Below are 72,089 nucleotides of genomic sequence, written 5' to 3' on the forward strand. Positions count from 1 at the left end.
CTCTTTCCCTTGCCTCTACTCTTACTCTCCAGGCTCTCTGCATCTCACACTTATTGTGTCCAGTATTTTTTATTATTATTAAAAAAAAATGTATTTCACCTTTATTTAACCAGGTAGACCACCTGAGAACAAGTTATCATTTACAACTGCGACCTGGCCAAGATAAAGCATAGCAAATACAAATACAACAACACAGAGTTACACATAAACAAACATACTGTCAATAACACAAAAGAAAAGAAAAATTGACAATCTATGTACAGTGTGTGCAAATGTAGAAGAGTAGGGAGGTAGGCAATAAATAGGCCATAGAGGTGAAAATAATTACAACTTAGCATTAATACTGGAGTGATATATGTGCAGATGATGATGTGCAAGTAGAGATACTGGGTGTAACGGCTGTCTTCTGTAAAAATGGACCAAGGCGCAGCAGGTATGTGAATACTCATCTTTAATTAAAATAAAGGAGTAGAGCATCCACTTAATAATTCAAACAATATATAAGACAGGAACAGTTTTGCAGGCACACAACACGCAGTGCAAAAACAACCACCCACAACCCCAAAGAAAAACACACACACCTATATAGGACTTCCAATCAAAGGCAACTATACACACCTGCCTTCAATTGGAAGTCCCAATCATCCACCCAACATTTAACCAATACAAACATGCCACGTCCTGACCCCAAAACTAAAACACTAGCTCCATCTGCTGGTCAGGACGTGACAGTACCCCCCCCTCAAGGTGCAGACCCCGGAATGCACCTACCAACAACAACAAAAACCAACACAAAACCCATAAACAATAACCCTAAAACAATAAGGGAGGGAAGGGAGGGTGGCTGCCGTCACCGACGGCACTGTGCTACACCCTCCCTCCCCAACCCACCTATCCTGGAGGTGGCTCAGGTGCAGGGCGTGGACCTTGCTCCACCGTCGGCGTAGCCCACTTCGGTGGCGCTGCTAACTGCGCCGGGCAGATGGGCCACTTGGGCTGACCCTGGCAGACGGACCACTCGTGCTGGGCCGGAGGACAGGAGGACCCCTCGGGCTGGGCCGGGGGACAGGAGGGCCCCTCGGGCTGGGCCGGGGGACAGGAGGGCCACTCGGGCTGGGCCGGGGGACAGGAGGGCCACTCGGGCTGGGCCGGGGGACAGGAGGGCCACTCGGGCTGGACCGGAGGGCAGGAGGGCCACTCGGGCTGGACCGGAGGGCAGGAGGGCCACTCGGGCTGGACCGGAGGGCAGGAGGGCCCCTCGGGCTGGGCCGGAGAGCAGGAGGGCCCCTCGGGCTGGGCCGGAGAGCAGGAGGGCCCCTCGGGCTGGGCCGGAGGGCAGGAGGGCCCCTCGGGCTGGGCCGGAGAGCAGGAGGGCCCCTCGGGCTGGGCCGGAGGGCAGGAGGGCCCCTCGGGCTGGGCCGGAGGGCAGGAGGGCCCCTCGGGCTGGGCCGGAGGGCAGGAGGGCCCCTCGGGCTGGGCCGGAGGGCAGGAGGGCCCCTCGGGCTGGGCCGGAGGACAGGAGGACCCCTCGGGCTGGGCCGGAGGACAGGAGGGCCACTCGGGCCGATCCTGACAGGCAGGGCACCCTGGCAGATCCGGGCAGTCTGGCACCTCTGGCAGTTCAGGGCAGTCTGGCCACCCTGGCAGTTCAGGGCAGTCTGGCCACCCTGGCAGTTCAGGGCAGTCTGGCCACCCTGGCAGTTCAGGGCAGTCTGGCCACCCTGGCAGTTCAGGGCAGTCTGGCCACCCTGGCAGTTCAGGGCAGTCTGGCCACCCTGGCAGTTCAGGGCAGTCTGGCAGTTCAGGGCAGTCTGGCCACCCTGGCAGTTCAGGGCAGTCTGGCAGTTCAGGGCAGTCTGGCCACTCTGGCAGTTCAGGGCAGTCTGGCCACTCTGGCAGTTCAGGGCAGTCTGGCCACTCCGGCAGTTCAGGGCAGTCTGGCCACTCCAGCAGTTCAGGGCAGTCTGGCCACTCCGGCAGTTCAGGGCAGTCTGGCCACTCCGGCAGTTCAGGGCAGTCTGACCTCTCTGGCGACTGTTGACTGGCGGGCAGCTCTGACGACTGTTGACTGGCGGGCAGCTCTGACGACTGTTGACTGGCAGGCAGCTCTGACGACTGTTGACTGGCGGGCAGCTCTGGTGACTGTTGACTGGCGAGGCTGGGTTGACACACTAGACTCCTGATGCGTGGGGCTGGTATAGGACGTGCCAGCCTGGAGACACGCACCTCCATGCTAGTGCGTCTGGCGGGAAACACCGGACCGAAAGGGCGCACTGGCGGTCTTGAGTGCAGGGTTGGCATCACCCCTTCCGGCTCGATGCTCCCCTTGCCCTGGCACCTGCGGGGCGCTGGTACTGGGCGAACTGGGCTGTGCGTCCGTATAGGCGAGATGGTGCGCACCTCAGCGTAACATGGCGCCCTCCACCTTGTACGCACCTCCCTGTAGTCACGGGTAGCTGGCTTACGGCTCTTCCCTGGCCTGGCCAAACTACCCGTGTGCCCCCCCCAAAAAAAATCTTGGGGCTGCCTCTCGGGTTTCCTAGCCAACCGTGTTCCAGCGTAACGTTCCCGATGGTTCCTCTGTCCAGCTGCCTCCACTCTCCTGAGTGCCTCCACCTGTTCCCATGGGAGGCGATCCCTTCCGGCCAGGATCTCTTCCCAGGTGTAGGCTCCCTTGCCGTCCAGGACGTCCTCCCATGTCCATTGTTCCCTTTTTCTCTCCTGTGGCTTCCTCCTCTTCTGCTGCTTGGTCCTTTGGTGGGTGGTTCTGTAACGGCTGTCTTCTGTAAAAATGGACCAAGGCGCAGCAGGTATGTGAATACTCATCTTTAATTAAAATAAAGGAGTAGAGCATCCACTTAATAATTCAAACAATATATAAGACAGGAACAGTTTTGCAGGCACACAACACGCAGTGCAAAAACAACCACCCACAACCCCAAAGAAAAACACACACACCTATATAGGACTTCCAATCAAAGGCAACTATACACACCTGCCTTCAATTGGAAGTCCCAATCATCCACCCAACATTTAACCAATACAAACATGCCACGTCCTGACCCCAAAACTAAAACACTAGCTCCATCTGCTGGTCAGGACGTGACAGTGGGGTGCAAGAGGGTAAGTAAAAATATGGGGATGAGGTAGTCGGGTGTGCTATTTACAGATTGGCTGTGTACAGGTACAGTGATCGGTAAGCTGCTCTGACGGCTTATGCTTAAAGTTATAGAGGGAGATAAAAGACTACAGCTTCAGAGATTTTTGCAATTCATTCCAGTCATTGGCAGCAGAGAACTGGAAGGAAAGGCGGCCAAAGGAAGTGTTGGCTTTGGGGATGACCAGTGCAATATACCTGCTGGAGTGCATGCTACGGGTGGGTGTTGCTATGGTGACCACTGAGCTGAGATAAGGCGGGGCTTTCCCTAGAAAATACTTATAGATGACCTGGAGTCAGTGGGTTTGGCGACGGATATGTTGTGAGGGCCAGCCAGCGACGGATATGTTGTGAGAGCATACAGGTCGCAGTGGTGGGTAGTATATGGGACTTTGGTGATAAAACGGATGGCACTGTGATAGACTACATCCAGTTTGCTGAGTAGAATGTTGGGGGCTATTTTGTAAATGACATCACCGAAGTCAAGAATCGGTACGATAGTCAGTTTTACGAGGGTATGTTTGGCGGCATGAGTGGAGGCTTTGTTGCGAAATAGGAAGCCGATTTTAGATTTAATTTTGCATTGGAGATGCTTAATGTGAGTCTGGAAGGAGACTTTACAGTCTAACCAGACACCTAGGTATTTGTAGTGTCCACATATTCTATGTCAGAACCGTCCAGAGTAGTGATGCTAGTCGGGCAGGAGGGTGCGGGCAGCAATCGGTTGAAGAGCATGCACTTAGTTTTACTAGCATTTAAAAGCAGTTGGAGGCCACGGAAGGAGTGTTGTATGATGTTGAAGCTCGTTTGGAGGTTTGTTAGCACAGTATCCAAAGAAGGGCCAGATGTATACAGAATGGTGTCGTCTGCGTAGAGGTGGATCAGAGAATCACCAGCAGCAAGAGCGACATCATTGATATATACAGAGAAAAGAGTCGGCCCGAGAATTGAGCCCTGTGGCACCCCCATAGACTGCCAGAGGTCCGGACAACAGGCCTTCCGATTTGACACACTGAACTCTATCTGAGAAGTAGTTTGTGAACCAGGCGAGGCAGTCATTTGAGAAGCCAAGGCTATTGAGTCTGCCGATAAGAATACGGTGATTGCACAGTGGTTGGTGATCTGTTTATTAACTTGGCTTTCAAAGATTTTAGAAAGGCAGGGCAGGATGAATTTAAGTCTATAACAGTTTGGGTCTAAGGTGTCTCCCCCTTTGAAGAGGGGGATGACCGCGGCAGCTTTCCAATCTTTGGGGATCTCAGACGATACAAAAGAGAGGTTGAATTGGCTAGTAATAGGGGTTGCAACAATTTCGGCGGATAATTTTAGAAAGAGAGGGTCCAGATTGTCTAGCCCAGCTGATTTGTAGGGATCCAGATTTTGCAGCTCTTTCAGAACATAAGCTGTTTGGATTTGGGTGAGGGAGAAGTCATGGGAATCTAATGTGAAGGCTGGCCACTGAAGGCTGGTCGCTGCTTAAATCTCTTCATATTGGAGCCCAAGGGTATCTGCAATTAAGTGTGAAGACTGCATCAAGGTCATTTACTCCACCCTGACACAAAGTGATGGATGTCTCGATTTGGTTGTCCTACTTGAGGGAGGCACATCCCTTAGCACTTGGTGAGAAAGGGTTAGATTTTCATTTCAGAAGAGAGAGAGAGTTGGTTAGTTGAGAAGAGGAGCAATATAATAGCCATGAGAGCCCAGGGAGGGAATCGTCCGTGGGTTACTGTGTCAGGGCTTGAACAAACATTTAACAGGATGATAAAGTATGTATTGATTGCTGGTTGGATGGTGCTCCGTCTGTCAATGCACTAATCTGCCAAATTGACAGCAGCTCTGCAGCGTTGTGTGTGACCAAACAGCTGGATTTAGTCTAAACACCATAAACACTATCCATACTTGGCTGCAACCTCTTCATAGGGCCACTGATTTATAATCCAGTGGATTGTGTGCATTTGTGGTAATTACTATATAAGAACATTGTAGAAAACCTTTCCAATCTCTCTCCCACTGCCAGTGGCGGTTCTAGACCATTTCAACTGGGGGGGCCAAGCTGGGGCCAGTTGTACTGTTAGAGAGGCCAGTTACATTAGACGTTATTGTTGTCATATCGTTTTCTTCACTGCATTGCAGGCATTAGCAGGCAAAAGACCATGTTCATAATCATCATCGTTGCCACTGTCTAATAACGGATGTACTCCACGTTTAGGAGGGCCACAAGGGGGTCCAAAATTGTTGTCAATTTTGCCCCCCCCCCCAGAACCGCTAGTGCCCACTGCTTAGCCAGGGATGAGCTGACGCACATACAACGGAGATGCATAGACAATATTTTCATGTTTTGACATTTGACTGTGGTTGACTATTCTGTCTAAAATATGTGTCCCTCTAGGCTCATGTCTCACATATTTGTGAGAATGCAATTGAATGATATAGTGAAAACTGGTTGGAATCTTTGTATTTTACACAGATGGTATTTTACACAGATGATTGCAGTTTGTGGGAGATATTACTTCAACTAAATAATGATGTAGTCTCAAATGATGTCACAAAGGATTTAATGGAATCAGATCGGGGATGTAACCTGGTCATAACTGTTATTACCGCTATGTTACCAATATGTGCCGTGACTATTTCAATTAAATGTGTCACCTAAAATGTATGTTACTTAGCTCAGTTTAAGATAATGAAGTAGATGTAATATTGAATCGCTCTGATATAAGGGAATTAGGGAAACACAAACTACACACAAATGAAATCCCTATCTTATTCTTTATCATCAGGGAGGTAATTGACAAGTGATTTATCATTGTCTTACTCTTTATTCACAGTTGTGTTCCTGGGTTAACAAACCGGGAGATTGCGCCGTGCCTCTGCGCTGCACATTTTAGCTTGCAGGCCTGTCGTTCTTCTGCCTTTCGTGGAGTCTGCCCTGAATTCACTGAAACTCTCTACTGTTCAGTGAACTGAAGAAGCCTTTTTCTCACATACACTCTTTCTCTCTCATACACACACACACACACACACACTTAGTGTACACACACACTCGCAGATGCACAAAGACTGAACTGCTGCCAGCATGTCGTGGGATAATCTACCTTCCTGAAGGTTTGGCAAAGCCTCCCCTTGCTCCTCCTTATCGGCGTAGTGTAAGCAGCATGTGGTTTCCTGCCAACATCTTGGGCTGTGAGCTGCCTCTCCAAACAGGAACACGTATGGAGACATTCCTCTGCTGGAGGAGGAAACTGTCTTCAGCCACCACCCCCTAACCCCCTCCCCGGACACTTAAACACAACCCACACAACCCTCAACTCCTGAGGGTCCTGACCAGACTACAATTCCCCCACACCCACACAGTGAGGCCACTGCCATTTAATGCTCAGTGCAGGAAGTGTGTGTGTGATGTAGGTTATCTATTCTACAGTATACCTCTGCTCCATTTCCATCCCCATTTTGTGTGACAGCTACAGAGGTATTTTCTTCACTGCCCGCAAAGATGCCCACAGACAGTAATCAACACTGGAGGTAAACACACCATTGGGTGTAATCACAGGGTGGAAGGTGAAGTAGAGAAAATACCTACCAGTTGCCGAACAGTCAAAACAAAGAGGGTCAAATTGCATGCATGGTAAACCTCAATTGTATGACCAAATGCATCCTGACTTGTCCTTCATAATTAGATGATAATGATGATGTTTTGATGAGGATTAATAATTGTGTAATTAATTAGGCAAGTAAGATGAGGGACACATACCATGATGGACTAACTGGGAGCAAGAGGATCTTGGGTGTATTGCAAGCAGTGGCAAAGAGGAAGTGTTGAGTTTCTTTCCTGTGAGACTTTTATTGATCCTGGAATGTCATCAGGGAACTTTGTGAGAGACCTCGATTAATCATGAGCTTCTTTCCTCTCCTGTGTGATTTCAGTATCAGGAGAATGTGTCCTCGTCTGCTATCCTACCTGTCTCTTAACAGCCTATTTTCCCCTGTCTGCTCCACTGCCTCTCTTCTCCCTGGCTCAACCTTAACCTGCCCTTCTCTCTCCATCTCTTCCACTCCACTGTTTTTCAGTCCAATTAATATTTTCCAAAAACAAGTGTACAGCAAAGGAATTGTGTGAAGTGCAACACGTTTCCGCTACACGATGCTGTCTTTTTCCATAAATAGACAAAAATAAACTGCTTTTTCCTTTAGATTACCGTCTCTCTGGAACAAACAACCTGTCCACATGTTGAAACCTGATTTCACATTGTATAAAAAAACAAAAAAACAAAAAAACAATTGGCCAATAATTATCTTAATTACCATATAAGAAACAAAAGACACAGTTTTACTGAAGTGTTATATTCTCAGTTAATATAGTTTAATATAAGTGAGTGCTCAAGGCAGAACACCTGCTTTATACAGTTGAAGTCGGAAGTTTACATACACTTAGGTTGGAGTCATTAAAACTTGTTTTTCAACCACTCCACAAATTTCTTGTTAACAAACTATAGTTTTGGCAAGTCGGTTAGGACATCTACTTTGTGCATGACACAAGTAATTTTTCCAACAATTGTTTACAGACAGATGATTTCACTTATAATTCACTGTATCATAATTCCAGTGGGTCAGAAGTTAACATACACTAAGTTGACTGTGCCTTTAAACAGCTTGGAACATTCCAGAAAATGATGTCATGGTTTTAGAAGCTTCTGATAGGCTAATTGACATCATTTGAGTCAATTGGAGGTGTACCTGTGGATATATTTCAAGGCCTACCTTCAAAGCCTACCTTGATGTCAAGCTTCTTTGCTTGACATCATGGGAAAATCAAAAGAAATTAGCCAAAAAAATGTGTAGACCTCCACAAGTCTGGTTCATCCTTGGGAACAATTTCCAAACGCCTGAAGGTACCACGTTCATCTGTACAAACAATAGTACGCAAGTGGGACCATGGGAGCACAAAGCCGTCATACCGCTCAGGAAGGAGATGCATTCTTTGGTGCAAAAAGTGCAAATCAAACAGCAAAGGACCTTGTGACGATGCTGGAGGAAATAGGTACGAAAGTATCTATATCCACAGTAAATCGAGTCCTATATCGACATAACCTGATAGGCCGCTCAGCAAGGAAGAAGCCACTGCTCCAAAACCGCCACAAAAAAAGCCAGACTACGGTTTGCAACTGCACATGGGGACAAAGATCGTACTTTTTGGAGAAATGTCCTCTGGTCTGATGAAACAAAAATGGAACTGTTTGGCCATAGTGACCATCGCTATGTTTGGAGAAAAAAGGGGGATGCTTGCAAGCTGAAGAACACCATCCCAACCGTGAAGCACGGGGGTGGCAGCATCATGTTATGGGGGTGCTTTGCTGCAGGAGGGACTGGTGCACTTCACAAAATAGATGGCATTATGTGGATATATTGAAGCAACATCTCAAGACATCAGCCAGGAAGTTAAAGCTTGGTCGCGAATGGGTCTTCCAAATGAACAATGACCCCAAGCATACTTCCAAAGTTGTGGAAAAATGGCTTCAGGACAACAAAGTCAAGGTATTGGAGTGGCCATCACAAAGCCCTGACCTCAATCCCATAGAACATTTGTGTGCAGAACTGAAAAAGCGTGTGCGTTCAAGGAGGCCTACAAACCTGACTCAGTTACACCAGCTCTGTCAGGAGGAATGGGCCAAAATTCACCCAACTTATTGTGGGAAGCTTGTGGAAGGCTACACGAAACGTTTGACCCAAGTTAAACACTTTAAAGGCAATGCTACCAAATACTAATTGAGTGTATGTAAACTTCTGACCCACTGGGAATGTGATGAAAGAAATACAAACTGAAATAAATCATTCTCTCTACTACTATTCTGACATTTCACATTCTTAAAATAAAGTGGTGATACTAACTGACCTGAGACAGGGAATTTTTACTAGGATTAAATGTCAGGAATAGTGAAAAACTGAGTTTAAATGTATTTGGCTAAGGTGTATGTAAACTTCTGACTTCAACTGTATGTTATTGATCCATCTGTAATCCCTACGTATAATCTCGCATCATACTACACTCAGTTAAACACATTTCATACCAGAACTTCAGCACCATGTCTATTTTTCCAAAGAGATTCAGTCAGAGGAAATGTATGTCAGAGCTACCATGCACTTTTGGTTGTTGACAGTTTGGCAACATGCCAATCACAGATTATTTTTCTGAGCAATAACAAGATTCAGTAAAGGAAGGAACTCTGATGTGGGTAGAGCTGTTTCAGTCACACTCTTGAATTGCCTAATGCATGGTATCATTTCTCGTCTCTGTCCCCTCCCCCAATTCTCTTTTCACTTGTTGCTTTTCTTATAATGTCTCTCTTATTACTGTAACATCAAAAATGCCCAATTTTCCCTTGAATGAATTACAGAATGCGCCAGGCAATGCGTAATGCTGTTATGATTGAATTCAGGTTATTAATATCATGATGAGCAGATGAACCTCTAGAGCAGCATGCTATGAGCTAAGCAGATATCTAGAACCTAAAATGGTCCTTCACCTGCCCCCATATAGGACAAGCTTTGAAGAACCCTTTTTGGTTCCAGGTAGAACCCTTTTCCACAGAGGGTTCTACCTGGAACCAAAAAGGGTTCTCATATGGGGGACAGCTGAAGAACCCTTTTTGAACCCTTTTTTCTAAGAGTGTATAATCACTGGGTAGAGGGCAGAGCCGATGTGATAAGAATGACAGTGACACAGCAGAAGTAAGTGATCGTATCTTCTCCTCTCCACTTGGTGGATAGAAGAAGGGAGAGATTCACAATAATATATGCTATTTAGCAGACACTTTTATCCAAAGCGATTTAGTCATTCGTGCATACATATAGGACCAGGAGCCATGGCAAGTGGCTAATGAGGCTATACGATTCACGCTTCATCTCCTCCACACAGAGAGAGTCGTGTCCTGTGCAGGAGGGAGGGAGGCCTTCAAGGGGTGCATGATGAAGTAGCTCACTAAAGCTAGGAGTATCTGCAAATTATTTAGGGGTCCTCCAGGATGTCTGGAATTTTGGAAAAGGTTGAGTAAGGTGAACATTTGTATCTAAATACAAATTATCATTCAAGGTGAATGTTTAGTATCTGAGGTAATCCTTTCTTTCTTTCTTTCTTCTATGTCTTATTTGAAACATAAGGCAATCCCAATTTCCTTGAGTCCTTTCAAATGTTAGGCACACTACAACCCCAGAAGATGAAACATCTGAAACATGTCTGTCTCACGGACAGGTATGATAGGGACAAAAGCTCTACGGACTAAATTGACCGGATTGCTCTAGACTGCTCTGATAGCACTCAACATCCATTTTTGCATTTGGTTTATTAGTAGGCCTAGACATTTTGACTCTTACACCTGTCACGATTGAAAAGGGATGATGGGGAATAACTTTCTATGCACCTGTGTCCCAAGATGAACTCCACCAGCTACATACATCTTCAATGAGAGTAGGCATAAAATGCAATGACACCAGCTCATGCTGTGGTACTGCACAGTATGACACTCACGAAACCTGTGAATACATTGGTATTCCTACATTTCGACTATAAACCGCATCATCTCATTTCGATACAGAATATTTCGGGGAAATATATAGCGAGCTACCTGATTTCTCTTATTTCCAACCAGACTTTTAAACCGAGGCATGCGGTGATTGGGCGTCTTGGAGTCACGCGGTGTGCAGTCGCCCTGCCGCTGAATGCGAGCTTAACTGCCAGCTTTAGCAGCGGTTCTATCTGGATCCTCCGCGCACAACCTACAACAATTACTGATTATTACTGAAGACCTTTTCTTCTTTTGGAAGACAGTTCTTCACCATGGGCGACAAGAAAAGCCCTACCAGGTATTTAACCGTATACCCCAGTCCGTTTTGTGTCGATTTCGACTTGTTTTGCGATAATTCCATGGCGTTTGCGGTTGATATTCGGATGATTTCTCAAGGAGTGTTTCTCCCTTTTTTCAGTTTGTATGCCAGAGCTAGAATAGTGCACAGGCACTATGGCGGCTTCTCGCTCCCTACTCTCTACCAGTCACTCTCAGACAAAGGGAATTTTTCAGTGGATATGCCTGCCATTCTAGAAAATTATATTCAATGTCAACAGAAGTCGTTCGAAGATCAATGTCGAATGGACATTATTTGACATTCGTTTTGCTAGCTAACATGCTTAGCCCCGAACAGACATTAGGCTAAGCCGCGATACAATCGAATGTTGTAACGTTAGCTAGCTAGCTAACCGAAATTCTAGCTAGGTCGCTTGATTCTAGGGTTAGTACTATCCAGAATGCTTGGGTCATCCCTATCCTAATCTAAACTCCTACCCCAACCATAACAACCCTTACCATAACAATTTTAAACGTCAACTTCAATGGGATAGGGACGTCCCAAGGATCCCAGATAGCAAGGACCTTGATTTTAGCTAGTGACTGATCTAATCGAGAAACTCACGCTGCGTAGGTTATTCGGGATTCGAATGGATAACCTGACAGCGATTTTTTTTTCTATAATAGTTTAAGTTAGCTGATTTTTTTATTTAGGGGCTACTGTATGTCGTCAGCACTAACAACAGTCATAACCAAATTAATTATATGTAATAAACTAACTTGACTTTACATTTTTATATTTCTAAGGCCAAAAAGACAAGCTAAACCAAGTGCTGACGATGGATATTGGGACTGTAGCGTCTGCACCTTCAAGAACAGTGCAGAGGCTTTTAAATGCAGCATTTGCGATGTGAGGAAGGGCACATCCACAAGGTATGTCTGAACGGGTGTTTTACTTCTGCAGTAAAGCATCGCAATTTATTGAAATCAACATTAACTGTCTACCAATTTCCGTAGTAATGCTTTGACTTATTGATTGACGTAGGCATGTTGCATTGTGTGGCCATGCATTTCATTATTGTATGGATAGTGAGTGAATTGAGTCGTCTAGGTTTGCTGTTGGTAGCCAGAGAGGGGGATGGGGTGGGAATGAGGGACCTTACTTCATAATAGCTGTATGGAACTGCTAGAATAAAGCAGCTCCCAAGTGAATCTCTGAATTTGACATTAGTATCACCAGATTGAAACAAGACATCTGTAGCTTGAAACATCTGTTAGAATATATCACTTAGGCTACCTGTAGGATTAAACATCAGTAGTTGGCATAGCCGTGGGAAGTAGCTAGGCGTGCTGAGGTGCTGCAGCACCCCCTGAAATAATGTTTTTTTTTTTTTATATACAAATAAGTTAGTGCATTAGGCCCTTATTACTCTTGTATGAGTGGAGCATAAATACTCCTCAGCAGAGTGGGAGAAATCACCCCCCCCCCCCCCCCCCCATTAGAAACCTTTTCTGGACTGTCACTGCAATGGGCAACTAAGATGACATCACACATTTTTTACGTGATTCCCTTTAAATGTCATGTTTACCACTCCAGCTTGAGTTCTGGGTACTGCGGATAAGTTGTCAGTGTGAGTTTACAGACACTTATCATCAGCTGCCTGATGAAATCTAGACATAGATGAAATCTAGAGATAGATGAGTCATTTGTGAGCCTGCAGAAGAGTCCCTCCATGCTCTAACCTTTCCAGCTGTGGTTTTAGAATGAGTGTTCTGCTGACACCTTTGGTCTGCCACTGGGAAAACAGTGACCGGTTTACTGCTAATCGAAATGTGTGTTGTGTACTGGGCAATTCCACATTAACGGAATTATGCTTTGACTCAGATTTTTTGTTTTAAAATGTATGCCAAGCAAAAAACATTGATTTCAAAGTTTAACAAACCATACAACTCTAAGCACAAGACCTACTTTGAACAAGTTACACAGAGAATGTCATAACACATTTACTGGAAGAACTGTGCAGTTGCAAAGTTTAGTAACAGAATTACGGTAGAATCTCACTCAGATTTTACGACATGACACCTTGAGTTTAAAAAAATATATATTTTGGATATTAAACTATAGTAGGTGAGGTGGATTTACATCTGGGAACGAAATAACGGCAATGGAATTACATCATAGGTCCCTTATCTGTACTATACAGAAATGCATTATTATGAATATCATTCTTTTCATGGTGATGTATCCTGAATAGGTACACAAAAGTACAAATATGTAATATCCTTTTGCGTATTTGGGTATTATTCTACACACTGGCTATGGTTGTAATGAGCTCCACTCCCAAGGCACAGGAGGCTGCTGAGGGGAGAACCGCACATAATAATGGCCGGAACAGAGCAAATAGAATGGCATCAAACACCTGGAAACCATGTATTTGATACTATTCCGCTCCAGTCATTACCATGAGCCCGTTTTCCCCAATTAAGGTGCCACCAACCTCCTGTGTCACAAAGACCACATTTGGTTGGTCCGGACCAGACCAAATCGGAACCAATCATGGACGTCCATGTTTCACAATTTTGGACATCACAGTGCAGCAAAGTAGATAGCCTATGTAGAATACAGTACATTATACTGTACTCTACATTTCTTATACTGTACTGTTCTCTACTGTGCTGTTAACTTGTGAAACATCTACGTCTATGATTGGTTTAGATTTGGTCTGGCCAGGGCAAGTTAACATATACTGGTACGTCACAGTGGGGGTTAGCATGCTTTATGTTAATAAGGGGATGTCATGACAAGTATGTCCAAGCCCCTTACCGTGGAGCTTTTGGCAACAGCCCAATTGCCTCTATTTGGTAAATGGAATCGCATGACATCATTGAAGTGGGTTGTCACGTTCCCATTTGATCTGAATTGTTAACCTTTGATGCAGTTGTTTGCTTGTTGTAAGCCTGGCTCTTATTGTAATGAGTACTCATTAGGCATATTTTCTCTCTGTTTGATGCAGTATGCTCTCAGCCAAATGATTCACACTTTAACAGTGTGTGTGTGTGGTAAGGGTGGTTGATATGAACTAAAGTTTATTTCACAATATTTTCTACTTTCTGGATGATAACGATATACTGTACTTTAATAAAACAAACATTTTATGAGCCCTTCAAAGTTAATAAATGAGACAATATTGCTTTTAACCCTATAAAAACAGAAAGCATTGCACTTTATTTAAGAAATTAAAACAATTCTATGGTAAACCTGTGCAAACATGAAACTTAAATATATGTGCTGTAAAATTAAATAAAACAAATATTTAAAGTATTCAGGATGTAAAGAAAACAATGTAAATGTTTTTTTTCCTGACACATAAGAAGTGCAGTCTGTTTTTTCAGCATAATACTGGACATTATGAATTCAAGTTGTAAACCTTTTCAAACTAACTTCTTCAAGCATTCACCAGACACTCTGTATGTTTCTCAGTTCAACATGTAACAATTCACTGCCTCCCTCTTCACAAGTTCTGTGCCAGGAACACCAGCCTATTGACAGTTTCTGGCTTCAAAGTTGCCTTGTGGCATGTGACCATATGAAGACGGCCATGCAATCTTCATAGACAAACATTCGCAGTAGATTGGCCTTACTGAAGAGCTCAGTGACTTTCAACGTGGCACCGTCATAGGATGCCACATGTCCAACAAGCCAGTTCGTCAAATTTCTTCCCTGCTAGAGATACCCCGGTCAACTGTAATTGCTGTTATTGTGAAGTGGAAAAGTTTAGGAGCAACAACGGCTCAGCTGCAAAGTGGTAGGCCACACAAGCTCACAGAACGGGACCAGTGAGTGCTGAAGTGCGTAAAAAATCGCCTGTACTCGGTTGAAACACTCAGTTCCAAACTGCCTCTGGAAGCAACGTCAGCACAATAACTGTTCGTAGGAAGCTTCGTGAAATGGGTTTCCATGGCCGAGCAGCCGCACACAGGCCTAAGATCACATGCGCAAGGCCAAGCGTCAGCTGGCGTGGTGTGTAAAGCTCACCACCATTGGACTCTGGAGCAGTGGAAACGCATTCTCTGGAGTGATGAATCACGCTTCACCATCTGGTGGACGAATCTGGGTTTGGTGGATATCAGGAGAACGCTACCTGACCCAATGCCAACTGTAAAGTTTGGTGGAGGAGAAATAATGATCTTGGGCAGTTTTTCATGGTTTGGCTAGGCCCTTTAGTTCCAGTGAAGGGAAATCTTAACGCTACAGCATACAATTACATTCTAGACAATTCTGTGTTTCCAACTTTGTGGCAACAGTTTGGGGAAGGCCCTTTCTTGTTTCAGCATGACAATGCTCCCTGTGCACAAAGCGAGGTCCATACAGGAATGGTTTGTCGAGATCGGTGTGGAAGAAATTGACTGGCCTGCACAGGGCCTTGACCTCAACCCCATCAAACACCTTAAGGATGAATTGGAATGCCGACTGCGAACCAGGCCTAATCTAAGTAAGGTCATTGAATCTAATAAGGTGAAGGGGCATCATATTGTTTTAGCTTTCTGCCATGTTTGAGAAGTCAAAGCCCTTTGCATGAGTTATCTGTACAGCTGCCATTGCTATGTTGATTTCCTTCATTTTTTTCCCTCCTCTCTGTTCTCGGCCCACCTGCTCCTCCCCCCTCTTCTCCGAGCAGAGCAGACTCCACACAGACACAGCGTGTTGACACAGATGGGGTTAGTTATACAAATCTTTGGTGTAGACATGTTGCTCGAGAGCCAGTACTGCATGCGTAGAAACTCTCTCGTTCTCATTCGCTTGTAATTGTCCAAACTCACCAAAAATGACATTCGGTAGCTTCTACCTATATATGTAAAACTTTGTGAGCTGGATTGGCTGTCTTTGCAATTTATCACATTTAGCTAGCAGGCTCCATGGAAATTCGCTATTACTTGTGCTAATTTTGTTAGCATTCTGGTAATAGACACCCAATTGGGTTTTTGCAAAAAAATTGGACAGTTGCATGTGTACTAAACTGGTAATAATGTATCTCCTGGGGTGAGAGAAGGATGGTATGACGATATGAAAACCAGGATACTACCCAAACCTACTCCTGACCAGGCCCAGTCTCTGGGATTTGAAAGAAGAAGCAACAGTGCAAGAGAGGCAGATGAGCCGGCATTCCAGACGAGACTACTTTGATGAGACTACTATACCCTACGTTCTATTGCCAAACGTACAGTCACTAGAGAACAAACTGGACGAGCTCTGTTCGATAGTATCCTATCAACGGGATCTAAAGAAATGTAATATTCTATGTTTATCGGAGTCGTGGCTGAACAAGAACATGGCTAACATACATCTAGCTGTTTTTCCATGCATCGTCAAGACCGCTCGGCAGCCTCGGGTAGGACGAAGAGGGGAGGGGTGTGTATCTTTAACAGCTGGTGCGTGATCTCTGTTAAAGGGTAGGTAGCATAAACGTAGCATATATATTTGCATTAGTATAGACCTCAAGTCTTAATGCAAAGTCACACTTCAGTTTTCTATTGTTTGAGTTATTACATAAAGCTGATCAGAATGCCGAAGTCATGTCGGAAAATATTCTTCCGTAAGGTGATGTTTTATGGAGGACCCGGCAAGCCAGCCTGTCTTCTATAATGTAAACTCCAACAGAAATAACTTCAAATTAAACCAAATCGTTTGTGGTCCTGAATACTGGTTTCAGTGTAATTTTCAGGCAACTTACAAGCAATTACTTAATGAATTTATTGTTACAAACCAACTTGCAAGGTTAATAGCCAACTAGCCTGCTAACATTAGCCCTACTTGCCTGCTAGTGTTATGTTAGCACTACACGAGTCAGCCAGTTGCTATCAACACCTAGCTTACAGCTACATTAAAGTAAACCAGAGTTTTGGAAATGCATAACTATTTTTGGATCTGAGTTAGCTACCCAAAGCCAGGAGGAGGCGGGTACTTCACTGGCTGATGGAGAGTCTCAGGGAAATCCCAAATAGATAGCTGACGGATATCTGGAATCTATTGCGTTAGCACTAAGCCAAGGTGGAAAAGGTTACAAAACTCCTATAGTGTACTAAACAGGGAATATGCTGAAAAGTTGACAAAACAAAAAGGAGAACAGACGAGGTACTACAAAATTAGATTTTCTCTATCGATTTGAGCCCACGGGAAGAAGGCACCAGGGCCTGCCATGCTGACGGGTTCCAAATAGATAACAAAGCCACAAAGTCTGTGAAGAGCATGCTTCATGGCCGCATGTGCCCCATCAACTTCTTGTTTACATCACACTTCCTGAGATTGGTGGATTGTAGCTCACCACCGCCAACACTTGGTTTGGAATGTAATTAAATGCTGTCATCGCTAGTGGCTAACGTTAGCCAGCTTGAGATAGCTGCTCAGTAGCACAGAGCAGATCCTCCACTTGATGTTGAGAAATAGTGCATTGTGGGTAGTTTAGAAGATATCCGGAAATAAGTTAAGTTAATATTGAATTTGTAACAACTTTTTGCATGTATAGGTAACCAGATTGTGACTACACTGTGTTGCGTGTTTCCTACCCTTTAAGGAAGCATCAAGTTTTTGCTTGCCTGAGTTAGAATACCTCATGACAAGCTGCAGACCAAACTATTTATCTACACTGCTCAAAAAAATAAAGGGAACACTTAAACAACATGTCCTAGATCTGAATGAAAGAAATAATCTTATTAAATACTTCTTTCTTTACATAGTTGAATGTGCTGACAACAAAATCACACAAATAAACTTTGGAAATCCAATTTATCAACCCATGGAGGTCTGGATTTGGAGTCACACTCAAAATTAAAGTGGAAAACCACACTACAGGCTGATCCAACTTTGATGTAATGTCCTTAAAACAAGTCAAAATGAGGCTCAGTAGTGTGTGTGTGTGGCCTCCACGTGCCTGTATGACCTCCCTACAACGCCTGGGCATGCTCCTGATGAGGTGGCGGATGGTCTCCTGAGGGATCTCCTCCCAGACCTGGACTAAAGCATCCGCCAACTCCTGGACAGTCTGTGGCGTTGGTGGATGGAGCGAGACATGATGTCCCAGATGTGCTCAATTGGATTCAGGTCTGGGGAACGGGCGGGCCAGTCCATAGCATCAATGCCTTCCTCTTGCAGGAACTGCTGACACACTCCAGCCACATGAGGTCTAGCATTGTCTTGCATTAGGAGGAACCCAGGGCCAACCGCACCAGCATATGGTCTCACAAGGGGTCTGAGGATCTCATCTCGGTACCTAATGGCAGTCAGGCTACCTCTGGCGAGCACATGGAGGGCTGTGCGGCCCCCCCAAAGAAATGCCACCCCACACCATGACTGACCCACCGCCAAACCGGTCATGCTGGAGGATGTTGCAGGCAGCAGAACGTTCTCCACGGCGTCTCCAGACTCTGTCATGTCTGTCACATGTGCTCAGTGTGAACCTGCTTCATCTGTGAAGAGCACAGGGCGCCAGTGGCGAATTTGCCAATCTTGGTGTTCTCTGGCAAATGCCAAAAGTCCTGCACGGTATTGGGCTGTAAGCACAACCCCCACCTGTGGACGTCGGGCCCTCATACCACCCTCATGGAGTCTGTTTCTGACCGTTTGAGCAGACACATGCACATTTGTGGCCTGCTGGAGGTCATTTTGCAGGGCTCTGGCAGTGCTCCTCCTTGCACAAAGGCGGAGGTAGCGGTCCTGCTGCTGGGTTGTTGCCCTCCTACGGCCTCCTCCACGTCTCCTGATGTACTGGCCTGTCTCCTGGTAGCGCCTCCATGCTCTGGACACTACGCTGACAGACACCGCAAACCTTCTTGCCACAGCTCGCATTGATGTGCCATCCTGGATGAGCTGCACTACCTGAGCCACTTGTTTGGGTTGTAGACTCCGTGTCATGCTACCACTAGAGTGAAAGCACCGCCAGCATTCAAAAGTGACCAAAACATCAGCCAGGAAGCATAGGAACTGAGAAGTGGTCTGTGGTCCCCACCTGCAGAACCACTCCTTTATTGGGTGTGTCTTGCTTATTGCCTATAATTTCCACCTGTTGTCTATTCCATTTGCACAGCAGCATGTGAAATTTATTGTCAATCAGTGTTGCTTCCTTAAGTGGACATTTTGATTTCACAGAAGTGTGATTGACTTGGAGTTACATTGTGTTGTTTAAGTGTTCCCTTTATTTTCTGAGCAGTATATCTTTTTTGTAGTTTTCTATTTACCACCACAAACCGGCGCTGGCACTGAGACCACACTCAACGAGCTGTGTAGGGCCATAAGCAAACAAAATGTACATCCAGAAGCGGCGCTTCTCATGTCCGGTGATTTTAATGCAGGGAAACTGATCCGTTTCACAACATTTTCTACATTTACATAATTTAGCAGAGGCTCTTATCCGGAGCGACTTACAGTAGTGAGTGCATACATTTTCATACTTTTTTCGTACTGGTCCCCTGTGGGAATTGAACCCACAACCCTAGCGTTGCAAGCGCCATGCTCTACCAACTGAGGGACCAGCATGAAAGGCTCGCCCTTCCTTTGGCAAATCTGACCATAACTCTGTCCTCCTGATTCCTGCTTACAAGCAAAAATTAAATGCCTTTTTTGCTCGCTTTGCAGCAAGCAACACTGGACCATGCATGAGATCACCAGCTGTTGCAGATGACTGTGTGATCTCGCTCTCCCTAATCAAGGTTAACATTCACGAAGTCGCGGGGACAGACGGATTACCAGGATGCGTGCTCAGAGAATGCGCTGACCAGCTGGCAAGTGTCTTCATGGACATTTTCAACCTCTCCCTGACCCCGTCTGTAATACCTACATGTTTCAAGCAGACCACCATAGTCCCTGTGCCCAAGAATGCTAACATAACCTGTCTAAATCACTACCACCCCTTATCACTCAGATCTGTAGCCAAGGTTGGTCATGGCTCACGTCAACACCATCATCCCAGACATCCTGGACCCACTCCAATTCACATACTGCCTCAACAGATACTCGGATGACACAATCTCTATTGCACTCCACACTACCCTCTCCCGCCTGGACAAGAGGAAAACCTATGTGAGAATACTGTTCATTGACTACAGCTCAGCGTTCAACACCATAGTGCCCTCCAAGCTCATCACTATGCTCAGGACCCTGGGACTGAACCCCTTCCTCTGCAACTGGATCCTGGACTTCCTGACGGGCCGTCCCCCAGGTGGCGAGGCTAGGCAACATCTGCCACGCTTTATTGTCCTACACAGTTACAAACAACTCCATTCAGAATATAAAGTAGCAGCCGACATTTTAATTCCATCTTCCTCCATTGATTAGATACAATGTATATACAAAAGTAGGTGGACACTCCTTCATATTAGTGGATTCGGCTATTTCAGCCACACCCATTGCTGACAGGTGTATAAAATCGACCACACAGCCATGCAATCTCCGTAGACAAACATTGGCAGTAGAATGATCTCACTGAAGAACTGAGTGACTTTCAACATGGCACCGTCATAGGATGCCACCTTTCTAACAAGTCAGTTCGTAACATTTCTGCCCTGCTAAAGCTGCCCCGGTCAACTGTAAGTGCTGTTATTGTGAAGTGGAAATGTCTAGGAGCAACAACGGCTCAGCCGCGAAGTGGTAGGCCAACCAAGCTCACAGAACAGGACCGCCAAGTGCAGAAGCGCGTAGCACATAAAAATTCTCTGTACTCGGTTACAACACTCACTACGAGTTCCAAACTGCCTCTGGAAACAACGTCAGCACAAGAACTGTTCATCGGGTGCTTCATGAAATGGGTTTCCATGGCCGAGCAGCCGCGACAAGCCTAAGATCACAATGCGCAATGCGAAGCGTCGGCTGGAGTGGTGTAAAGCTAGCCGCCAGTGGAATCTGGAGCAATGGAAATGCGTTCTCTGGTGTGATGAATCACGCTTCACCATCTGGCAGTCCGACGGACAAAACTCTAACTGCCCCAATGCATAGTGCCAACTGTAAAGTTTGGAGGATCTTAATGCTAAAGCATCCAATTACATTCTAGACGATTCTGTACTTTCAACATTGGTAACAGTTTGGAGAAGGCCCTTTCCTGTTTCAGCATGACAGTACCCACCCCCCCCCACAAAGCGAGGTCCACACACAAATGGGTTGTTGAGATCGGTGTGGAAGAACTTGTCTGGCCTGCACAGAGCCCTGACCTCAACTCCATCAAATGCCTTTAGTATGAATTGGAACGCCGGCTGCGAGCCAGGCCTAATTGCCAAACATCAGTGCCCGACCTCACTAATGCTCTTGTGGCTGAATGGAAGCAATGTTCCAACATCTAGTGGAAAGCCTTCCCAGAAGAGTGGAGGCTGTTATAGCAGCAAAGGGGGACCAACTCCATATTAATGCCCATGATTTTGGAATGAGATGTTTGATGAGCAGGTGTCCACATACTTTTGGTCATGTAGTGTTTTTTTGCCCCACATGGAGGATCTATGACTAGCCTAATGTCGCTTTGATGATTTATGATTGGCCAACAACAAACTACATGCGGCACTCTCGTGAAAAGCACAGAGCAGCAGCATAAATTATACAAATTCTCTCTACTGCAGCAGGTGCATTCGGCTCTGTATTGGTCCCTCTTGGTCAAGTCAGTTAAAATTACTCATACCCGTGACCATTAAATCAGGGTCCTGGATCTGGTCTCGGGTATTCGGGTACAGCTGAATCCGTGAAGACCTCCTAGTGCTAACATGTGCTACAGAAGCAATATCAACATGCATGGGGAGATCCAACTCTCACCCAATCCCACACAATGCCCAAGTAGGCTAAATTTGTGCACTGCCACTGCACTCACTTTGGTTCTCTAACAAGAAAGCACTGTGTGTTTTGTGACCTGACCTCCCGAGTTCTGCTGTTAATAGTTGGAGTACATTTTTGAAGCGTTCTTATACTGGAAGAGGCCCATCTTGAGTATCTTTGCGTTAGCAGCATACGCCTGACAGCAGTGATCAGCTATCATATTCGAAAGTAGCCAGCACATGAAACCAATCAGTGCTAGATTGTGACATCTTGCTGCTGGATCAGCACAGTTTTCTTGATGGCTGTGCTTGTTGGTATGCTGCACCTTGAGCTGCTCCAGGTCCTGGCGGGGCCTTTTTAACATTTTTATTTTTTAAATTTGATTTAACTTTTATTTAACTAGGCAAGTCAGTTAAGAACAAATTCTTATTTTCAACATGTAATGTTGATTACTTGATTAATGGTCGGAATCAACTTGATTAATGGTCGGGTATCAGGGGCTAATGCTCTTTGGTTGTTGTGGCGTGATGCCTCAGGCTGTGGTTTTGGGGGACGTGACGTTCCTTGTTGATTGTTGCTTGCCACTTTGTTCCAGACATGTTTATGCAGAGGTAGGATTTTTGGCTCACTGCTGTGCGTCACGCTGGTGATTTATCACATTCCAAACCAAATTATTAGAATTGCGTAAACTCGGCTACTGTTTGGTATGCAGACTGCAACCTGTTGACGCTTCACATCGACATTTTGATGTCCAGATGTTTGAGTGTTTCAGTTTAGTGTGATGGTGTTAAACTGAGGTTTGCAGTAGCACTCACTCAACTTGCACATTCACAAATGTTCTGCTTTGCAAAAATATGCTTCACCTAAGTGGAGGGAATGGGAGGCATGTATTGCTCTATTTTAGTGTAGCCTCACAATGGACAGGGACATTTATGGTAATTGAATTATAAGTCTTCGGCCTACTTGAATATTTACATCCTCTTTGTGACTGCTTTGATTGGGTCACACTGAAAGCAATAATAGCCTACAGTGTGCGTGCGTGCTTGCATGCGCGTCTGTTAAAATGATGGAATAGAGTCATTTAGGGCGATATGGCCAAAATCTCATGTCCCGATAGGTCATTTCATATCATGATATAGCACATTTTATGTAAATTCAATGAATAAATAGTTTATATAAAATGATCACATGTAAAGGCCTATTTCTTATTACATGTTGAATTAACAAATAAAAGGTTCTTACACACTCGATTATTTCTCCTTTTATTTAGAACCTTTGTGCAAATTTTAAATTAAGCGTGTACTTTTTTCCCACGCTTTGAACCTCGCGGCTTAAACAATGACGTGGCTAATATGGATTTTTCCCGCTTTACATTTTTTTTCTTCCAAAAAAACACATTCTGTGACGTGCTCAGTTTTTTTGGCGGCATGAAGCTTTCATTAGACCAATGAAATTGCTGAACGGGTTAAGGTCAAACAGTGACGAGAGCGACAATGAAAACGATCCAATATCGGATGAAGCAATTCTGAGGCTATTCAACTCTGACACCGAAGGAGATGACTTCAGTGGTTTCAGTGCACAGGAGGAGGAAGATGGTGACCGATGACTTTCTTGGTAGGCTACTGTTTACTGCAAATGTTTTATTTTTTGTTACAAGCCGTGCTTCGTTAAAGCCTATATATTTTTGTTACAAGCCGTGCTTCGTTAAAGCCTGTGTAAAGTTCATTTGTTTCAATGTACCGGTAGGCACCTACGGCTTATTTATGTTCAAAATAAGATTTTCTTTTTTAAATTCAGTGGGTGCGGCTTATATTCAGGTGCACTCAATAGTCCGGAAATTACGGTAATAAAATAATGTATAAAATCGAAACGGGTAAATAGAAAACACTTCAATTATAATTGCAAACAACATAAATATAGGTCTAAAATATATAGTTTTTGTGGGGGGTGCGGCTTGCCTGTTGCATGTTATTTTGGCATTAATACGTGTCGCATATCAATTTGCATTTGGTACCTTGGGTCGAGTGTTAGCACCAACCCCCGTTTCTCCACCGTGTAAATTGGGGCCATGTTTTTGCAGATGTAAGCTGTAACGGCAGCTGTTAACTCCTTCCGTCTTTTGTGATTCTTTGCCATATGGTGTGCCGCGGGCAAAAGCCTCTTGCAACGTCTGAGTCGGGGGTTTGTTTTGAGCACTTGACTGTACTTTTTAGTTTCTCATCCGTAGACTTTCTCCGTACTGTTTCACATGATTCTTGCGTCGGGACCGGCCTGCGGCATATTTTGCAGAGGACGGTTTTCTGGTCCGTGTCAGACTTTTCATACCCAAATCACGTCCATGTGACCGAAGTGGCCACTCTTTCAGGTACGAGCTCTGTGTCACATTCACTGTCCTCCATGTTTGTTTGTGTTGCAAATTTCTTTCCAATTGATGAAAAATATTGCCGTAAAGAGTGTGATTTGTGACACAACGAAATAAACGATAGAAAAACGTCTATCGTTTCATATTATGCTCTATCGTCACACGATATATATCATCATATCGCCCGGCCATTGTCATTATAATCTGTGGATTTTACCGCTGTCACATTAACACAAATTGTCAAGGCTAATGGAATTACTTAAGAAGGACGTGCTTGCAAACTCCATTTGTATTTGTAAAGGCTTATGCTTATCAATCATTATCAGCATCTGCATTAATCCTTAAGCATGAGCAGGTAGGCCCTAATCTAAATGTGTTAATTGGCAGATTTCAGAGTTCTTAATTACTTCATGAGATTTGAGAGAATGTGAGTGATTTTGAAATACAATGGCCCATTTGGCAATCTGACAAATGGAGAAACGTTGAGAGAACGAGCTGTTGAATTGAACTTGTCCTCAGAGGATGGACGGCGGGAGCGAGCAAACGAGACTGCGAGAGAGACGTGTAGAGTGACAGAGTGGGGAGGCAAAGTAGCCGGGAGAAGAACCGAGAGCAGAGGGTACGGGGGACAAGGGGAATCAAGGGGGTACGGGGGGGACAAGGAGAATCAAGGGGGTACGGGGGGGACAAGGAGAATCAAGGGGGTACGGGGGGGACAAGGAGAATCAAGGGGGTACGGGGGGGACAAGGAGAATCAAGGGGGTACGGGGGGACAAGGGGAATCAAGGGGGGACGGGGGGGACAAGGGGAATCACGGGGGGACGGCCGGAATCGGGGGGGACAAGGGGAATCAAGGGGGTACGGGGGGACAAGGGGAATCAGGAGGGTACGGGGGGACAAGGGGAAGCATACGGGATACTGGAGTGGCTGGGCCCGGTCGTGCTGTGACGGGGATGAAGGAAGGGGGGGCTGCTGGGCGTGATGGACTGTGGAGGGGGGATGTGTTCACTCAGCCAAGAGTCTCCTGGGGGATGACAGAATGGTGCACATAATTACCCAGGGAGCTAAGGGAAGGAAAGAGCTGGGCTGGCCCTCACACATGCCTCTTTCCACCATGGCCATCCCTCTGGATCACAACTCCATCCGTGTCTGTCACAACACGAGACTGGGAAAGAAACAGCTCAGCGGTAGTGTCATCTGGGGAAAATATATATATATATTTTTATTTTATTTTATTTAACCTTTTATTTAACTAGGCAAGTTAAAAATGTATTGTCTTTTTATTCAGGTAAGATTGTGACATGATAGTCTTCTGTGTATATAATATTTTGTAATTTGGAGTCTGGCTCAGTGGTATTTCCATCAAAGCAAATTTGTGACGTCGTCAATGTTCCCTGTAATTCTTTGGGGCACTGAGCAAAGTGTAGGTTTTGTGAACGGAAACTTGAATGTTCTTAGAATTTTGCAGTGAGGCTGTACCCTTAGTTTTAGACAGTAGCCAATAGGCTATTGTGACGATTTGAGAATAATGTAGGACTACCAACAAAACCAATGGAGCAAATCCCATAACATTTTAACTTGGAAATAGCTTTTGATTTCTATGATATAGCCTACAGTAGCCTATATGTGGTGTTCAATGCAGGCCTACATTGCATGAGACTTTTTAAAAACATTTTTACATTATGAAGGGCTTGACATGAATTAATGATTTTTTTTAACTTGTCTGTAACACCATGGGCCAAATGGGTGACTGTAAATTGCTTTGTACCTTGTTGTATGATGCAAGAAATCACTTTACAAAATACAATTAATTATTATTACCATATAGTGAATTAGACAATGTAGGCTACCCCTCTGCCTATAGGCTTGAATATGCAAATAAGCCAGTCTTAAAATACAACACTGCCTCTTTAATTAAGACATCAGCTTTTTACATAACTGGCTTTTCAAAGACCGCTTGAAATGTAGCCTACATGTTTTGTGCTCTTGTAGGAAGCAGTAACTTCCCATTACTGACCTATACTTATCTATAACTGGGCTAATAACTCGTTAGCAAATAATAACAAATAATAACAAATGCTGGTGATTGAAAGACCCCTAGTGTGCTACAGTGGTTCCTCCTTTAAAAGTTGCGAGCTTGCACTGCGGGACTTGGAGGTGCCCAGCGTCATGGCTTCATTGCTCCAGACCACCACAAGGGGGAGTTAGAGCACTCCTTATGCATTTGGGTCCCAAGGTTTTATTGACAAATCATATCGAGTGGTTCCAATGATGAATTTTGACGTGAGCCACCCTTGCCTTGTGGCGTTCTTCAACAAAGATGGCTGACAAAACATTACGGTGGAACCAGATGTAAGTTGTTATAACGTCATAACAAGTCAAGCAAAAATTGACTATGCAGAGACAAACGTTTGTGCATATTTTTTTGTCATAAAGCTAATTCACGAAAATTGCTATTTTAGCAAGTTATCTGACTAGCTAACATTAGACAGCTTGCTAGTGTTAGGAGAATTCATTTGTAATTCGTGTTGTTTAATGTTTTCGGGACTCCTGAGAACCAGCAAACCAGGCTGTCATCTTGTGAAACCGTGGATGTAAAGAATCTAGCTAGCTAAAGCATTTACTGCACATTGAATGTACAATTGTGTAAGCTTGCCTTGCAATGCAGCTAAAGTAACATAGCTAGCTAACTATTTATTTGCTTATTGTGTAGTAAAGGATAAAAATAACTGTATGCCTATGGATGTGTAGCTAGCTACAGTATGTAGCTGATCTGTGTATGGACCCTAAAACGTTAGGTTCTGAACTAATATTCATACCAATCTGTGAACCTCAGCGATCATAGTTGTATCAACTTCAAGTCTGAATGGCATTAATGAAGCCTGTGGATAGAGTAGAATATAATAACTTTATTGTGCCAAGGATGCAAGTCCTATATACACATGTACTGTATTTATTACCACGTATGAGATTCCCACATTGAATATATTCACTGATCATGTATTCTTCCTTGGCAAATAAAGGTGCGGTTCAGGTATGAATCTCTGAGATCCCTCAGGAGACCATCCGCCACCTCCATCAGGAGCATGCCCAGGCGTTGTAGGGAGGTCATACAGGCACTTGGAGGCCACACACACACTACTGAGCCTCATTTTGACTTGTTTTAAGGACATTACATCAAAGTTGGATCAGCCTGTAGTGTGGTTTTCCACTTTAATTTTGAGTGTGACTCCAAATCCAGACCTCCATGGGTTGATAAATTTCCATTGATTATTTTTGTGTGATTTTGTTGTCAGCACATTCAACTATGTAAAGAAAAAAGTATTTAATAAGATTATTTCTTTCATTCAGATCTAGAATGTGTTGTTTAAGTGTTCCCTTTATTTTTTTGAGCAGTGTATATATAGGGCAAACTAAGGGTGAACTCGGTGAAGTTCAATCTCTTGGGTCTTCTCTGCGCTGTTTGACATTTCTTCTGTGCGGCAGTCCTGGAGGTGCGCGGCCACGTAAGCACGCAGCTTAGAGTGAACATTGGAAATCACCCAATTATAGCAGTTCGTGTAGTGTTTATTCACTAGCATTATGCAGTGTCAGGATAAAGGTTTCTCTGATTGTATTTAGGTTATGTTTGTTTTGTTCTCTTTTGTATAGTTTACGGTGTTTTCGGGAAGTATATTCAGACGCCTTTCCCACTTTTTTTTTCTCTCAATCTACACACTATACCCCAATGATATTTTGCAAATATATTAAAATTAAAAACGTGTTCAGACCCCCTTTGCTATGAGACTTGAAATTGAGCTCGGGTGCATCTCGTTTCCATCCTTGATGTTTCTAGAACTTGATTGGATCCCAACGGTGATAAATTCAATTGATTGGACATGATTTGGAAAGGCACACACCTGTCTAATATAAGGGCCCACAGTTGACAGTGCATGTCAGAGCAAAACCAAGTCATGAGATCGAAGGAATTGTCCGTAGAGCTCCGAGACAGGATAGTGTCGAGGCACAGATCTGGGGATGGGTACCAAAAACATTATGTAGCATTGAAGGAACACAGTGACCTCCATCATTCTTAAATGGAAGAAGTTTGGAATCTCCAAGACTATTCCTAGAGCTGGCCGCCCGGCCAAACTGAGCAATCGGGGGAGAAGGGCCTTGGTCAGGGAGGTGCCCAAAAACCTGATGGTCACTCTGACATAGCTCCAGAAGGACAACCATCTCTGCAGCACTCCACCAGTCAGACCTTTATGGTAGAGTGGCCAGACGGAAGTCACTCCTCAGTGAAAAGCACATGACAGCCCGCTTGGAGTTTGCCAAAAGGCACTTAAAGGACTCTCAGACCATGAGAAACAAGATTCTCTGGTCTGATGAAACCAAGATTGAACTCTTTGGCCTGAATGCCAAGTGTCACATAAGGAAGAAACCTGGCACCATCCCGACGGTGAAGCATGGTGGTGGTGGCAGCATCATGCTGTGGGAATGTTTTTCAGCAGCAAGGACTGGGAGACTAGTCAGGTTCGAGTGAAAGATGAACGGAGCAAAGTACAGAGAGATCCTTGATGAAAACCTGCTCCAGAGCATTCAGGACCTCCGACTGGGTCAAAGGTTTACCTTCCAACAGGACAATGACCCTAAGGCCCAAAGCTAAGACAACGCAGGAGTGGCTTCGGCACAAATCTCTCAATGTCCTTGAGTGGCCCAGCCAGAGCCCGGACTTGAACCCGATCGAACATCTCTGGAGAGACCTGAAAATAGCTGTGCAGTGACTTTCCTCATCCAACCTGACAGAGCTTCAGAGGGTCTGCAGAGAGGAATGAGAGAAACCAAATACAGGTGTGCCAAGCTTGTAGTTTCATACCCAAGAAGACTCGGCTGTAATCACTGCCAAAGGTGCTTCAACAAAGTACTGAGTAAAGGGTCTGAATACTTATGCAAATGTAATATTTCAGTTTTTTTTATTTGTATAAATTGGCAACAAAAAAATTACCTGTTTTTGCTTTGTCATTATGGGGTGTGTGTGTTTTTTTTTTGGGGGGGGGGGGGGGATATTTAATCAATTTTAGAATACGGCTGTAGCGTAACAAAATGTGGAAAAAGTAAAGGGTTCTGAATACTTTCCGAATGCACTGTACAACATGAAATGCCTGCTGTCAACCACTGTGTTCCCCTGAGCAGTGTTGCTTGATGACTTGTTGAGCTAATTTGAAACAGGCCAAGTTTACACAAGAGCAAGTATGACAACGCATGACCGCTGCAGGGTGACTGGTAGACACCCCTCACATAGTAGGGAGGCAGACTGACACAGAGGAGATATACTACAGGGAAAGAGAGGAGCTTGAGGTGAGAGCCACGGAATGAGAAATAACAAGGGAAGGAAGAGTGAAAAACAGTGTGTGACTGACAGCACAGAAAAGGTATAGCAGGGAAGCAATAGCTACATATTTAGAATGGGGACTGGAGACAAAGTAGATGATACACTTGACAAGAGGTAAAGAAAATAGATAATGATTCAGCAGGGAAAGCGAGGGCGGAGAGAGCGCATGTTATACAAAGAGGAATGTGTCATGGAGCCTCTGATGGAGGGAGCTCATGCATGCTTAGTGCTGTCACAACGACGGCTGTCAATCACCCTGATGGGAAGCAGTTTGTAACCTGAAGGTCAGACATAGGAGGGAATATCTCCCAGTGGGAGGCCACACACACTCAGAAGCCCCACACTGGTTTAGGTTAAAGGGTGCTATTTAAAAAAAATAATAATAATTGTAAGGATGAGGGACTTATTTCTTTCCCCATTTTTTTGGTTTTTAAGATTTTCATTGATTTGTTTCTCTTTTGTCAACTGTCCCAAATAGTTGTCACTGTACATCACCGTGGGAACGAATGTCATGCTCAGCTGCCTTGTCGTGCTCTTTTCCTCTGAGGGCTGTGGAGAAGGAGGGCTCTGCTGGAGCCCACTGTGCTCACTGAGTACCCGGGGCATGGGGAGGCATGCAGGGGCATCCCCCTTGGGGGTGCAGGATTTTGTGTCTGGAGGACATGGATGAATGTTTAATTCAGCAGTGAGTCATGCAGACAGTGCTGCAGCCTGGAGCTGCTCTCCACTCCAGGTAGGGCTGCACAATGTCTAATAGCAAACCATTTATTTTTTGTGGGGGTGGGGGACCAGATTGTGATTTTCAAACACTTGGGTGAAAACTTGGTAATATCATCAGACATGGTTAAAACGCGTCAGGGTTGAGAAAATAACTTGTAAAATGAGATCACATCCTTGTAGAATGAGATCACGTACTGTGTTAACTGAATACTAAACCAAATGAAACTAATCTTTTTCAACATTGTTTTATAGGCTACATACAGTACCACTCAAAAGTTTGGACAAACCTACCCATTCAAGGGTTTTTCTTTATTTTTTTGTTGACTATTTTCTACATTGTAGAATAATAGTGAAGACATCAAAACTATGAAATAACACATATGGAATCATGTAGTAACCAAAAAAGTCTTAAACAAATCAAACTATATTTATATTTGAGATTCTTCAAAGTAGCCACCCTTTGCCTTGACAGTGGGCACACTCTTGGCATTCTCTCAACCAGCTTCATGAGGTAGTCACCTGGAATGCATTTCACTTAACATGTGTGCCTTTTTTAAAAGTTAATTTGTGGAATTCTTTACTTGACCTCTCTGGGCTAGGCGGGACGAAATCGTCCCACCTACGCAACAGCCAGTGTAATCCCGTGGCGCGATTTTCAAATACCTTAGAAATGCTATTACTTCAATTTCTCAAACATATGACTATTTTACAGCATTTTAAAGACAAGACTCTCGTTAATCTAACCACACTGTCCGATTTCAAAAAGGCTTTACAACGAAAGCAAAACATTAGATTATGTCAGCAGAGTACCCAGCCAGAAATAATCAGACACCCATTTTTCAAGCTAGCATATAATGTCACAAAAACCCAGAAGACAGCTAAATGCAGCACTAACCTTTGATGATCTTCATCAGATGACACACCTAGGACATTATGTTATACAATACATGCATGTTTTGTTCAATCAAGTTCATATTTATATCAAAAACCAGCTTTTTACATTAGCATGTGACGTTCAGAACTAGCATACCCCCCGCAAACCTCCGGTGAATTTACTAAATTACTCACGATAAACGTTCACAAAAAACATAACAATTATTTTAAGAATTATAGATACAGAACTCCTTTGTGTAATCGAGGTGTCCGATTTTAAAATAGCTTTTCGGTGAAAGCACATTTTGCAATATTCTGAGTAGCTAGCCATCACGGCTAGCTATTTAGACACCCACCAAGTTTAGCCCTGACCAAACTCCGATTTACTATTACAAAAGTTTGATTACCTTTGTTATCTTCGTCAGAATGCACTCCCAGGACTGCTACTAAAATAACAAATGTTGGTTTGGTCCAAAATAATCCATCGTTATATCCAAATAGCGGCGTTTTGTTTGTGCGTTCAAGACACTATCCGAAGTGTAAATAAGGGTCACGAGCATGGCGCAATTCGTGACAAAAAATGTCTAAATATTCCATTACCGTACTTCGAAGCATGTCAACCGCTGTTTAAAATCCATTTTTATGCCATTTTTCTCGTAAAAAAGCGATAATATTACGACCGGGAATCTGTGTTTAGGTAAACAGAGGAAAGAAAACAAAGCATTCGGTCGACGCGGGCACGAGCCTGAGTCTCACAGTACTGTAACCAGCCACTATCCAAACGCGCTACTTTTTTTCAGCCAGAGCCTGCAAAGCCACGATTCAGCTTTTTGCCGCCTTCTGAGAGCCCATGGGAGCCGAAGGAAGTGTCACGTAACAGCAGAGATCCTCTGTAATGGATAGAGATAATCAAGAAGGGTAAGAAATTGTCAGACAGGCCACTTCCTGCATGGCATCTTCTCAGGTTTTGGCCTGCCAAATGGGTTCTGTTATACTCACAGACACCATTCAAACAGTTTTAGAAACTTTAGGGTGTTTTCTATCCAAAGCCAATAATTATATGCATATTCTAGTTACTGGGCAGGAGTAGTAACCAGATTAAATCGGGTACGTTTTTTTATCCAGCCGTGTCAATACTGCCCCCTAGCCCTAACAGGTTAATGAGTTTGAGCCAATCAGTTGTGTTGTGACAAGGTAGGGGTGGTATACAGAAGATAGCCCTATTTGGTAAAATACCAAGCCCTTATTATGGCAAGAACCGCTCAAATAAGCAAAGAGAAATGACAGTCCCATCATTACTTTAAGACATGGTCAGTCAATTCAGAAAATTTCATGTACTTTGAAAGTTTCTTCAAGTGCAGTCGCAAAAACCATCAAGCGTTATGATGAAACTGGCTCTCATGAGGACCCCTACAGGAAAGGAAGACCCAGAGTTAACTCTGCTGCAGAGGATAAGTTCATTAGAGTTACCTGCCTCAGAAATTGCAGGCCAAAAAAATGCTTCAAAGTTCAAGTAACAGACACATCTCAACATCAACTGTTCAGAGGAGACTGCGTGAATCATGCCTTCATGATCAAATTGCTGCCAAGAAACCGCTAGTAAAGGACACCAATAATAATAAGAGACTTGCTTGTCCAAGAAACACGACCAATGGACATTAGACCAGTGGAAATGTGTCTTTTGGTTTCAGTCCTAATTTAGATTTTTGGTTCCAACCGCCTTGTCTTTGTGAGACGCAGAGTAGGTGAACGGATCTCCGCATGTGTGGTTCCCACCATGAAGCATGGAGGAGGTGTGATGTTGTGGGTGTGCTTTGCTGGTGACACTGTTTGATTTATTTAGAATTCAAGGCACATGTAACCAGCATGGCTACCACAACATTCTGCAGCGATACGCCATTCCATCTGGTTTGGGCTTAGTCCAACTATCATTTTGTTTTTCAACAGGTCAATGACCCAAAACACACCTCCAGGCTGTGTATGGGCTATTTGACCAAGAAGGAGAGTGATGGTGTACTGCATCAGATGACCTGGCCTCCACAATTACCCGAACCTCAACCCAGTTGAGATGGTTTGGGATGAGTTGGACCGCAGAGTGAAGGAAAAGCAGCTAACAAGTGTTTAGCATATGTGGGAACTCCCAAGACGGTTGGAAAAGCATTTCTCATGAAGCTGGTTGAGAGAATGCCAAGACTGTGCAAACCTTCATCAAGGCAAAGGGTGGCTATTTGAAGAACCGCAATTTTGATCTGAATACAATTAATTGTGTAGTCCTAACTCCAGGTGCACAGTATTTTAGATTCAGATGATATCTTACTGTCTGACTATAGTTGGCTGTCCCTGTTAGAGAGGACCTTTTTGTCTAGGCCTCTCTCTCTCTTCGAGCTGCCGCTGCTGCATGCTCTGGGTCTGTGGCTGGCTGGGAGTAATAGCCTGTCCTCCAATTATCACTCAAAATAAAGAACCGTGTTAATGAGGGCTTTCCTGTGGTCGCATGGTCACCTCTCCCTCCGTGTCTGTCTCTACAGAAGTACTCTATCTCAATTCTGCACAACACTGCTTGGTTTTAAGTTCAACAGTATGTTATTGGCATCTTTAGGTCTCCACTTGCTATGCTCTTCAGGTAGGAGGCTAATATTGACATGCATGAGTAGTTCCTTGGAAGTACTTCTTATGATTGACAGTATAGTGGGTATGGCTGGCAGCATAACCATAGGTCTGTCTGCCTGGGTTTAGTGTTTAGTGCTGATGACAGTCATTTCATAGCCTCCTGTGGGGTAAGAATCCACACCCCATATCAAGGGGAATTTAAGGGGCGGTCAGCAGAGACAATGTCAATCATTATCTATGGAGGTGTGAAAAGGAGGAAGTTAATCGGTCTAGGCTTATCTGGTGTTTCTCAGTGAGAAGTGGCTTGGTACAGACGCAGTGGCGCTGGTTTCCTGCCTACCAGCAAGATGAGTGTGGTCAGCCCGGTGGTGTGAATCCAGCTAGCCAGCCGTGTTAATGGGTCAGAGTGGTGGTGTTCAGGGCAGCAGTGACGTAGCTGGTAAATGTAATAATACACTGTAGAGTAAGCGCACCACAGGGCAGGCCAACAGGGAGCACCACTCCGATCATGCCAGCAACAGCTCCATGGCTGAGTTACAGCTGGCACTGAATCACAGCTTAACTACTGGGGCTGTTCCTGCTGCCTCCCTCTCTCTGGGCTGAGCTCTACTGCTGCTGCATCTGACACAAATCTCTGGGTCTGGGGTGATGGGCCAAGGAGGCGGTGAGCCAATCAATCAATCAATCACGCTCACTTTCTACCTCCAGCACTCTGCTGACAGCTTAACCTGCCACGGGAAATGATTTCTGGGCCCGTCAGACACGGGCTGCGCTGAGAACCTGTTTACGAGTGTTTGGTCTGCATGCGTCCTGCCAAATCCTTTGATGGATTGGCGACAATATTCACTGCCGTTGGAGACAAATAGTTTTGGTGTGTTTGAGTGCTTGTTGCAAAGTGACCTCGGGCGCCAGTCTGAGAGTACAAGTGAGGCTCCTCAAGGGTATTGAGAATTGCCATTGATATGAAGTTGCTCAAACCTTGTCAAGTCACTTAAGTTTCTTTTGAGTGTCTCATCATCCAGATGCTGCTGAACGTGAGCATGTCAATCCCTCCTCTCCTGTGGAGTGTGACTGGCATTGATTCTACAGGAGTGAGTGAGTAGGCTAGCTTTATGCTGCAGCTCCAGAGCCATGCCAGCTGTGCTGGGTGGAGTCACAACAAGGTCATCAGTATTCACCACAGCCTGCCTATTGATTGGAGCACGGCGCGAGCGCTACGACATGATGCCATGTTATGAAGCGATTGATTGCCTTCTGATCGACTGGTCCCCCCTGAGGGAGAGACGGTGGGTTCTCTATCTGCTGCAGAACGGGGAAAGAGAGAAAGGGAGAGGGCTGGAGAAAGTAAAAGGGTTGATATCTAGGATGTGCTGTTTCTAAGGTAAATCACTCCAGCAGCCTTGTGAAAAACACTCTCCTCTCCACAAATAGACCTCATCAGCCATGCATCATTATCAATGTACCCATTGTAATCAGACAACCAGATCTGAAATGAACCGTAAGTAAAGCCTGGGGACCATGTTGTCTAAAATATGTCTTGAGCAGTGCCAGCTCTATCAGAACAGTCCCACTCAGTATTGTCATCAAGTTTCTGCTCATGTTCTGACCAACTTAACGATAACAGACTCTCTGAGCGAACGAGTCAGCACCTCATCGGTATTCTAGTCAACAGGTAGGCTACATTTTCTAGGAGCCAGACAGAGCTTGTTTATCAGTTCAGTCTCTGAGGCTCAGGCAGGTGGATCAGAAAGCATGGAAGTGCCCATCTGCCCTCAAACCTGCAGAGTTTCTTTAATCATGACACACTCTGAACAGCTAGACAATAAACAGGACCTCTTGGCAATGCAGTAGATGAGATGTGGAGGCTATGCCATAGGATTGTGTCTCCTGAGTAGCTGGCAAACCATGCACCTCCTCAGGTGTGGTTGAGTGTGTATGTGTGTGGTATACTCTGGTATTTTTCACTGAGCTGGCCCAGTCCAGTGATGTGATTATCTGTGCCGGTGAGAGCCAAATCTTGGCTAACCCTGTGTCTGTGGCACTCTATGGTCTTTCTCTGCCCCTGAGACTTTCAAAAAGGCTTTACGGCGAAAGCATACCATGTGATTATCTGAGGACAGCGCCCTGCATACAAAAGCATACAAACATTTTCAAGCCAAGTAGAGGAGTCACGAAAGTCAGAAATAGCGATAAAATGTATCACTTACCTTTGATCTTCATCTGGTTGCAGTCACAAGAGTCCCTGTTAAACAATAAATGTTTGTTTTGTTCATTAAAGTCCCTCTTTATTTCCCAATAACTCCGTTTTGTTGGCGCGTTTTGTTCAGTAATCCACTGGCTCAATGGCGGTCACAACATGCAGACGAATACATTCTAATAGTACTGGTAAAGTTTGTCAACATGTCAAGCGATGTTTATAATTAATCCTCAGGTTGTCTATTGTCTAAATAATCAATAATATTTCAACCAGGCAATAGCGTATTCAATAGAAAGGAAAAACAACGAAGGGCGCGCAATCGGTCACGTGCACAAACCAGCTCTGCTTCATTCTACAGTCCACTTACAAAATGGTCTCATTCTTCCTAATTTTTCAGAAAACAAGCCTGAAACAATGTCTAAAGACTGTTGACATCTAGTGGAAGCCATAGGAACTGCAATATGGGTCCTAACCCATTATATACTGTATAGGCATTCAATTGAAAACTACATACATCAAAAATATCCCACTTCCTTGATGGATTTTCCTCAGGTTTTCGCCTGCCATATCAGTTCTGTTATACTCACAGACATTATTTTAACAGTTTTGGTAACTTTAGCCTGTTTTCTATCCAAATCTACCAATTATATGCATATCCTAGCTCTGGGCCTGAGTAACAGGCAGTTTACTTTGGGCACGCTTCTCATCCAGATGTCGAAATACTTTAACCGGGATCGTTTTTTTTGGTCCTCCAATAATCGCTATCGGTGTTGAAAAATCACAATCGGTTAAAATATATATGTGTGTATATATGTATGTATATGTGTATATATATATGTATGTATATGTGTATGTAATAATGACTATTACAAGAATACTGAATGAACAATGAACACTTTTTTATTTTAACTTAATATAATACAGAAATAGAATCAATTTAGTCTCAACTAAATAATGAAACATGTTCAATTTGGTTTAAATAATGCAAAAACAGTGTTGGAGAAGAAAGTAAAAGTGCAATATGTGCCATGTAAAAATGCTAATGTTTAAGTTTCTTGCTCAGAACATGATAACATATATGAAAGCTGGTGGTTCCTTTTAACATGAGTCTTCAATATTACCAGTTAAGAAGTTTTAGGTTGTAGTTATTATAGGAGTTATGACGCGTCGACTATTTCGCTCTATACCATTTGTATTTCATATACAGTTGAAGTTGGAAGTTTACATATACATTCAAACTCAGTTTTTCACAATTCCTGACATCTAATCCTAGTAAACATTCCCTGTCTAAGGTCAGTTAGAATCACCACTTAATTTTAAGAATGTGAAATGTCAGAATAATACTTGAGTTGTTTATTTCAGCTTTTATTTCTTTCATCACATTCCCAGTGGTTAGAAGTTTACATAACCTCAATTAATATTTGGTAGCATTGCCTTTAAATTGTTTAAATATGGTCAAATGTTTTGGGTATCCTTCCATAAGCTTCCCACAATAAGTTGGCTGAATTTTGGCCCATTCCTCCTGACAGAGCTGGTGTAACTGAGTCAGGTTTCTAGGCCTTCTTCCTCGCACACGCTTTTACAGTTCTTCCCACAAATTTTCTATGGGATTGAGGTCGGGGCTTTCTGATGGCCACTCCAATACCTTGACTTTGTTGTCCTTAAGCCATTTTGCCACAACTTTGGAAGTATGCTTGGAATCATTGTCCATTTGGAAGACCCATTTGCGACCAAGCTTTAACTTCCTGACTGATGTCTTGAGACGTTGCTTCAATGTATCCACCTAATTTTTCTTCCTCATGAAGCCATCTATTTTGTGAAGTGCACTAGTCCATCCTGCAAGAAGCACTCCCACAACATGATGCTGCCACTCCCGTGCTTCACGCTTGGGGTGGTGTTCTTCGGCTTGCAAGCCTCCCCCTTTTTCCTCCAAACATAACGATGGTCATTATGGCCAAACAGTTCCATTTTTGTTTCATCAGACCAGAGGACATTTCTCCAAAAAGTACGATCTTTGTCCCCATGTGCAGTTGCAAACCGTAGTCTGGCTTTTTTATGGAGGTTTTGGAGCAGTGGCTTCTTCCTTGCTGAGCCGCCTTTCAGGTTATGTCGATATAGGACTCGTTTTACTGTGGATATAGACACTTTTGTACATGTTTCCTCCAGCATCTTCACAAGGTCTTTTGCTGCTGTTTTGGGATTGATTTGCACTTTTCGCTAGCTAGTAACTTACCTTGTCCTTTTGATGCTGCACTCGCGTAACAGGTGGTCAGCCTTCCATGCAGTCTCCTCGTGGATTGCAATGTAATCGGCTATAATCAGCGTCCAAAAAGGCCGATTACCGAATTGTTATGAAAATTTGATGTTGGCCCTAATTAATCGGCCATGCCGATTAATTGATTGACCTCTAGTCTCAACCTTGCTGCCTTTCTCGTTGACCTGTGCAACAACGTTGCAGGGTTTTTTTTGCAATCTCCACCTGCCGTAGAGAGAATGAACGTGAAGAGACTGACAACTTCTGAGCCAGGTGATTTCATTTATCAGGATGATTATAATGGATATATCCAAAGAAATGGCAATAGAAACAAAGGTAAAAGAAATTTGCTGTCATTTCAGCTGCTTGTGTTTGATCTAGTTGGCTAGCTAGCAATGGAGGATTAGCTACTGTAGCCTGCATGGCAACCTTTTTTTGCTTAGAACATTTGGAATGGACAACCAGTTCATTTGGCTAACGACTTTTGCGTGGAAGGATGAAAGAAATGAATTTACTCATTAAAATATATTTTTTTTATTTTATTTTTTACCCCTTTTTTCTCCCCAATTTCATGATGTCCAATTTGTATTTAGTTTTGTCCCATTGCTGCAACTCCCGTACGGACTTGGGAGAGGCGAAGGTCAAGAGCCATGTGTCCTCCTAAACACGACCCTACCAATCCGCACTGTTTCTTGACACACTGCTCGCTTAACTCAGATGCCAGCCGCACCAATGTGTTGGAGGAAAACTGTCCAACTGGCGACCGTGTCAGCGTGCATGCGCCCGGCCCGCCATAGGAGTCGCTAGAGCGCGATGGGACAAGGACATCCCGGCCGGTCAAGCTCTCCCCTAACCTGGACAACGCTGGGATCGTTGTGCGCCGCCTCATGGGTCTCCCAGTTGCGGCCGGCAACGACACAGCCCGGCATCGAACCCGGATCTGTAGTGACATCACTAGCACTGCGATGCAGCGCCTTAGACTGCTTCGCCACTCGGGAGGCCCTTAAATATTTCAATGTAAACATGTAATCTTTTGAAAAATATGTTAGTAACTGTTTTATAAAAGCAATAACCCGGGATTTATTGTTAATTTCACCCTCCAAAGGGCTGTTTCCCCGGCCCTCTGCTTCGTGTCGGTCTAAGAACAGCCCCTAGTCGGGAGTTATTCACACGATAATCCTCGCGTTCTCATTCAGTTGACTGAAGTGTTTTTTTCCCCCCAATGAAGTACCTCTTCTAACCTCTCAGGATGAAGAGTGATGAGCTCCCAATGAGCCTTTTATCCTAGATCTTTTTATTCATCCACCAAGGCACTCATTTGTCTCCATCTCTCACTCACAACGCATTTGCCTGCTGAACGAGAAGGGTTTGGCTCAGAGACTAGGCTAGGTGTGTCTGTGTGAGTGACGACAGAGAGCCACAGAGAGTGACTTCATTCTGCTCTGGTGGGCTAGCCAGCTAGTAAGTGAGCGGCTGCACGTCTCTGTGTATCCCAGTCTGTGACAAATGGTGTCAGCGCTGCAGTAATCAGATAATAGGACGTAAATGACATGCTGCAACTGTCCCACCTTGTGATCCCCACATTCATTTTATTATAGCACTGAGCTAGTGAGATTACTCTTCAAACAGACCAGCCCGACCAAGAGCTGTCACTTGCATCCAGTCAGCCAGCCGTGTGTGTACATTAACCCTTTCACTCCACAGAGGCACTGTGACTCAATCCAGCAAACTCCTTATAAGATGATGCAGCGAGGGTGTGTGTGTTGCTATGTGGTCAGGCAGGGGCTGCTCATGGTCATCATGTCCTGAGTAAGCTGAGCCTGGAGTCGCTGCTGCCTGCTAATCCCTATTTGTGCCCTGGCCTCTACAGGAAACCCAGGATCAACTCCCAGCTGGTGGCCCAGCAGGTGGCTCAGCAGTACGCGATGCCTCCCCCGCCCAAGAAAGAGAGGAAGGAGAGGCCTGAGAGGGAGCACGGCCCGGACGGGGAGCTCTTGGATGGGGAGGGGGAGCACCCCGAGGGAGAGCTTCTGGAAAGAGTGAAGCCAGAAGGAGAAGGAGAACCTCCCCTGGATAAAGACGAGAGCGATAAGGAGAAGCCGGAAAACGACCAAGCAGCAAAGCCAGAGCAAGAGGAGGAGAAAGGGAAAGAGATCAGCCCAGCCAGGCCCATCGCCAAGAAACCCAGCATCAAAGAGATCAGCCTAGCCGGGCCCATCGCCAAGAAACCCAGCATCAAAGAGAGCAGCCTAGCCGGGCCCATTGCCAAGAAACCCAGCATTAAAGAGAGCAGCCCAGCCGGGCCCATTGCCAAGAAACCCAGCATCAAAGAGAGCAGCCCAGCCGGGCCCATTGCCAAGAAACCCAGCATCAAAGAGAGCAGCCCAGCCAGCCCCATCGCCAAGAAACCCAGCATCAAAGAGAGCAGCCCAGCCAGGCCCATCGCCAAGAAACCCAGCATCAAAGAGAGCAGCCCAGCCAGGCCCATCGCCAAGAAACCCAGCATCAAAGAGAGCAACCCAGCCAGGCCCATCGCCAAGAAACCCAGCATCAAAAAGATCAGGTCAGTGTGTGTTTATAAAGGAATAAGATGTCTGTTCATTGTTTGTGTAAGTGTCTTTCCTCTCCAGACATTAACTTTACTAATATACTCCTCTGTGGTCAGACCATCAAATAATTGGCATATACATTACTCTTACTGAATTTCCATGTGGGTGAGGATATTGGAAATTTAATCAAAGCATATTGGATGATAACTTGTTTTTAACTAGGACAGAGGAATTTATTACATAATTTTTCTGACATAACATAGGTACAGCAAATCCGCTTATTGTATGGGCCACTTTTAAATGTGCCTTTTAGAGGACATGCAATTCAGTACTCCTTTCTAAAACAAAAGCAATTCAGGTCAAAGGCATCCATACTAACAAAGGAAATAGGTCTAACAGAACAGATAGATGGCAATGAAAACTGTACCATAGAGGCTCAGAATAAGTTGGAGGAAAAAGAAATGGAGGAACTTATTCAACAAAGATCAAGAATAATATATTAATAATAGTAAAGCAAACTGAATGGAATATGGGGGAAAATGCACCAATTTCTTTTTTAATCTTCAGCGCCCACAAATTATTTGCTGAAACTTGTTACAAATGACGGAGTCACCAATGATTCACCAAATTATATTTTGAAAGAGGAAGCAAAGTACTTTAACCATGTGTTTTCATTTGTCTCCTTCAGCTCCTTTAACCGAAGCTAATTGTATGGACTTTTTTTCTATTAATAACTTTAAATGAACAGCCATACAGAAAGACTCATGTGAAGGTGAAATTATAGAGAAGGAACTTCTTGATGCAATTAAAGCCTTTAAGTCTGGGAAAACTCCAGGGCTGGATGGCATACAATTTCAGGTATACCAAACCTTTTTTGATATACTCAGAGGACCGTTATTAGAATGTTTTAACCACTCTTATGTAAATGGTAGATTATCAGACACTCAACAAGTAGGTCTGATTTCGTTATTACTGAAACAGGATACAAGTGGAAATATAAAGATCCAGTCCGGTTAATAAAAATTGGAGGCATCTTACACTTCAGTGTTGTGATGTGAAAATTCTAGCAAAATGTATAGCGCATAGAATTAAAAAGTCAGACATTATTCATTCTAATCAGACAGGTTTTTTACATTGGAGATAATATAAGGCAAGTACTGGAAACACTATGAAAAATCTGGGAAACCAGGCCTGCTATTCATAGCTGACTTTGAAAAGGCTTTTGATGAAGTATGACTGGAGTTTTTATAGAAATGCCTGGAACATTTCAATTTTGGAGAATCTCTTATAAAATGGGTTAAAATCGTGTATAGTAACCCTAGGTGTAAAATGGTAAATAATGACTATTTAGAAAGTTTTAAACTGTCAAGAGGAGTAAAACAAGGTTGTCCACTATTGGCATATCTATTTATTATGGCCGTCGAAATGTTAGCTATTCAAATCAGATCCAACAATTAATATCAAGTGATTAGAAATACAGGGCTTAAAAACAAAGGTGTCATTGTACGCTGATGATTCATGTTTTTTTTTTTTTATCCACAACTTGGATCCCTCCACAGCCTCATATAGGATCTAGATCATTTTTCTAACCTCTCTGGATTACAACCAAATGATAAGTGTACTAAATTACATATTGGATCACAAAAAAAATACAACTTTTACATTACCATGTAGTTTACCAATAAAATGGTCTGATGGTGTTGTGGATATACTCGGTATACATATCCTTAAATAAATAATCTCACTCCCAATACATTTTTTTTTATTAGAGGTTAGTAACAATACATAAGATCTTGCTACCATGGAAAGGTAAATACCCTTCTATTTGTGGAAAAATCTCCCTGATTAACTCTTCAGTCATATCCCAGTTTACCTATTTGCCTATGGTCTTGCCTGCACCTGGAGAACAGTTGTCTTTTTCTTACTATATGAGAAAACAAAATATTCAATTTTATTTGGAATGGAAAGGAAGACAAAATTATACAGGCCTATTTATATAATGACTATACATTCGGAGGGCAGAAAGTCTTAAATATGAAAGCATTAGACCTCTCACTAATGGCTTCAGTCATACTAAAGTTATACTTAATCCAAACTGGTTCTCTAGCAAATAAGTAAGAATGTCTCACCCTATGTTCATGAAAGGCTTTTTTTCCCTTTATTCAGATTATAACCTCTCACATTGTTATTTGAAAAGGAAATCATCTCCCAAATATCGCTATTTTTAAAATAAGCCATTGAAAGTTGGTTGCAATTTCAATTTAATCCACCAGAAAAGACAGAACAAATAATACAATATATATTGTGGTTAAACTCAAATATACTATTTGATAAAAAAAACATAATTTGTTTGAATTAAAAAAAAGGCTATAATCTATGTCATACATGCAGCTACCTAAAACATGGAAATGTCTGCTCTACTCAAAATAACAACCAACTAATTACAGCGTTACCGTAAAAATAGGAGAGGGAAGGGGGGAAAAAAGTAAGAAACTTGTCTGTCGGCCCTGCATTAAAGACCATAATTGGTTAAAGAAAACTGTAATACATTTTAAAAAGTATACCAATTTTATTTAAGGACCAAAGAATATACAGCTGTGCCATATAGATTGCAAAATAGTTGAAGAGATTTTTGATGTACCAATTCCATGGCACATGGTTTATGAACTGATAAGCAAAACAATGCCAGATTAAAAACTTTGAATTTTTCAATTTAAATTATTATACAGAATTCTTGCAACCAACAGAATGTTATTTATATGTGCGATACAACCTTCCCAGCTCTGTAGATTTTGCTGCGAAGAGGCAGAATCATTAGAGCATTTGTTTTGGTACTATCCATATGTAGCTTGTTTTTGGTCACAGGTCCAGCAATGGCTGAAGAATTGCAACAAGCTAACCCTGCAGATAGCACTACTGGACGATCTGAAAAGTCATAGTCAATCAATAATATAATAATAATTTTTGCAAAAGTGTTTATTTACAATTTACAATCTGTAGAAACAATGAAAATAGAAAGGTTCAGAACTTTTGTGAAACGGCACAGTTGAAAAATATATGGCAAATAGAATCCAATATGGATGGTGTTAAGAGATAAATGGGAGGGGTTGAATGGAGCTGAAGGTTGGGACTAATAACAAGATAACTAATGTAAAACATACTGTGCCCATAACATGTATATGCAGTTGAGGTCGGAAGTTTACATACACTTAGGTTGAAGTCATTAAAACTTGTTTTTCAACCACTCCACAAATTTATTGTTAACAAACTATAGTTTTGGCAAGTCGGTTAGGACATCTACTTTGTGCATGACACATCATGTTGTAGGGGTGCTTTGCTGCAGGAGGGACTGGTGCACTTCACAAAATAGATGGCAACATGAGGAAGGAAAATGATGTTGAAATATTGAAGCGACATCAGTCAGGAAGTTAAAGCTTGGTCGCAAATGGGTCTTCCAAATGGACAATGACCCCAAGCATACTTCCAAAGTTGTGGCAAAATGGCTTAAAGACAACAAAGTCAAGGTATTGGAGTGGCCATCACAAAGCCTTGACCTCAATCCCATAGAAAAATTGTGGGCAGGACTGAAAAGGCGTGTGTGAGCAAGAAGGCCTACAAACCTGACTCAGTTACACCAGCTCTGTCAGGAGGAATGGGCCAAAATTCACCCAACTTACTGTGGGAAGCTTGTGGAAGGCTACCCGTAATGTTTGACCCAAGTTAAACAATGTAAAGGCAATGCAACCAGATACTATTTGAGTGTATGTAAACTTCTGACCCACTGGGAATGTGATGAAAGAAATAAAAGCTGATATAATCATTCTCTCTACTATTATTCTGACATTTCACATTCTTAAAATAAAGTGGTGATCCTAACTGACCTAAGAAAGGGAATTTTTACTAGGATTAGATGTCAGGAATTGTGAAAAACTGAGTTTAAATGTATTTGGCTAAGTTGTATGTATGTGTATTTGCAAAAAATAATATGGAGGATTGGAAGTGATGCAGACAATTACATTGATGGAAGCTACAATCTATCTGCATATTAAAGCTGATTTACCCCCTAAAGAAGAAAAAATATATATAATAATAATAAAAAAAAATATATATATATATTATACTCATCTGTGTTTTCTGTGCAGACCCAAGACAGACGTTCATCAGAGTCTACCCAGCATACAGTCTGGGGAGTCAACAACCAAGATCAACAACTCTCACATCTCCAGGTAGGTCATTCTCCTCTTACAGATGTCTTCCACTACTAGTACTGACCTTATCTTCCAGTTGGACATTGTGAGAACCTGTCATGGCATTTTTTAAATTGGAACTCGTACAAGATATTCTAAAAGGGGCAATCAGCAGTTGTTACATCCATTTTTGGACTAATAAATGAAGATATTCCCATGGATGCTTGAAGAATATAACTTATAAATGTTTCATGAGCTTAGTTCAACTGTCGTACCCCATGAGAACCCAAAATATAAGCTTGTTTTACTCCAATGTTTGTAAACAAAGTAAACGTGAACAAACACTATAGTCTCAATACATGGTTAAAACTCATTTTTTTATATCATGGATCCATAGCTTTGTATATGAATTTATGGTTACATTTCTCCAGCCCCATCTCTCAGCTTTTTCCCAAAACGGAGGTGGGGAGAACACTGTTATTGTTTCAACTGCTGATTGCCGCTTTAAAGGGATACTTCGGAATTTTGCCAATGACGTACCTTATCTACTTCCCCAGAGTCAGATGAACTCATGGATACCATTGTTATGTCTATGCATCCAGTATGAAGGAAGTTAGAGGTAGTTTTGCTAGCCAATGCTAACTAGCATTAGCGCAATGACTGGAAGTCTAGGGGAGCATGCTAGCTGTTACCATAGACTTTCAGGCATTGCACTAATGCTAGTAAGCAATTGTGCTAACACTAGTTAGCAACTTTCTTCACACTGAACACTGAGACATAAAAATGGTATCCACTAATTCATCTGACTCTGGGTAAGTTGAAAAGGACTTCATTGCCAAAATCAAACTCAAGTGTTTCATAAATGCTATTTCATGTTCTACACCCACTCTCACTTTCTCCCTCTTACTCCTGTTGGCCTTGTAGTATACATTGAAATGAGCAGTTGGGTCTAACCACCCACACAGTACTACACACCTTAATGTGGTTGTATCTTAGTAAGGCAGTTTTATCAATTTAATCCTAACCCTGTGTTTCTCCCCTGCTGACCAGACCCAAACTGAAGAACATTGACCGGAGCACCGCTCAGCAGCTAGCCATAACGGTGGGGAACGTGACGGTCATCATAACGGACTTTAAGGAGAAGACCCGCTCCTCGTCCACATCCTCGTCCACCGTGACGTCCAGCTCGGGCTCCGAGCAGCGGCACCAGAGCTCTGGCTCCGAGAGCATGGACAAGAGCTCGTCTCGCGCCTCCACCCCCAAAGGAGAGCTCTCTGTGGGGCACGACGAGTCCTTCTGAGCCCTACAGTCCAGGTGCTCCGTGATGACTCTGTGGATCGGATCCCTTAGGGGGAGATATTTCACCTTCCTGCCTCCTGCCTCCGCCTTCCTTCCATCACCGTCCCAGGATGCTGAGAAAGCTAGCTGATTGGAGCAGTCTGCCTTCTGATTGGAGCAGCCCATGGCGTGCGCCTAATGGAGAAACGTCCAATCATGGGTACACGTTGAGCATGGCCCAGGCGGGAGAGTGGGGCTGATGGGAATAGCGCCCCCATTGGTGGCATCCTGACACTTGTATGTATTGTTTGATATTTGTACGTGGATGTGCGGCCGACATTTTGTTTTTGTGTAAAGAAATGATCTGCTGTACACAATAACCACCACCATTTTAGCAACTCTGAAACATGACCCTTATTTATTACTTGTTGCACCCTTATACTTTGAGAGACTTTTCTTTTGTTGAGGCTTTGCTGTGTAGTTGTACCCATCTCTCACTTTCACTTGTTTTGATGGTTGAACTGGTAGGATGGGACAAGACGCTTGAGACCACTACACACTGGTGCTACATCGATACACTGTGAAACAGTTTCCGACGTGGGACTGTCATTCACACGATCCAACAAAAGTGCTAATAACCCAGAAATTCTCTCTCGCTCTCTTTCTCTCTCCCTCTTTCGCACACTCTCACTCTCTTACACTCGTGTCTGATTTTAGTTTGAACCTCCATGTGGTCTTTCAGGTTGATGTGTAGAGGTGAATGTGCAGCATATGAAGGTCACCTGCTTTGTTTTGATTTGAAAGGCCTACAATGTCAACTCAACACACACCCAAACCTTTGTCTGATATATAGCATCTATCTTATACAGTCCGTGTCTCCTGTCCTTAACTCTATAGTGTAGGCTATTGTGAAAAACACTAAAGTTGATGTTTTTGCATTCTGTCGCTTTAATATTGGTTAGCCAGTTGAGGAAAGGTGTGGTACCTTTTTTTATTTCTGTAATGACTGAAAGAAAGGTCAAGTTCAGATCCACCTGTCAAGACCACAGTTTGAACTGTAATATAGTGATGCCATATACCGTTTATGATATCCAACTGATGCTAAGGGACTTCAGGTTTTTAGAAGTCCTAGTGAACGTTTACTAATGTTTTTTTTTTGAATGCTCTGGTTTACAAAGTTGTGATTTTTCCAGTTTATTTAGTGCAAATGCCTGGACAGTTCATGACGATTTGAGAATTGATTTGAGTGACTTTTTCTGCTAAGATATATTTAAGACTCCAATATGTAGGTTAATTGAAGGCAGAAACATTGCAAGTAGATGATATAGCTAATAGAATAATATTGATTTTTATTTTGCATTTTCAAAGCAGTAAACACTTACCTAAATAACCAATTAAATGGTTCTAATTCTCATTCTCCTTAGATGAAAATAGACCATAATTTCCTCTTAACTGTATTAAATTGTATAAAGAATAAATGTGTATATCTTAGTTTTATTTATTGAAGGACCAAAGGAATTTCATAATGACATGATACATAGACAAATGAATAACAATTTGAGATGCAATTATAAAATGTGTGAAATGAAATACATTTTAAATAAAGACTAATATAATCAATTTAAATGGTGTAATTCTTGTCCACTTTCTAAGGAACTTACCTAGATAAACCTGAGAATAAGCAGAACAGAAAATAACACTAACATTATTTCAATCACAAGTCAGTTTCTCTACTTAGAGAACACTTGAGGCAATGAAAAGCATTCAATGGGCAGTGAGCTGCAGGGATCTCTGTGGTGTACAGAAGCTCTTGGAGCCATGTAAAGCCCTGTGCTTTTGAGCCTCTGCTCCACTGCCCTCCGTACAGTATCTCCCCCTGCAGAGAACCAGGCCAGTTCAATCTCTCCCTATAGACTTCTTTAAAGCAGGTCAGGCAAGGTAGGCATACCCTTCTAACTTACCGTGACCATGAGTCCACCCGGCAGGTGTTGTAGTAAAGGCTTTACGATCTATTTAGTGTAGATACGATAATCATATTTGTGTGTTGTGAATAAGCAATGTTTGTTGTCCAATAAGGCCATACACAGTTGATTTACTGTTTTAACAGATGCCTGCTTCACATTTCTCGACCACACTTTTATTTTTATTTTTTACGATTCATATGTATCGAGTCTTTTAAATGATTTGTTGATGAAACAAACAATTCACTTCGCTATTGTTGGGATCTGGTTCAATTGCTGTGAATCAAAATAAGAATTTGAGAATTGTGAGCAGTATTTTTGGGGCAAAAGATAAGCTGTAGCCTTCCTTTTTGGATTATGTGGCTACAAAACGTGTTTTGTCGATACTTTAAGTAGAGTTGGGAATTCAATTTATGGAACATTACAACTCAATAGATGCTAGTCAACCTGCAAAGTAAACATTTCTAAGGAAAGATAAATATGGCAACTAGAAAAGGCACATTTCCCGAAGAAAAATGTGTGCTTGCTTCAGCTGTCTAAAAATCCAATTTGTATGTTAGTGGGAGATGTGAAGCATGTAGAATTCAAGCTAAATAGAAGCTGAAGCTGATCATAATAGGGAGAGTAGGTCTGATTTCTTTAGGAGTGCTATTTATTTCAGATAGCACATCAATTATTAGAAATGGCACAACTATGCCTCTGAAAAAATGTACTGTGCCTAAAACTGAATGAACTGGGGGGGGGGGGGGGGGGGGACTCATTCCAAAACCGTTTTACCAAAAGGCTAAAATCTGTTGGTAATGTTGCTAGGTGTTGTACTAAGGTTGCTTTAGTTCAATTCATTTTTTTTCCTCTTTTTTTTTTTCTTCTTCTTTTCGGTCACTCGCCTCAATTTACTAAAAAATGAAATCCGTTGAAAGTTAATCAACTTTGTATGGCCTAAGCATAAGTTGTAACTTCTTCTGACACCTCCCTGAGTTTCGTTTTGCTGTTCAGCTGTATGATTATGATATGTAATAATTATCTATTTAAACTCTAGATTTTGGTGCAAAGATATGGAATCTCTAGGCTACATTGAATGAGGAAGAAGATCAGATTCATTCAAAGAAAATGCAATGTGAACAGAATTAATGAGGTGTCTGGCTGAGATATGAAGAAAAATATGTTATCGGTCACATTTTTACTGAGAATATTAACTCTTTGCTTTGTAATGCAATCCAGAAGAAATTGGCTTTAAAAGCCATATTTTCACATGCCTTACCCGCAACCATATTCACATGACTGACTTCTGTGACATTATTATAGAATTGATTCATTGTATGTTAAATTATTGAAAATGGCCATTTGCTGGGTATATAAAACTTTGCTTGTATGTATAATCTGAAATGGTGCAAGAGCAAACTTTATTAGAATGGCATTGTTTTATTTGATATATTTTTCCTTTGTTTTACGCGCAAGCAGTTCTGTTCTTGTGCGACCAGTAACCTTAATTTACTGTGTAAAGATGGTTACATTTTTTTTTTTTTAGCTTTGTTTGTCAGACACCTAAATATAGACTGCTTGTTTATTGACTGAGTAACAATAATCTCTTGAATTTCCAGTTTAAATGTATTATACAAGGGCAATTCCACAGTAAAAGAGTGATGCTGAGACTCACTTTTTTCACTTTAAAATGTATGTCAAACAAAAAACCAGTGATTGCAAAGTTAAACAAACCATACAACTCTATCCATAAGGACTACTTTTAACAATTTCCACTGAAATTTTACAAAACACATTTACATGAAGAAGGGTGCAGATCCAAAGTTTGGTAACCGTCAATGTGCTTCCAGACTTTCCCACTGGGCAAAAACTGGTTGAATCAACGTTGTTTCCACATAATTTCAACAAAAACATTCAATGTCATGACATTGAATCAATGGGGAAACTCATTGGATTTGCAAAAAGCCCAACATAAGGGATTTGTTTTTCATTTTTTCACCCAACTTTATTGACATGGTGAATATTTTATTTCGATTTCACGTTAAATTTATCTTAGTTGACAACTCAACCAAATGTAAATCAAGACTAGATGTTGAAATGACATCTGCCCAGTGTGTTGCATCTGCACTGTTCTTCAAGTAAATGTGTTTTTGTCAAATGTGTTTTAAAATGGTAAGAAATTATTCATAAAGTTGTATGGTTTGTTTAACTTTGCTATCATTGTTTTTTGTTTGACATACATTTTAAAGTGAAAAATCTGTCTCGGCATCACTTATTTATCGTGGAATTGTCAACAAGCTCTTTTCATTTTCCCGTATTACAATGTCTTGTACAATGCTTTTAAAGTTAATGCTCAGTAAAAGTATGTATGGTCAGTATATTAATCAATTTTTTTGTTTAATCCCGTTTGCGTTCTGTTTTCTTTCTTACTACTTGCTGATGTGTCATTGGTCACCCTGTGAGATGGTCACATTACTTCACTAGTGGAAATGTATGGAGCGAATTTCAAAGGATCACCGCTTCTTGTCCCCTAGCTTATATAATGTTGAATAATACATGTTTCCTGGCATGTGCACGGCTTAACGCTTATAGGCTACCTTATTATTTCCTCTGCTTCAAATAGAAATGTATATTTATGAATTTTGCTTGTAGTTTTTCACAAATAAAATTGTTCAAGTTATCTATTCCTTTTTGTTTTCTTTATTTCCCCCTCTGACCTGAGCTGTGGCTTCCATGTCTTATCAGTTATCTCTGGCTGCCTTCACAGATCAGCCGTCACGCCGGCCTGGTCGTCTCCCGCGCTATCACTCAGACCTGATTGAGATGTCTGAGTGTATGAGGAGGGAGGGAGGTGAGGGTGTGTGAGGGGGATTTCTTTCTACACAGTGCAGTGACACGAGACACGGGGGATCCTTACAGGTAGACACCCCCCAGTCATCTCTGCTGGGGAAATCCTTTCTCCCCAGTGGCTGGTTAACAGAGCAGTAGAGCTCTCTCAGACAGTTGGATGAGGCGGGGCTCGGGGGCAGAAGCAGCAGCCCTCTGCTGTCTGTCACAACCTGGATGACTAGACACCACAGATGAGTCAAAGATACATGATGATTAGAAGCATTTTGCTGCACCTGCTATGACATCTGCTAAACTGTGTACCTGACTAATACACTTTGACTTGAATGAGTTAAACTTAAAGGTAACTTGAATTGCTATCCAATTGCTTGCTATTTCGTCATCTGCTTGCACTATGTTGCAAAACCGGAGTCTTAACCGCTCCTCAACAAAATATAATGACCAAGGAAGTATAATTTTACACCTTGTAGAATCATAACACCTTGCTCCTATTCCACCTCTGTTGTTGTGGCTCTAGTCTCAGATTGTGCAGTAGTTCTTGTGGCTCATTACAGTCTTTGTAATGTCTTTGGGCTATCCGGTGACAGGGTTTGGCCTTCCCTGCTGCTTACTCCACTTCCGGACTCTCCCCTAGAGAGAGACGCTCTTCAGAATGACTTCTGCTCCACTCAGGTTCCAACAGATGGCTCTCTTCCATTGGAGACCCCCTCTTCTCCTCCAGCCAAAACTTAACCGCACTGCACTGTGAATGAATCCATATGGTGAGGAACGATTGTACATTGCAGGAAAGAGAGCAGCTTTGATACAAAGGAAAAATGAAGACACCTAATGTTGAACAATGTGGTTAACGGAAGGAGAATGTGTCTGATGTTTCTGCAATCTCCTAATATTTTTGTAGTGCCTAATTTATCATGTAGAAATTATGCCAGATATATTTACTGTTATTGATTTTCACCACAGAGAGGGTCGTTAGCTTCACATTTCTTAGCTAGCGTGTCAGCTAAACAGGGAATCCAGAGCATGTGGCAAGGTAAAGCATCATGGTTAAAACATCATTCGAGCACCAGTTTGATTGATTGGGTATGACTACAAAGTATTGTCTATGATTTCAATAATCTACCAAATGTTGTTTTGACAGCACACAGCACTTATCTGCTTCCAAACAGAGTCCATGGTAGGCTAGTCTAAAAGCAAGACCATCCTCTTTGTCTCTATGCAGACTTCACTTCCAAGTTTGTATTTGTCTCCTAGCAATTAGTCTAGTGAAAATGTGCAGCTATTTTCTCTATCGTTTCCCAGATTGCCCTATGATTCTAGCATTCTCAACCACAAAGTAGATATTAACATTTTGCAGAGTGCATGTGTTATGTGTATGTATTGCAGGTTGGAAATATGGGTATCAGTGTGTATTGAGCAGATAATACAGCAGGAGAGGTAGTGGGCTCCTGGGAGGAGGCCACCACAGGGTCCGGACGGCCACCTGCATCTCCTCAGACTGCCAGGCCCTGTATAGAGCTGCAGCTCTCAACCCACTCCCTCCTCAGCAGTCAGACCTCTCTCAGAGCCTCTCCATATAATGCACCATCCAAGAGCTGAAATTAAAGCACTGTGCTTGTTTGAGCACCACCACTGAGAAACTGTTTCTTCATGCCTTGGAATTGCATGAGTGATATCTGCTGCATTTTCTTTCTGTTCCTGGTGGATTATTTTTTACTGCAGAATGTTAACGCCTTCATAACTGCAGTGGCTTGGAGCGCAGTAAAGGTTGTCGCTGGACTCCACCTACAAGCCCCACATGTCCTTCGAACTCTTAACTGTAACACCTGACAGAACAGATCACATGGTCCATTTGATACCAGATGTTGTTTGTTGTCCAGATGCACGCGCAGACAATTCACTTAAGAAAATGGAATTGAGCCCGGTGCTTAGAACGTTTGTTGGTCCACTGCTTCTTTGAACATTATTAGGTTCTCTGACTCCAACAAGAGACTCCAGCAAATAGGATACGTTTTGAGGATACATGCTGAGATATTCCACTGAAAAGTTTTGCGTTGCTTATCATGAATACAAGTCACACCACACTCACATCTCATTTCTCCACTGCAATCAATGGGGGAAAACCATTTAGTTTGATAGGTAAGAGTCAATACTACATTGATCTCCGGTCTATGTGAGTATGCTGTTCATTGATTACAGCTCAGTGTTCAACACCATAGTGCCTTTCAAGCTCATCACTAAGCTCAGGACCCTGGGACTGAACACCTCCCTCTGCAACTGGATCCTGGACTTCCTGACGGGATGCTCCCAGGAGGTGAGGGTAGGCAACAACACCTCACAGGTGCGTGTCTACTCCCCTTATGTACTCCCTGTTCACCCACGACTGTGTGGCCACGGATGACTCCAACACCATTATTAAGTTTGCTGACGACACAATGGTGGTAGGCTAGATCACCAATCACGATTAGACCGCCTATAGGGAGGAGGTCAGTGACCTGGCAGTGTGGTGCCAGGACAACAACTTCTCCCGCAACGTCAGCAAACGAAGGAGCTGATCGTGGACTACAGCAAATGGAGGGCTGAGCAATGAACATGGTCCCAACACACCAACACAGTCGTGAACAAGGCACGACAACGCCTCTTCCCCCTCAGGAGGCTGAAAAGATTTGTCATGGGCCCTCAGATCCTCAAAAAGTTCTGCAGCTGCATCATTGAGAGCATCTTGACTGGCTGCATCACCACTTGGTATGGCAACTGCTTGGCATCCGACCGCAAGTCGCTATAGAGGGTAGTACGTACATCACTGGGGTCGAGCTCCCTTCCATACAGAACCTCTATACCAGGAGGGCAGTGTCAGAGGAAGTCCCTAAAAATTGTCAAAGACTCCAGCCACCCAAATCTTAAACTGTTCTCTCTGCTTCCGCACAGCAAGCGGTACCGATGCACCAAGTCTGGAACCAACAGGATCCTGAACAGTTTCTACCCCCAAACTATAAGACTGCTAAATAGTTAACCAAATAGCTACCTGGACGATCTGAATTGACAATTTTTGCACAAACTCTTTTGACTCATCACATGTATTATCTATCCTACTGTTTATTATCTATCCTGTTGCCCAGTCACTTTACCCCTAACTATACCCTTACTTATATGTACATATTTACCTCATTTACCTCGTACCCCTGCACTAGACTTGGTACTGGTACCCTGTATATAGCCAAGTTATTGTTACTCATTGTGTATTTATTCCTCGTGTTATTATTTTTCTATATTATTCTCTCCGCATTGTTGGGAAGGGCCCGTAAGTAAGCAGTTCACTGTTAGTCTACACCTGTTATTTTGCCAGCAGCAACAGCTGAACTGGTGAGAATACCGGATTGCCACCCACTCCTCATGAGTTGACAAAAACACAAATAGCACATTAAGAGCAGACATGATTTGTGATAGACACATACCTACTAACTATATTTCAATAATTGACAATTACTATAGTGCCCGTCTACATGGATGGCACCACATCTTGGTTCAGTCAGAATGATTTTAACACAATCCCCATCTGTCTGCTGAGAATAAATAATCTCCCAATAAAAGCCCAATGATAAAGGATTTATTGAGCAGCAGCCCCCAGTGCTCATAAACTGGAACTGTAAATCTCTGTTCAAGAACTTGGCTTCTTTTTTCCACCATGTCTGTGGGAGGACACATTTGCTTTTACAGCTGCCACGCATTGTCTTCGTATTTGTGCCAGGAACTGAAATGAAGTGGAGTATGTACTTTAATTTAGACAATCCATACTTTCTAGGAAATTGGACAGCCTTGAATCCTCTTTCGTATACTGACCATATTGTATGATCTTTGCCTGCCATTATTATGTGCAAAATTACACCTTCTCATGACATGAGATAATGAGGATCATTTCATAATTATCTGTGTGTGTGTGTGTGTGTGTGTGTGTGTGTGCGTGTGTGTGCGTGCGTGTGTGTGCGCCACAGGAGGCTGCTGAGGGGAGAATGGCTCATAATAATATCTGTAATGGAACAAATGGAATGGCATCGAACACGTTTGATGTATTTGTTACCATTCCACTCATACTGCTCCAGTCGTTACCATTAGCCCATCCTCCCCAATTAAGTTGCCACAGAACCTCATGTGGTGTCCGTCCGTGCTCATGCGTATGTTCGTGTGTGTGTGTGTGTTTCTTATACATAATGACTGCGCTTAAGGATAGTGTTAACACGAGCAGCCGCGCGGTAAATTATTGATGAACTCTGGCGCCTTGAGAGGCTTGTAAAGCAGACGTACCTGGAGGTCAGAAACCCAGCCTCTGATAGCTATCACGTTTCTATCTGTCATGTCTCCACCTCAGGGCCTGGCTTCAGCTTCACCTGCTCGCTGGGACCATTTACACGGCCTGACTACCTGATACCTGGCTCTGTCTCTGTCTAAGCTGTTTTACACCACGCTAGCTTAAAGGCTTTGCCGTTGTCTCTTTTTACTGAATACTTGCTTGATTGATGTCATGCTGAAACTGAATGAGTTAAGAACAACACCGGGACTAACGATTGCCCAGTGCAATTATCTTACAACTGCAGTTGTTTCACCGTTATCAGAGGGTGAAAAAGATTGTGTTGTCTTCATGCAAATTGGCTGACCAGTATTGTCAATTATCGTCTTAATTTCCCAGTGTTAAAGTGGTTGAACATGTCCTATCCTCTCGCTTAATGCAGTGCATTGCTCTATTATTGGGGCTAATTACTACTGAACAAATGGCTGCTCACCGCCTGTCTGATGCAGTGTGTAATCATTCTTGACCTACTCACTGAACTCCACTTATTAAGTATGTGAACTGTATAATACTCAACATCGCCAGCTTAATAATTAATAGGACTAAATTCCATCCATTAAGTCTGAGGCCTTAATCACTGTGGTCACACAGAGCTTGGTTGACTCTGGAGAGAACGCGTCTGTGCGGGCTTTGGGTTTGTGTTGTGTTCGCCAACCTGCCTTGTTGCTGGATGGACTAGGACATGTTTTCATGTGTGCACAGGGTGTTTTTCAATGTTACTGCATTTTGTGCAGATATAGGGAGGTGATGATGCATTGGTCTTGTCTGTTTAAAGCAGGGTGCTCGAAAGTTGTGCTTTTGTCTTAGAGTCAGAAATTCTTCTCAATACTCATCGCCAGGATAATGTGAAACTCTCCCTGAATGAATTCAGGACTCTGGGTTTTTTCACTCGGTTGGAGGATTTTGACTGCCCTGTACTGCGTGATGGGCCTCTCTCTCCGACGAGCAGCCATTATTCACACTGCAAATCATGCAAGAAGCTGACAACCTGGCACCACTCCAAATGTGTGTTTCCATTTGGGAGCCATCCAAACAAAACCCTGAGTGCTCGGCAAAGCAATCATAATGAGAGATCCAGGGATGAGGGGGGTTGGGGAGGAGGGGGAGGAGCCAAACGTGAACTCATTCACTCAATTGACCAAAGGCTTAAGAGAATTTCCATTGGAATCAACACATCACAGCAGAGAAAAGCTTGTACTTTATTGATTGGAAATCAGTAAGGATTTCCAAACAATGGTGCTCTTTATTTTATTTGCCCATGTTTAGTTACACAGGAGGATGCATGGCTAGTGTACACATGCAACTTAATCTGTGTTGCTGTTCTTTTTGGTTTTCAAATGATCCTCTCATCCCTTCTGTGGACTAGCAAATGTATATTTTTTGCCTCTCAATAGCTCGACAGTACAGTATCAGTCTTTTCCTCCCCTGATTAACTAGTCTACTCTACACGCTGACAAATGTTTGGTGACGAGCCACTGATGTGATTCATTCCCTACTGTAGACCTCTTATTCATTCACCAAGACTGAATTATGAAAGAGACCGTAGAGTTTCTATTTCATCAGCATGCCAACTGGCACAATGATGAGAGAGGAGAGAGAGGCAAAAGAGGAGAGAGAGGCAGAGAGAGAGAGAGAGAAGCAGAGAGAGAGGGGAAAAAAACACACATTTCTTTCCACAGGGCCGTGGGGTGAGACAGGGATGCAGCCCCACCCTCTTTAACATATATATCAACGAATTGGTGAGGGCACTAGAACAGTCTGCAGCACCCGGCCTCACCCTACTAGAATCTGAAGTCAAATGTCTACTGTTAGCTAATGATCTGGTGCCTCTCTCCACTTCCAAGGAGGGCCTACAGCAGCACCTAGATCTTCTGCACAGATTCTGTCAGACCTGGGCCCTGACAGTAAATCTCAGTAAGACAAAAATAATGGTGTTCCAAAAAAGGTCCAGTTGCCAGGACCACAAATACAAATTAATCTAGACACCATTGCCCTAGAGCACACAAAAAACTATACATACCTCGGCCTAAACATCAGCGCCACAGGTAACTTCCACAAAGCTGTGAACGATCTGAGAGACAAGGCTAGAAGGGCCTTCTATGCCATCAAAAGATACATAAAATCGACATACCAATTAGGATCTGGCAAAAAATACTTGAATCAGTTATAGAACCCATTGCCCTTTATGGTTGTGAGGTCTGGGGTCCGCTCACCAACCAAGAATTCACAAAATGGGACAAAAACTGCATGCAGAATTCTGCAAAAATATTCTCAGTGTACAACATAAAACACCAAATAATACATGCAGAGCAGAATTAGGCCGACACCTGCTAATTATCCAAATCCAGAAAAGAGCCGTTAAATTCTACAACCACCTAAAAGGAAGTAATTCCCAAACCTTCCTGGAGAAGAGTCCCCTAAGCTAGCTGGTCCTGAGGCTCTGTTCACAAACACAAACAGACACGACAGAGCCCCAGGACAGCAACACAATTAGACCCAACCAAATCATGAGAAAACAAAAAGATAATTACTTGACACATTGGAAAGAATTAACAAAAAAACGGAGCAAACTAGAATGCTATTTGGCCCAAAACAGAGAGTGCACAGTGGCAGAATACCTGACCACTGTGACTGACCCAAAGTTAAGGAATGCTTTGACTATGTACAGACTCAGTGAGCATAGCCTTGCTATTGAGAAAGGCCGCCGTAGGCAGACCTAGCTCTCAAGAGAAGACAGGCTATGTGCACACTGCCCACAAAATAAGGAACAAACTGAGCTGCACTTTCTAACCTCCTGCCCAATGTATGACCATGTTAGAGACACATATTTCCCTCCGATTACACAGACCCACAAAGAATTAAAAAACAAACCCAATTTTGATGAACTCCCATATCTATTGGGTGAAATACCACAGTATGCCATCACAGCAGCAAGATTTGTGACCTGTTGCCACAAAGAAAGGGTAACCAGTGAAAACAAACACCATTGTAAATACAACCCATATTTGTATTCCCTTTTGTACTTTAACTACTTGCACATAATATGACATTTTAAATGTCTTTATTCTTTTGGAACTTTTGTGATTGTAATGTTAACTGTGAATTTTTTTATTGTTTATTTCACTTTTGTTTATTATCTATTTCACTTGCTTTGGCAATGTAAACATATGTTTCCCATGCCAATAAATCCCCTTAAATTGAAAGTGAAATTACATTGAAATTGAATTGAGAGAGAGAGAGAGGTGGAGAGGGAGAGGCAGAAAGATAGAGGAGAGAGAGAGAGAGAGAGGCAGAGAGAGAGAGAGAGAGAGGGGGGAGAGAGGCAGAGAGAGCAAAAAAGGCAGAGAGAGAGAGAAAAGCAGGGAGAGAGGCAAAAAAGGCAGAGAGAGAGATAGCAGAGAGAGAGAGGAGAGAGGCAGAGAGCGAGAGGCAGACAGAGAGAGAGAGAGAGAGAGAGAGCTCAGTGATTGTGATGAGCCATCTACACTGCTGCTGAAGTGCTATTTTATCAACTCACCGATAAGGACTCCTCTTTTCTTTAGGGATTTCTGAGTGTTTGTTTGTCTGCCTGCCTGGGAGATTGTTTATAGAAGCTTTCAAATCAATATGACACCCCGAGTAGTATGATTATGTATCCGCATTCGTGTGAAGTGTGTGTGTTTATAGTGTGTTTGATTTTCGTAGTGTTGATGATGGATGTTGACAATCATGCAGACAGTTGCATTCGCTGCTGCTGTTGATAATGACAATGATGTTAATAATAATGAGGGTGGTGAGGATGTTAAAAGCTCAGCAATGTTCAAGTAAGGACAAGCTTCCTGTTGACTTATGAATGTACTGTCATGGCCAAAAGTTTTGAGAATGACACAAATATGAATTTTCACAAAGTCTGAAGCCTCAGTGTCTTTAGATATTTTTGTCAGATGTTACTATGGAATACTGAAGTATAATTACAAGCATTTCATAAGTGTCAAAGGCTTTTATTGACAATTACATGAAGTTGATGCAAAGAGTCAATATTTGCAGTGTTGAAACTTCTTTTTCAAGACCTCTGCAATCCGCACTGGCATGCTGTCAATTAACTTCTGGGCCACATCCTGACTGATGGCAGCCCATTCTTGCATAATCAATGCTTGGAGTTTGTCAGAATTTGTGGGGTTTTGTTTGTCCACCCGCCTCTTGAGGATTGATCACAAGTTCTCAATGGGATTAAGGTCTGGGGAGTTTCCTGGCCATGGACCCAAAATATCTATGTTTTGTTCCACGAGCCACTTAGTTATCACTTTTGCCTTATGGCAAGGTGCTCCATCATGCTGGAAAAGGCATTGTTCATCACCAAACTGTTCCTGGATGGTTGGGAGAAGTTGCTCTTGGAGGAAGTGTGGGTACCATTCTTTATTCATGGCTGTGTTCTTAGGCAAAATTGTGAGTGAGCCCACTCCCTTGGCTCAGAAGCAACCCCACACATGAATGGTCTCAGGATGCTTTACTGTTGGCATGACACAGGACTGATGGTAGCGCTCACCTTGTCTTCTCCGGACAAGCTTTTTTCCGGATGCCCCAAACAATATGAAAGGGAATTCATCAGAGAAAATGACTTTACCCCAGTCCTCAGCAGTCCCTGTACCTTTTGCAGAATATCAGTCTGTCCCTGATGTTTTTCCTGGAGAGAAGTGGCTTCTTTGCTGCCCTTCTTGACACCAGGCCATCCTCCAAAAGTCTTCGCCTCACTGTGCGTGTAGATGCACTCACACCTGCCTGCTGCCATTCCTGAGCAAGCTCTGTACTGGTGCTGCCCCGATCCCGTGGCTGAATCAACTTTAGGAGACAGTCCTAGCGCTTGATGGACTTTCTTGGGCGCCATGAAGCCTTCTTCACAACAATTGAACCGCTCTCCTTGAAGTTCTTGATGATCTGATAAATGGTTGATTTAGGTGCAATCTTACTGGCAGCAATATCCTTGCCTGTGAAGCCCTTTTTGTGCAAAGCAATGATGACGGCACGTGTTTCCTTGCAGGTAACCATGGCTGACAGAGGAAGAACAATGATTCCAAGCACCACCCTCCTTTTGAAGCTTCCAGTCTGTTATTGAAACTCAATCAGCATGACAGAGTGATCTCCAGCCTTGTCCTCGTCAACACTCACACCTGTGTTGACGAGAGAATCACTGACATGATGTCAGCTGGTCCTTTTGTGGCAGGGCTGAAATCCAGTGGAAATGTTCTATTGGGATTCAGTTCATTTGCATGGCAAAGAGGGACTTTGCAATTAATTGCAATTCATCTGATCACTCTTCATAACATTCTGTAGTATATGCAAATTGCCATCATACAAACTGAGGCAGCAGACTTTGTGAAAATTAATATTTGTGTCATTCTCAAAACTTTTGGCCACGACTGTAGTGATATAATGGGCTTCAGACCTGAATGTTTTGCATCGCTCCATGCATGTCACGCTTATATTTTCCAAGGCCATTCTGACTCAGTCAGTCCGTCAGGCCCACATGCTTCATTCCAGTGGGAACTGGGAACCATAATTCGATGCAGAGTTGTTATGTACAGTATGGATGAGCTCCAGTCGTATTGCAGGCTCTGCTGTGGATCGCATCACTCCCATTGAATGGATTTTATGTCAGTCAGAAGCCGGGGGAAGGACAGGTTGGGATGTTATGATCCTGTCTGATGTGTCATACCTACAAGAGGTGTGATGGGTTCCAAACTGCCCCTCCACTCTGCCAGCTGGCATGTCTCTGACTCTGTCTCTGCATACTGAGTGTTTCCACCAGAGAGCAGCCAGAGAGCACTGCAGGCACCCACAGTCAGCAGTGGGCTGGTGAATCATTCATACAGTAATCTAGCAAGCCCTGTGTGATATAGTCTCTACATGTACGGGATGTTAAACAAGATAGACCAAATGAACTGAACAAATTTGATTAATCCACTGGGCTGAGCTTAGACCTTTGGTCTTTTGGATAGACGTTATACAGTTTGGAGTTGTAAAACCTCTAAATTAGCATTCTCCTTTTGCATAACTAATCAGCTATTTGACATCAAGTTATTGATTCCATTGATGGAAGCCTATATGTGTTCACTCTGTTCCTGTGTCTAGATGTCATATGGACACTAGAGGTGGATTGTGAAAAAACATCCCACCCACCTTGGCCAGATTGCTGTTTTCTCAGTCTGATTGAGATGCAGGAACTCACAGCCGGGGGAAAAAAATGATCACCCACCCTCCACATACCCCAACCAGCCCCAGCCAGCCAAAACAGAATGAACTGAAGGTGTCTGTTGCCTTAAAGATTGCTTTTGCTCCTCCACGCACATAAGTATTTCATCAGTGTGGAACTTATCTGGGGTTCTTGGAAATTAATGGGCAGAATTTCTATGAATGCGAAAGCAGGTTGCTTTGCTGCCTTGGAAACAGGGATGGAAGCAGCGACTGCAGACAGATCAACATACAGTAGACAGGAGCCTCTGGAATGAGTTGCATTGCTCTTGCTCTGGTGCCGTGGCTTGGTGCTCATATGTGATCTCCCTATGGAATGCTCTAACAAGATTTCAATAATAGTGTTGAATTATAACATAGAGATAGACGATATGAACTGTTGTTAATTTGGAGGGATGTAAGACATTTAGATAAAATGTAATACATTGTCTCATCAGCCATGCAATGTATGAACTTGATCTCCACTATAAAAAGCATCTAGACATTATCTCACATTTCTTTTAGACTAACTTTTCATTTTCAACAGCGGAGATTTGTATAAACCTTACTGTCTGTCTCTCCGACATTTGCAAAATTGTTTCAATATTCAAATTTGATCTCCAGCTGTCCCATAGTAATGAACGTGTCGAAAGTCGGGACGAGACAGACAGGCAGGCAGCGTTTCTCAACAGTCGAAGTCATGAATTAGCTGGCATAATTTTTATGGATGTATACAAATAATTGTCAATTGAAAAAAGGTAGAACAAAATGAAGTGCAGCTAGTTTGCAGTCTTTCCAGCATCAGTTTGAAGTGATTGTGTTAGCTATGTTGTTGGCTCGCTCCTCTGAACAACAGTGTCCTAATGAGAGAGCACATTTTCTATGCCAGGTGAAATCGCGCCTCATTAGCTCATTGTTATGGATGTATCCAAATAAATGTCCTTAGAAAACAGCTTAAACAAATACAAAGGCAGCTACTTTCCTGTTATTCTGGCGGCACTGTTTGACGTGACTGTAAGTAAGCTGTCGTTGGCTAGCTAGAAAACAAGGTATAGGAACATTGCCAGCCAGTACGGCAAAGGAACATTTAGATAAAATTAATTTGTGTGTTGGAGGATATATTGGCACGGTTTTGTCTTGGGTCTAACAACTCCCGTGCCAATATATCCTCCAAACACCGGCTTCTCGGGCATTATCACTTAAATGTACGTGGTCTGTGATTATGTATTTTTGGTATTTTATTAGGATCCCCATTAGCTATTACTAAAGCAGCAGCTACTCTTCCTGGGTTCCACGCAAAACATTAAACATAAAGCCTGAATGGTACTGATGATGACCTTAGTTATATCACTTTGTCAACACATTTTCACTCAGAGAAGTGTCAAAGAAGAGGGCAGACATATGCTGAATGTAAACATCCGTGGACACGTTGAATTCCCTGGCCCAGGGGGAAACGTCTCGGAAGTCCGGTAGGAGTTAAAAAAAAATACAAGCCCAAGTTTCCCTCCCCTGCTATTGTGTTTGGGTCCCTCTGTCATGTGACCCCTGTGAACCTGGACAAGGAGAGGTCAGAGGGCTCGGTGAGCGATTCCTCTCTTTTCTAAATATGGACGTAGTCTGCATTCCTGACTGTGTTGCCTGACAAAACGTGCATCATGCACTGTACAGTACAATACAGAACTCCCACGCTGATGGCAATATTGATCAGTGTTTACACTCAAATCATACCAAGTAGATGGCCCTTCTATGATGACATTGAATCTTAATTCATTTCTCCCACCTCAGTTTGTGTTAGTATAATGAATTACATGAATTAAGTGGTGAGACAGAAAACCAAGTTTGAAACATGAACTCCCATCAATGGATAATATACTAAGTTACTTGACTTTTTATGGTCTAACTGTGCCATCTTGTGGTCAAACAAAAGTCCTTGGCTCCCTCACCATCCTCCCGAGTTTGTCCCTGAACTACAACTGGTTAATCATAAATCACAAGCCCTGACTGGTTGGTTCCTGAGTCCTGAGTGTTTAATACTGGTGTTACAGTGGCCATGGTCCCGGTCAATTAGATCATTGATTTAGTTGTCAGAGGGAGGCTGTGATGTGATTGGTGCTGACACCCAGTGGTTATTTAAGTACCACTTGTGGTGCTCACAGCTCAATCCAGCTCATTTGGCTTCTTATCTCTCTTCACTTAATCAGATATGACAAGCTCCACGGGCACCTCTTCACAAAACAATCCAGCTCCACTCCCCTGCCCATCGCTTTGAAGCCCATCGCCCTGTTGATCGCTGCCCATTAAGGGATGATATGTGTTTCTTTGCTCATTTGATCACTTTACTTCAATTGTAAACAATTTATCCTCAGGACAGCACTGGAGATAGAACAGATGTCTAATTGGTGTGTTAATTATTATTATTCATCACTTATGAGTCAGTGAGCACGCTGGAACTAAGCTGGCACTTATTTGTTCTGCTTCAGACTCCCCAAAATCACCAACATATTATAATAGATCCATGAAACATAACCAAATATGGAACATAACATAGTTGTTGAATTTGAGCAACTTCAAAAAAACTTCAACTTCAGAAAAACGTAAAGTTTCAGCTTGTGATTTTATCAAATTAAAAACGTTATGTTCCTTCAGTTAATGAAACCTGGAGTCTACAATACTTAGGGGATGTAGTTTTACCTGTGAGCGTGTCCTATACCGATGAATACAGGTATAAACCATAAACCAGCAGTGCATGCCTGGAGTGAATCCGTAGGAGGCTGGACTCCAGCCATATTGTCTTTCTCCTGCTTTACCAGCAGAGGAACTAGTCCTCATTTTGCCTCCACTTTGACATTCACTCATTCAGCTTATTTTCTAAGGAAAAATGTACAATAAATACAATTTCCAATTATTGGACTTTACTTATACTTTTGATGTATCCTGAGACCATCGGTTTTAGAATGATAGGCACATTTCCTTAGAAATTTTATTTGAATCTGCTTCGTCTGAATTCAGGTAGGACTTTGTTTTTAGACTATGAGACAGATAAAAGAGAATATATTATATTGAACATACAGTTGAAGTCGGAAGTTTACATACATTTAGGTTGGAGTCATTAAAACCCGTTTTTCAACCTCTCCACAAATTTCTTGTTAACAAACTATAGTTTTGGCAAGTCGGTTAGGACATCTACTTTGTGCATGACGCAAGTAATTTTTCCAACAATTGTTTACAGACAGATTAATTCACTTATAATTCACTGTATCACAATTCCAGTGGGTCAGAGGTTTACATACACTAAGTTGACTGTGCCTTTAAACAGCTTGGAAAATTCCAGAAAATTATGTCATGGCTTTAGAAGCTTCTGGTAGGCTAATTGACATCATTTGAGTCAATTGGAGGTGTACCTTGAGGTGTATTTCAAGGCATACCTTCAAACGCAGTGCCTCTTTGCTTGACATCATGGGAAATTCAAAAGAAATAATCCAAGACCTCAGAAAAAAATACTAGACCTCCACAAGTCTGGTTCCATCTTGGGAGAAATTTCCAAACGCTTGAAGGTACCACGTTCAACTGTACAAACAATAGTACGCAAGTATAAACACCATGGGACCACGCAGCCGTCATACCGCTCAGGAAGGAGACACGTTCTGTCTCCTAGAGATTAACGTACTTTGGTGCGAAAAGTGCAAATCAATCCCAGAACAACAGCAAAGGACCTTGTGAAGATGCTGGAGGAAACAGGTCCAAAAGTATCTATATCCTCAGTAAAACGTGTCCTATATCGACATAACCTAAAAGGCCGCTCAGCAAGGAAGAAGCCACTACTCCAAAACCACCCCAAAAAAACTGATTACGGTTTGCAACTGCACACAACTGGACAAAGATCGTACTTTTTGGAGAAGTGTCCTCTGGTCTGATGAAACAAAAATAGAACTGTTTGGCCATCAAGACCATCGTTATGTTTGGAGGAAAAAGGGGGAGGCTTGCAAACTGAAGACCACCGTCCCAACCGTGAAGCACGGGGGTGGCAGCATCATGTTGTGGGGGTGCTTTGCTGCAGGAGGGACTGGTGCACTTCACAAAATCCAGTGGGGCAAAAAAGTATTTAGTCAGCCACCAATTGTGCAAGTTCTCCCACTTAAAAATATGAGAGAGGCCTGTAATTTTCATCATAGGTACACGTCAACTATGACAGACAAAATGAGAAAAAAATTCCAGAAAATCACATTGTAGGATTTTTAATGAATTTATTTGCAAATTATGGTGGAAAATAAGTATTTGGTCACCTACAAACAAGCAAGATTTCTGGCTCTCCCAGACCTGTAACTTCTTCTTTAAGAGGCTCCTCTGTCCTCCACTCGTTACCTGTATTAATGGCACCTGTTTGAACTTGTTATCAGTATAAAAGACACCTGTCCACAACCTCAAACAGTCACACTCCAAACTCCACTATGGCCAAGACCAAAGAGCTGTCAAAGGACACCAGAAACAAAATTGTAGACCTGCACCAGGCTGGGAAGACTGAATCTGCAATAGGTAAGCAGCTTGGTTTGAAGAAATCAACTGTGGGAGCAATTATTAGGAAATGGAAGACATACAAGACCACTGATAATCTCCCTCGATCTGGGGCTCCACGCAAGATCTCACCCCGTGGGGTCAAAATGATCACAAGAACGGTGAGCAAAAATCCCAGAACCACACGGGGGGACCTAGTGAATGACCTGCAGAGAGCTGGGACCAAAGTAACAAAGCCTACCATCAGTAACACACTACGCCGCCAGGGACTCAAATCCTGCAGTGCCAGACGTGTCCCCCTGCTTAAGCCAGTACATGTCCAGGCCCGTCTGAAGTTTGCTAGAGAGCATTTGGATGATCCAGAAGAGGATTGGGAGAATCTCATATGGTCAGATGAAACCATTAATATAACTTTTTGGTAAAAACTCAACTCGTCGTGTTTGGAGGACAAAGAATGCTGAGTTGCATCCAAAGAACACCATACCTACTGTGACGCATGGGGGTGGAAACATCATGCTTTGGGGCTGTTTTTCTGCAAAGGGACCAGGACGACTGATCCGTGTAAAGGAAGAATGAATGGGGCCATGTATCGTGAGATTTTGAGTGAACACCTCCTTCCATCAGCAAGGGCATTGAAGATGAAACGTGGCTGGGTCTTTCAGCATGACTATGATCCCAAACACACCGCCCGGGCAACGAAGGAGTGGCTTCGTAAGAAGCATTTCAAGGTCCTGGAGTGGCCTAGACAGTCTCCAGATCTCAACCCCATAGAAAATCTTTGGAGGGAGTTGAAAGTCTGTGTTGCCCAGCGACAGCCCCAAAACATCACTGCTCTAGAGGAGATCTGCATGGAGGAATGGGCCAAAATACCAGCAACAGTGTGTGAAAACCTTGTGAAGACTTACAGAAAACGTTTGACCTGTGTCATTGCCAACATAGGGTATATAACAAAGTATTGAGATAAACTTTTGTTATTGACCAAATACTTATTTTCCACCATAATTTGCAAATAAATTCATTAAAAATCCTACAATGTGATTTTCTGGATTTTTTTTTCTCATTTTGTCTGTCATAGTTGAAGTGTACCTATGATGATAATTACAGGCCTCTCATCTTTTTAAGTTGGCGAACTTGCACAATTGGTGGCTGACAATACTTTTTTGCCCCACTGTAGATGGCATCATGATGTAGGAAAATGATGTGGATATATTGAAGTAACATCTCAAGACATCAGTCAGGAAGTTAAAGCTTAGTCACAAATGGGTCTTCCAAATGGACAATGACCCCAAGCATACTTCCAAAGTTGTGGCAAAATGGCTTAAGGACAACAAAGTCAAGGTATTGGAGTGGCCATCACAATGCTTTGACCTCAATCCTATAGAAAATTTGTGGGCAGAAATTTTACTAGCATTAAATGTCATGAATTGTGAAAAACGGAGTTTAAATGTATTTGGCTAAGGTGTATGTATTTGGCTAACGTGTATGTAAACTTCCGACTTCAATTGTACACAGGTTGCAAACACTATAGTTTCTCTCTCTGTGCAGTCCAGGCATTCTCAAATTTGTATTAATAAATTACTCAAAGCTCTGAAGTTAGTGAGCCATAAATCAAACAGAAATGCTATGTATAATATTCAGCACACTGCAGTCACCAATGAAGTACATAAACCCTGGATTGCTGATGCTGTGTATTGGCAAATGAGGCTTTGAAGCCACTGATCGGCCATATTGGCACTCCTCAGAAAGGCTGATAGTTCCTGGAAATACAATTTCATTCCCATTAATTCCTAACACTTCGCAGCATCCTAAATTGGTTTAGACATGATTCTTCTGCCCCCTGGCTGAGTATAGAGAGAAATATTGCCCTGGAAGAGGTGGTCTTCACTGACATCGCTTAAACAATGAAAGCTATACTTTGGTCCTATTATTGCTCGCACAATTTCTAGTTGGCGCAAAATTGGAAAACAATGTAACTGGGAAACAAAATGGTATGCCCATACTCCAATATTTCACAATGACGCCCTGTGATCTAAAGGGTGGCCTTTTGCATCCTCCCCAATGGTCCAAAATGTGGAATCCGTATATACATAAAGTTTTACGATGAAATTGTCCCAAACTCCCAACTGTTCACTGTTGTCACGGTGCTGATAAGAGACAGACCGTTTGTTGAGTTCCACATATTTATTTAAAGTGAAAGTTCTTCAACCAAAACAATAAACAAGCAACATAACGTGACTACGTGGTGCAACAAGCCCCAACACAAACAATATCCCACAAACACAGGTGGGGAAAATGGCTACCTAAATATGATCCCCAATTAGAGGCAACGATTACCAGCTGCCTCTAATTGGGAACCATACAAAACACCAACATAGAAATTTTGAACTAGAACACCCCCTAGTCACGCCCTGACCTACTACACCATAGAGAACCAAGGGCTCTCTATGGTCAGGGCGTGACAACTTTGTCAAGGACAAAATTACATGGAATTCTCTTTTTTTTCATATATTTTTTTGCTCTAATAATTTTTTTAAACAAAGTATACATTAAAGTGTATGATATGTAAACAAATGTGTCAAAAACAAATGTATACATTAATTAATGTATTTCGAAAACTTCCAAAATATACACTGCTAAAAAAAAATAAAGGGAACACTTAAACAACACAATGTAACTCCAAGTCAATCACACTTCTGTGAAATCAAACTGTCCACTTAGGAAGCAACACTGATTGACAATAAATTTCACATGCTGCTCTGCAAATGGAATAGACAACAGGTGGAAATTATAGGCAATTAGCAAGACACCCCCAATAAAGGAGTGGTTCTGCAGGTGGGGACCACAGACCACTTCTCAGTTCCTATGCTTCCTGGCTGATGTTTTGGTCACTTTTGAATGCTGGCGGTGCTTTCACTCTAGTGGTAGCATGAGACGGAGTCTACAACCCACACAAGTGGCTCAGGTAGTGCAGCTTATCCAGGATGGCACATCAATGCGAGCTGTGGCAAGAAGGTTTGCTGTGTCTGTCAGCGTAGTGTCCAGAGCATGGAGGCGCTACCAGGAGACAGGCCAGTACATCAGGAGACGTGGAGTAGGCCGTAGGAGGGCAACAACCCAGCAGCAGGACCGCTACCTCCGCCTTTGTGCAAGGAGGAGCAGGAGAAGCACTGCCAGAGCCCTGCAAAATGACCTCCAGCAGGCCACAAATGTGCATGTGTCTGCTCAAACGGTCAGAAACAGACTCCATGAGGGTGGTATGAGGGCCCGACGTCCACAGGTGGGGGTTGTGCTTACAGCCCAATACCGTGCAGGACGTTTGGCATTTGCCAGAGAACACCAAGATTGGCAAATTCGCCACTGGCGCCCTGTGCTCTTCACAGATGAAAGCAGGTTCACACTGAGCACGTGACAGACGTGACAGAGTCTGGAGACGCCGTGGAGAACGTTCTGCTGCCTGCAACATCCTCCAGCATGACCGGTTTGGCGGTGGGTCAGTCATGGTGTGGGGTTGCATTTCTTTGGGGGGCCGCACAGCCCTCCATGTGCTCGACAGAGGTAGCCTGACTGCCATTAGGTACCGAAATGAGATCCTCAGACCCCTTGTGAGACCATATGCTGGTGCGGTTGGCCCTGGGTTCCTCCTAATGCAAGACAATGCTAGACCTCATGTGGCTGGAGTGTGTCAGCAGTTCCTGCAAGAGGAAGGCATTGATGCTATAGACTGGCCCGCCCGTTCCCCAGACCTGAATACAATTGAACACATCTGGGACATCATGTCTCGTTCCATCCACCAATGCCACGTTGCACCACAGACTGTCCAGGAGTTGGCGGATGCTTTAGTCCAGGTCTGGGAGGAGATCCCTCAGGAGACCATCCGCCACCTCATCAGGAGCATGCCCAGGCGTTGTAGGGAGGTCATACAGGCACGTGGAGGCCCACACACTACTGAGCCTCATTTTGACTTGTTTTAAGGACATTACATCAAAGTTGGATCAGCCTGTAGTGTGGTTTTCCACTTTAATTTTGAGTGTGACTCCAAATCCAGACCTCCATGGGTTGATAAATTGGATTTCCATTGATTATTTTTGTGTGATTTTGTTGTCAGCACATTCAACTATGTAAAGAAAAAAGTAGTTATTAAGATTATTTCTTTCATTCAGATCTAGGATGTGTTGTTTAAGTGTTCCCTTTATTTATTTGAGCAGTATATTTTACAACATGGGGGACTAGCAAGATGGAGGCGCGGTGGCTTCAAAACAGTGCCCCCTGTAAGTCATCTAGTGTATGAATACAATTACATTACATTTTAGTCATTTAGCAGATGGGAATCGAACCCACAACCCTGGCGTTGCACACATCATGCTGGCGTTGCAAACACCATGCTCTACCAACTGAGCCACAGGGAAGGAATAAATCATTAGCAGTAGCGTTGTGGGTAACTCCTCAGTCCTCACTCCTTTTAACAGAGTTATATTTATAGGAGATCCTTCTGAATAATTTATCTGAAAGTTGAAGTAGCCAGCACCTGCGTCATAAAGCCACAAAGCCTGATAACTGTAAAAATGGAGTTATTGGAGCAGAAGCTTTTGACAAAGAAGAACACAGTGCAGGGCTCTTCACTATTCACTCAGAAGTTAAGAGCTATTTGGAGCTTGTCCTTGACTTCCTTCACCCTCCATTACTCTCCCTAAATGATAAGATTTAGATCATATCTGCTGTGCTGGAGCAAATTTGCACTTACATTTTGTTTGTACACACATTTTAACACAGCTTTTTTTGTCCAGCGTTATGTTCTGTTTTAATTTACACATTTGGAAAGTGGAAGTCTCAAGGAAACTAAGGGGTTTAGACTGAATTGTGGGTTAGAGTCAAACATGCAGGTCATTCAGTGGCAGAAACACAAATATATTTCCCTATGATAGCAGAGGGACATTTTCTGGGCTACGGTGACCTTTGTTACTCATAGGCCAATGGAGTTCACCATCTAAATCTGCTGTCCAAATCCTCTCTCTCTCTCTCGCTCTCATACTGAAAGAAGTTGAAGCAGTGTGAAATATTTATTGACAATGATGCACATAATGACGGTGATGCAGGTATGATGCACATATGTAGCCCACACATATTCATTTTGCATTGCCCAATGAATTACAGTGGACTGTGACTTATACGTTCTTGTGAATTCAGTGTAGTTCTATGTATAATAAGCCAAAATACAAAATCAGTCTGTTTACGTTTGTCTTTTGCCTTTTTAAATTGCTTATTCACAGCTGTGCCCTTACATCTTCATCACCACTCTACCACATCATTAGAATTATGCGAATATGTTAATTGACAATCTGTTGCCTGGAGTCAGATGTGCACGTTTACTTTTTTTTTGACAGCTCTGTGCATGTCCCTAGTTTCTCTGTGAATGGCCTGTCTCTGGACCTGGGGGAGAGCTGTAGAGGGCTGTGTAATGCACTCTCCGAGCATGAAAGAGATGAAAGTGCAGCCCGATAGAAACACCTCAGATGTGATTCCTGTAGAGCCTGCTGTGCTGCTGGGGCTGCAACAGGGGACATATGGATGTGGTGTGAATCTCCATCAGCTGAAACGGCTTATTATCATGTCAACATATAGAGCAGTGAGACAAACTGTGAAAATGATATACAATTAAGGAAAGCAGATCTCAATGAAATACGTCTCTGGGAAAAAAATGCTATTACTGTACAATTATTGTGCCAAAATGTGGATCTTAAAAAAACATATTGCTGGATGATGTGTATAGCCTAGATGCTTGACATCTTTGCTGAGTTCAGGAGGGTTTGTCAGGTGAGATTTCATTAAGAAAGTGACGCTAGTCGAGAGCCACTTTGTGATAAATGTGCCTCTTAGGCTTCCCTCCCTTTTTTCACCTCTCTTTGAGAATCAGCTCCATGAGTGATAGGAGGAGAGGAGGGATATGGGAATGGTAGGCAGGACACATCTTCTCACATGAACCAAGGTGATTGTCAGGAATGGTTAAAACATGAGCTAATGGGCGCGTTCCCCTGCATATGATGTGGTAAGCTGAT

General features: G+C 43.1%; 1 protein-coding gene across 1 annotated transcript; it reads left to right on the plus strand.

The window, feature by feature from the left end:
• The first annotated feature begins 10,850 nt into the window (after nt 1–10,850).
• On the plus strand, nt 10,851–47,805 carry rybpb (RING1 and YY1 binding protein b). The gene is made up of 5 exons (XM_014166381.3): nt 10,851–11,017; nt 11,803–11,928; nt 40,042–40,734; nt 44,863–44,946; nt 45,958–47,805. The coding sequence occupies exons 1-5, from the start codon at nt 10,992–10,994 to the stop codon at nt 46,205–46,207; spliced, it is 1,179 nt and encodes a 392-aa protein (XP_014021856.2). The 5' UTR covers nt 10,851–10,991; the 3' UTR covers nt 46,208–47,805.
• The last annotated feature ends 24,284 nt before the right edge of the window (nt 47,806–72,089 follow it).

This window comes from Salmo salar, chromosome 22 (genome assembly GCF_965601325.2).
Source record: "Salmo salar chromosome 22, fSalSal1, whole genome shotgun sequence".
NCBI lineage: Eukaryota > Metazoa > Chordata > Actinopteri > Salmoniformes > Salmonidae > Salmo > Salmo salar.

Bases quoted from the DNA above. Each gene is read 5' to 3' on its own strand.
- rybpb (XM_014166381.3), top strand. From the start codon at position 10,992: ATGGGCGACAAGAAAAGCCCTACCAG. The intron at 11,018-11,802 runs GTATTTAACCGT...TATATTTCTAAG, and splicing joins GACAAGAAAAGCCCTACCAG to GCCAAAAAGACAAGCTAAAC. The intron at 11,929-40,041 runs GTATGTCTGAAC...TGGCCTCTACAG, and splicing joins AGGAAGGGCACATCCACAAG to GAAACCCAGGATCAACTCCC.